Source organism: Schistocerca americana, chromosome 3 (genome assembly GCF_021461395.2).
Source record: "Schistocerca americana isolate TAMUIC-IGC-003095 chromosome 3, iqSchAmer2.1, whole genome shotgun sequence".
Classification (NCBI taxonomy): domain Eukaryota; kingdom Metazoa; phylum Arthropoda; class Insecta; order Orthoptera; family Acrididae; genus Schistocerca; species Schistocerca americana.
The window spans coordinates 612537539-612609627 of NC_060121.1; positions in this window are offsets into that span (position 1 = coordinate 612537539).

Sequence of the window (72089 nt, forward strand, 5' to 3'; positions counted from 1 at the left end):
AACGCCCACAACCATTACAGCGCGTATTCAATGCAAACCTGCTTTTCATCCTCATAGTGGCACTATTAGCGCCACTCATACGCGACCAGCTCTTTTCATAGCTGTTGTAATCACAGATATATTGGTACCAACTTCGCTTTTTAAGTGAAACTATACTGATTTCTGTTGCTACTATCGCAATACTAAAAGAGACAAACTTAACGGCGTTTCACCCGTTACAAACGGATTACTAGTTTTGGAGCAATTACAATTTTTAGAACTTAGGATATCAAGGTAGGTGTTCGCTTAATATTCATGATAGTTTCAGTTTAATATTAGGAGTGGCTTTTAAAATTAGACCTTAACAACGTGCCATTTTCTTGTTCAAAACCCTCCCACTCCTAATCCGTTTCACCATTGCAAATACTCACTAAATAGAAATCTAAAATGATCACCTTAGTATCTTTCCCGTAGACTACATCAGTCTTGCATTTATACGCACTACATGTGGGCATGTCTTTTGACATTATTCGTTTCACCCCTTCAACATAAACATATTTTCTTCTCGTCCCCCAATATATTATCAGGTACGATGATTTTATTTTGTTTTCTAACACGTGTATGTGTGTGTTTGAGTGTGTGTGTGTGTGTGTGTGTGTGTGTGTGTGTGTGTGTGTGTGAGAGAGAGAGAGAGAGAGAGAGAGAGAGAGAGAGAGAGAGAGAGAGGGAGAGAGAGAGCACGTGTTTTCTTACAAAACTCCAACCACGTTGAATATGAAATCTGGAATACATTAAGTTATGAAGTTTTGCATAACGTCTAAAGTATTAAACGCTTTGTCAACTACATCAAATTTATTTGATGATTTTAATATGAATATAGTACACCGCTGGATGATTGGTGTGACAATCAACAACGAATGAACTCTGAATGATACTGTCATGTGTGGTCTGCCTAGTAAAAGATTCTAAAGTTATAATTATCGGTAAACTGAAAACGCCTACTTTCTGTGTATGACCGATTGCGCAAAACTGTATCATACATCACAGGGTTACGAGGAACTCACAGCGGAACACAGGAAGTCTACTTACTTCCTAGAAACGTGCCGAGTATTACACTAGTTGTAAATTCCTGAAACTACTCTTCAAATATTTACTGAGTAACGAAACCTGTAAAACTGAAAGATAAACATAGGCAACGCAAAAGGTAATCTGGGTTCTCTTTTATTACCTTGCGTAATAAATGCAGTGCGCGTACCTGCTGCTATAACGAGGGCAAGCCTCATAACAGAAACTCTGTGCTTATGTACTTACTTCCTAGTCCTTTATTAGGCCTAGCTAACAAACAGATATGTGGGTTTTATTTTCTGATTTATCGTTCACACGTAGGCTGTTTTATTGTTTACTTTCTGTTTATTTCTAATTCACTGTTTAATTCTCTCAATGCGGGATATATTAATTCTCATTTAGTATCAGGTTTTTCTGGGTATAATACTGCGCCATGTTGAAAATAAATGTTCTTGTAACAGTTCTACTTTATTTTATTTTCTAGCACTGAAAGACAGTCACTTGTGAATGTAATAACGATAATCATTAACGTTGGATTCCAAGCTTTTAGAAAACTAGAAGTTTAAAGGAAATTATCCGATTCACTGCTCATTAGTCTTCCACCATACCCCTTTCTCCTGTTTCAGTCAACTGTTTCATAATGCTCACTTTCAAATCAGCGACAATCTTTGGTTCTTACAACATATCCGGGTACCACGTCCTTAATTTCCTACCTTTCGACAATTTCTCTAACTTTAATCTGCGGTTCATAACCATAAATTATGGTCAGAGATTATATCTGCACACGTGTTTTGTAGTTTAAAACCTGGTTTCTGTATCCATGTCTTACTAATATATAATCTATTTAACACCTTCCATTGTCTTTAGCTCTCTTTCATGTGTACAGCCTTCTTTTTTATGATTCTTAAAACAAGTGTTATAGATGATCACATTATATTCTGTTCGAAATTTCATTACTTTCCGGCAGTCCATGTTCTACTACTTTTGCCGGCCGCGGTGGTCTCGCGGTTCTAGGAGCGCAGTCCGCAGGTTCTAATCCTGCCTCGGGCATGGATGTGTGTGATGTCCTTAGGTTAGTTAGGTTTAAGTAGTTCTAAGTTCTAGGGGACTGATGACCACAGCAGTTAAGTCCCATAGTGCTCAGAGCCATTTGAACCATTTCTACTACTTTTCCTTGTCTTCCCTTCCCTTCTTTGGAATTCCAGTATGCCGTCAAGTGAAGTTTTCGTCTCTCTAAGCTATATAAATAATCCATTTTATGAAATTTACGTTTTTTAAATCTGTTCCTCATTTGTATAGCCAGTAGACATATAAACTTGTAACACTTTAATGGATATTGACTTCGTTTCTACCTTGGGTACGATAATGCTGTTCATAGTCGCTCACCCCCCCCCCCCCCCCCACCAATTCATGCAATTCATATTTTCTTACTCATTGCCCCACCGAATCCTGTGCTATCCATATTTTATTTTGTGTTAATAACGCTGTACTTGCCTCACCAGAAGTCCTGTTCTTTCTTTCTCCACACCTCTACTAATTCCTACTTTATCTAAGGCCTATCAATTTGTCTTTTCAGATTCTCTAACATGCCTATCTCATTAACGGATCTAACATGCTGATTTTTCTGATGAAAACATTCTCTTCAGTAACGCCAAATCCCCCTTCAAATGGCCTAATTGTGAACAACTTTACTTCCTGAATATTTAATGTATGTGCATTCCTAAGGGACCAAACTGCTGAGGTCATCGGTCCTTAGACTTGCACACTATTAAATTAAACGAACTTATGCCAAAAGGAACACACACACCCATGCCCGCGGGAAGACTCGAACCTCCGGCGGGAGGGGCCATGCAATCCGTGACATGGTGCCTATAACCGCGAGGCCACTCGGCGCGGTTCCTGAATATTTACCCAAGAGGATGCCTTCATCATTAAACCACATAGCAGAACTGCACATCCTCGCGAAATACGACGACTTTAGTTCCGCATTGCTTTCAGCCATTCGCAGTAAGAAAGTAGCAAGTACATATTACTACATATATACAGGGTGTTACAAAAAGGTACGGCCAAACTTTCAGGAAACATTCCTCACACACAAATAAAGAAAAGATGTTATGTGGACATGTGTCCGGAAACGCTTAGTTTCCATGTTAGAGTTCATTTTAGTTTCGTCAGTACGTACTGTACTTCCTCGATTCACCGCCAGTTGGCCCAACTGAAGGAAGGTAATATTGACTTCGGTGATTGTGTTGACATGCGATTCATTGCTCTACAGTACATTGCTCTACAGCATCAAGCACATCAGTACGTAGCATCAACAGGTTAGTGTTCAGCACGAACGTGGTTTTGCAGTCAGTGCAATGTTTACAAATGCGGAGTTGGCAGATGCCCATTTGATGTATGGATTAGCACGGGGCAATAGCCGTGGCGCGATGCGTTTGTATCGAGACAGATTTCCAGAACGAAGGTGTCCCGACAGGAAGACGTTCGAAGCAATTGATCGGCGTCTTAGGGAGCACGGAACATTCCAGCCTATGACTCGCGACAGGGGAAGACCTAGAACGACGAGGACACCTGCAATGGACGAGGCAATTCTTCGTGCAGTTGACGATAATCCTAATGTCAGCGTCAGAGAAGTTGCTGCTGTACAAGGTAACGCTGACCACGTCACTGTATGGAGAGGGCTACGGGAGAAACAGTTGTTTCCGTACCATGTACAGCGTGTGCAGGCACTATCAGCAGCTGATTGGCCTCCAGGGGTACATTTCTGCGAATGGTTCATCCAACAATGTGTCAATCCTCATTTCAGTGCAAATGTTCTCTTTACGGATGAGGCTTCATTCCAACGTGATCAAATTGTAAATTTTCACAATCAACATGTGTGGGCTGACGAGAATCCGCACGCAATTGTGCAATCACGTCATCAACACAGATTTTCTGTGAACGTTTGGGCAGGCATTGTTGGTGATGTTTTCGATTACTCAAAAATTGCATTGCCACGCGAGCACAGGCAAAGAAGTAAGCCTATTTACTCCGCCAACAAAACAAGAAAACGTACCACAACTTGAAAACTATGACATGTTGTATATTGTGTAGCATAACAGCTACCAAAACAACAGGACAATAACATAATGTAAGTTAAAAATAAAAATAGAACCCACTGATGATAGCACAAAAGTGCTGAAACATGTATGGGTGAAACAAAAGAAGAAAGGTGTCTTGCATAAGGCGGAACTTGTCATCCCACTTTGCTATTGTATTTGCTGTTTTACGACAGGTTTCTAAATTTTTTTTACATTATTGCCGTCCCTAGCGTGTAAGGCCTTTAGCCGTGATTGTGGTCATTTGCCTTAAAATTCTAATTTGGTATTTGTATTTTAGCAGTAAGCCTTAAAACCTTATTTACTGCCATTCGTGGCGTCTGATGCCTTCTGCTGTTTTTGTGGCCACTTTTTCAGTACCTGTAATTTGTAAGTTGCAGCGAGTTTTAAACAATCCTTAATTTATTGCCATTTCTGGCGCGTAAGGCTTTCTGCGCAGATCACAGTGGCTTGCTTTGAAAACATTATCTGCTGTATCTGTATTTAATGGTAATTTGCTAAATTGTAGCTCACTGAAAACACTATTATTTACACCGTTGTTTATTCCTTGATTAATAACGTGTGGTATTTTTATTTATTGTTGAGTCTGGAAATACTGGTTTAAAATAAATAGTGTGTAACTGTAAAAGGCAACCCATAGTAACTGATTACGGCCCCGTCCACAATCGTAGCCGAATCCTGCCTTCCCTTGACTATCAGGTATCAATGCACTTAACCCCCAATAAATCTGTACAACTATTCTTTCGTTGTCATTAGAATTTTTGCATGTCTGTCAATTTATGCTCTGAGAATCAATTAGTTTTAGCAAAGTACGATGTAATTGTCCAGACGCGGAATCCGAGAGAGTTCAAAAAATTGTTAAAATGGCTCTCAGCACTATGGGACTTAAAATCTGAGGTCATCAGTCCCCTAGAACTTAGAACTTCTTAAACCTAATTAACCTAAAGACATCACACACATCCATGCCCGAGGCAGGATTCGAACCTGCGACCGTAGCGGTCTCGTGGTTCCAGACTGAAGCGCCTAGAACCGATCGGCCACACCGGCCGGCTCCGAGAGAGTAAAATATATTTTGTCTACTGTGAGTAATGCAAACAATCATATGAAACAAACACACTATTATCGGTATCAGTCATTCGTCGTAGCTATCTTCAGATATAACAGTAACAAAAACTCTCGTTCAAATCTGCCATATAAAAAGAAAATAGCCTTGAACTGTAATATTGAAATGCCTTATAACAGGTGCTCCTGTATAGGCCTATGTTTGAACATGTACCTGTCTCTCACTGTGATTAACAGTTTTACTATGGCAACGACTGGTCTCAGCAGCGGGAGATATTTTGTGCTGTGGGTTTGATTTGATTGCATCTTGACTGTTACTTTCTTTTCTAGACGACAGTAATGTTTTAGTGAGATTCTGAAGCTATTTGCTCCCTATTTTTAAATCTGTAGATGTTACGATGGACAACTGAAACCGGTCATAGTGTGTGACTATCTTGTGGTGTTGTCGATTAACAAACATCAACTCGCTTTGGTGACGTGGTATCAAGGTTGTCTGAAAGATTGTCAGTTTACAGTGCATATACTTCAGCAACAAACTATTTTTATGAACGAAGCTGTGAAAAATATTCCTGCCATAATCTCTCCGGTCTCTATAAACGCGTATTTTATAGTGATGAGGAAAGTATAATACAGTACTTTCCCTATGTTGAAGAACGTAGTTTTCCTAATTGGTGAATGTAGTTGTCAGTCGTGGCACGTGATAACGTAGGTAACCACTGCACTTCGGGAGACCGCTATATACCAAATGGACAGCACATGATATTTCAGCTGGTGAAGAAGTTCACCCCCCCCCCCCCCTCCCCCGCAAATTGATGACAGTTACGCAGTGGGTAAGAAGCATACTTCGTACTTGGATGGCGCAGTTTGCATAGAGCAGTGCAGCCACTGTGAATCATGTTTCCTGCTTTTTTAAGGTTTCATAGTAATGTCGGGACCGGATCTTCAATAGGGGCGCTGCTGATTCCGCTCATTCTTTTCCGACTGAGTCAATGCACAGCACCAAATTAGGTCGTCTTTATTTGAATCTTAACGTCTCACAAAAATTAGAGCTGGCATAAAACTGACACATTTTTTGCAGGAGCGCGTGGTATTGCTTTTCTAAATCACTCAAGCAATGCGCGCCTCCATAAGTGGTCGGTGGGCGCCTTTGGTTGCCATGCAGATGACCCATATTTCACTTCCTGTTTCGCCAATGTTACAGTCTACTGAGGGCAACTGAGAAGATATTTGGATGCGAAGTAGCCTGGATATCCGTGCATCATCTCATGGCCACCCTATGATGAAGTCCGATGACGCTCTCGTCATAGGATGCCACAGTGACCCGTCGACTGCGCACCATCTGCTGGGCCTCATTGCGGCAAATATTTCTGGTGAATGCTGCAATAAGGCCATGAAAGATTTACTCCCTCATCGTTAACTGACTGAGCCAGTGCTGCGTGCCTTATGGCCTCTTTTGCACATCAAAAGTTATTCCTTTCGGAGTCGACTATCCCAGACACACCGAAAGGACTGACATATGACACCACGAACTGTAGCAGTGGATAAAAGGACAGCAATGTAGGAAAAGTCTTGCGAATTCAGTGCTGGACCACGACAACGTAGACGTTGACCTCCCCATTATGGGAAGTACTCAGTACAGTCACATTAATGTGACCACCGCTTTTATTCGAGGCCAACGTGCAAGAGCCACTCACAGAACACAGGTGGCAGATTTGTAGTGGAGGATGTAGAAATCATGTCGGATAACGCGGAGAACGGTGAAATCGTTGTGGTAATATGGAAAGGGAACGGTTTACCTGACGTCCAAAAGGGCGTGATCATTGGCTTTCGATCCAACGGTGGAAGCATTTTTGAAATGGCTACGTTTTTAAACTGTTCGCACGCCACCGTGGTTGAAGAATAGCGCGCATGGCAAAATGGCGCTACGCAAAGCTGGCGCCGGAGGATCTGTAGTGTCCCACGTACCATAGGTGACAGAGGTGAACGACAGCTGCCAAGACTTGTGCGCGCAACAGCTGAGCAACTGCCCTCCCAGATGAACCAAAGGGCAACCAGCAGTGTCTCCCCAACGAGCGTTCAGTGGACGTTGCTACCTGTGTGCCTTCGCAGCAGGTGCCTGTTTCGTGCACCCATGGTGACTGCTGTTCATCGGCAACGAAGGCTGGAATCTGCAGACCAGTATCGCAACTGGACGTCCGCTGAGTGTCGGCCGGTGACCTTTTCAGATGAATCACGTTTTGTGCTCCATCAGACAGGTGGCCGTTGGCTGTAAGGAGTGAAACTTCATAAAACAGACACCCTGCAACAATCGTAGGTAGGGTTCAGGTAGGAGGAGGGAGTCTTATGGTCTGGGAAATGTTTTCGTGGCATTCTCTGGATAGTATCGTTATTCTGAAAGTCTCAAAGGGTCAACACAAAAATGCATCTATCCTTGGGGACCATATCCACCCCTAGATAGGTTGTTTATCCTCGGCACGATGGCATTAACCGGTAGGACAATACAACTTGTCACACAGCTTGCAGTGTTCGTGCGTGATTCGAAGAGCACTAGGGTGAGTTAACTGTTCTGCCCTGGGCAACAGACTCCCCGGATTTAAATCCAATCGACAATCTTTAGAACCACTTCGACTGGCCTGTACGTACCTTGAAATCTGAACCGAGAAGAGTAGCACAGCTGGGCACGGCCGGCACGGCGCTGAGTCGGCTGGACTCCACATCCCTGCCGGTACCTTCCAGAACATCACTGACTCTCTTCCTGCTACGGTCCACTTTGCAACAGGTGGTTATTCAGGCTTTTAGCTGGTGGTCAAATTAATGTGACTGGCAGTGTAGAAACGACATTCTCATATCAGCGACTGTATTAACAACACTTTTGTAGATGATAAACATTACAGTGGCAGGAATGCAGTCCTAATGCTGAACCATCGCTATCAAAACTGAATGGGGACGCTAGGAAAGTCGGTAATTCCATAGCTTGTTACAAGTTTAGTCATAATGTTTTAATTATCACCTCTAAAAAAGGCTGATTTTTGTTTGTTAGCAGGCACAAGGCTGTACTACTGTTGCAGTCGAAATTTATCACGACACAATGCACTAGAACAGCTCCAGAGAAGCTACAACGAAACGTCGCAGCCCACTGACAAAATGCAGACGCCTTGTGTCATTTAGCTTTGGCACGTCTAGCGACATTCTGTGGCAGTATAACGCGAAGACTTCAGTGTGTATCAGCGCTGTAATCCTGCACCTGCAAACAAACAAGAACTTAATCATTACTTAACGATACTTTTCGAGGTAATAATTAAAACTTTATGACTAACGCTCTCAGTGTATTTTACTCAGACAGCTTTGCAGCCACGGTCACTCACCTTGTTGCAGTGGCGCTAAACTTCCAAGTAGGCGGTTCGAATCCTGGTGGGGAAAAAAATTTGAATGCTCAGTATTTGGCCACCCAGAGCCAGAAAGGCAGTGGTTTAAGGTTTCTTACTACGGGACCTTGGGTCAGTGTCGTGAGCAAAATTCATAATCCTTCCACAGTATGTCACAGTAAGGGCCTATGACATTTTCGACGACAATCCGTGAGTTGGATGGGGAAGTTATGATTCCATAGTAATGTTGCTACATAGAAAGAACACCGTGCAGTTGCCCTACCAACCAATACTTATCCCATCTTGTACATGAATTTCCTCTTCTTCATTCGCAAAATAAGTGCCTCCCTATTTTTTTCTAATTATTAGTAAACTTGTCACGTCATTTTCAGTCTCCATTTGCAAGTTGTCTTTCCATTGCAAACACGAATATTTTAAGGATACAAAGTGTCAAGGTATATTTACTGGACGTAATTTTCGTGAGCTTAGCCCCAGCACTAATTTTAGCTGTTCCATAAGCTACAGCTTACCGAGGTGGTGATTTCTGAGTATCTCATCAACGTACATTATACTGGATAATGCATGTCACCACTGCAACAATGGCGAATTTTGCACAAGAAAAGACTGCAAAGAGGATAACTGTAGGCTCAAAAAACCATAAAATACATAAACTAGAGTTTAGAGGACATTTGGCGTAACAGCCACAAGCTAGGAAGAGATGGAAGACAGCAAAAACAAGTCTAGATATTGATTCCTTCTTTTCAAAATACTTCCTTCCTCTTTCCACACAGCAATTCTTCCCGCTGTAAAACAAGGATCCTTGGGGCTATTGTGGCCACGAATGGCATTCGGTAAACAGTTTCTCTGTAAAGTCACGAGTTATCGGATAAGGCCAAGTCAGCTGAGGAAAGGCATCGTTTCTGGCAGCAAATTCAATAGCTTCGGCAAGAACCTGGATGTCGTAAATCAGACAGCGCATTGAGATGTAACTACGCTAGAGAAAGAAAGAACCGCACAACTTATGTAGGTCGAGGGCGCAAGGAAACGGAACACAATCGTGAAAGTCGTGAATTGGATGCGAAGGACGAGACGCTAAGGCAACGTCAACAAAAGTTTTTAGCGGAGTGCAAACTAAAGTAGACTGTCGTTGCGGTTCAGTACAGCGAAAGCTTACCCATATTCGTAGGAAAACATATCAAATCATATCTATTTCTTCTAACTTGAAGTGCTCGGTGTTTTCTTCCCCATTTTAGGTAAGCTATTTTTAAAATAAAAAATAGGCCTCAAGACGCGTTGTTAATCGTAAGTTACAGGTGCATTACATGATGCTCAAAACACCACTGGTAAAGCTCGTGCACAAGACTGACAGCAAATCTCTCAGATATTAGGACTATACGTACGATTATTTACATTTGGACGATTCAGAATATTTTTTAAAAGAAAAAGGTAGTCTTGAAGAGCAAAACAAAACTACGTTGTGTGTCAAATGTAAGATATGAAGAAATCTTTTTTTCCATTAAATGACGTCGCTTTGTACTTTCCTTAATGAACAGTGTCAGTTTCGTCAGAGTGCCTACTTCGACATTTCTAGACTGCTATAACAGAGTACGCTATGGTGATATCCAGTCACGGCAATTCATCTCACCATCTGCTTCAGTCCTTATTCTACGAGTAGGTTATCGACTCTGCCGCCACCACCGACTACGACGATGACGCCCGCACATACAGCGATATCAACGAGGCCCTCTGGTTCCCAGCGCACCGTAAGCTCATGGACGGTCTGTGGCGCTGCTCCTTCTTGTACTACTGCTATCGCCACAAATCGCACGTTGACAGACCCACTGCCCGCGCAGTGACGCAGCTGCTAATGTCACCTTGGACGACCATCTCCTCATCATTCTTCTATTTCTTTTGGATGTGTTTATTTCTTGTTTCTTGTACGTTCGAGTATATTTTAAATTACTGTTACTATAGTTTCCGGCCACGATAGGTGACTACGCCCGGGGGAGCGGTATCCTGACCAAATGCCCCTCCATATCCTTATCCAGTGTCGCCTATCGGCTGAGCGTGACACGGCGATCGGTCGGTACAGTTGGCCTGTTCAGACGGAGTTTAGTTTCAGTTATTATTTCTCCAACAAGGGTTTTATTTCATAAGTAGTTAAATCAGTGTCCCTTTATAGAGAAGTTTAACATTACATGACAACTTCATAGGTCATTTTAGTAAAATGATTATTATGCGTAACTGGCAAATGTATGACACGCTGCTTTTTACTGTACCTGTCAACATCCATACCCACTCTGACCTATATTTCAATGGACATCAGTAGGCGCAGGCTTAACTAAGTCAATAGGAATTATGTACTGGGAGGGGGGAGGGGGGGGGGGGCATAGGACTCTCACACAGGTAAACACTGGAAAGTAAGGAGCTGTGACCGTATACCTAATACCAAACCCATGTCTCTGTTCGATTTAAATACAGGTTAATTTTATTCATTTCAATTCAGTTACGTAACAGTATTTACTCGGTTTCTATCGAACAACTGTGAATGAAATTCGTAAATGTGGCCACTGTTTAACAAGCATTTGAACTAGAACAGTTACAATTCGCACACACATTGGTTACTACTGTTCCAGTACAGTTTCCAGTACCGTCCCTGTAATTCTGAATTGTTCCCCATGAACCCACAATATTTTAAGTGATATTTCATACGAGAGGCGTTCAATAAGTAATGCAACAGATTTCTTCTTTTTCCTGAAAGGAGGTTGGTTTTATTCATTATTCCAATACACTATATTCTATCCCAGTGCTTTGGCTATAAAACGCTATATTTCAACATAGCCTCCGTTCAGTGCGGCAGCCTTACGCTACCTTACTGGGAAGGCCTCTGCGCCCGCATACTACCGGCCGATGTCGGAGCCAACGCCTGGCTGCATCAGTAACCTCTCCGTCATTCACGTACTGCTCCCTCGGAGTGCATCCTATATTAGGCCAAACAGCTGCAAGTCAAAGGGTACGAGATCCGGGCTGAAGGGTGGAGGAGTAAAAACAGTTCAACTGTGTTTGTAAGCTCCTCTCGCGTCGTAGACATGAGTGAGACCTTACTTTGTTAGGAGAAGGAAAATTTCGTTTGCTTTTTCGTGGCGACGAACACGCTGAAGTCCGTTCTTCGATTTCTTGAAGTTAACCCAATACATTTCAGAGTTGATCGTTGCACCAAAAAGAATAACCCCTTCAGAGTCCCAAAAGACCGTTGCCATTACTCTGCCAGCTGAGCGTGCGGCTTTGAACTTTCTCTTCGGGAGAGAGGTAGTGTGGGATCACTCCACTGATTGCCGTTTTGTTTCGGATTCGAAGTAATGAACCAATGTTTCAACGATTGTGACTATGTTCGACAAAAAATTGTCACAATTACCCATGTAACGCGCAAGCACTTCCGCGCAGATGATCCTTCCTTTCACTCTATCGTCTTCTCTCAGGCGGCGAGGAACCCAGCGGGCAGACATCTTTGAGTACCCCAACTGGTTCAAAAAAAATGGTTCAAATGGCTCTGAGCACTATGGGACTTAACATCTATGGTCATCAGTCCCCTAGAACTTAGAACTACTTAAACCTAACTAACCTAAGGACAGCACACAACACCCAGCCATCACGAGGCAGAGAAAATCCCTGACCCCGCCGGGAATCGAACCCGGGAGCCCGGGCGTGGGAAGCGAGAACGCTACCGCACGACCACGAGATGCGGGCCCCCAACTGGTAAAAGATGTGTAAACGCTACTAACAGAGACGTCTAGTTGAGCAGCGAGAGGTGGTTGATTGTGATCCGTCGATCACCTCGAATGAGAGCGTCCGTACGTTCCAACATTGCAGGAATCACGACTATGTGAGGCCTGCTGGCCCGCGGGAGATCAGACAGGTTTTCGCGACTTTGTTGCGATGACGACAGACGTCTCGCCCAATGACTCACCGTGCTTTTGTTCAATGCCAGTTCTCCGTAGGCATTCCGCAATCGCCTATGAATATCTGCGATGCTCTGGTTTTCCGCCAAAAGAAACGCAGTGACAGCTCTCTGTTTGGAAAGCACCTCCGTTACAGTCTCAATTAGAAGTCTGAGGCCGGCCGGAGTGGCCGAGCGGTTCTAGGCGCTTGATGTGTGTGATGTCCTTAGCTTATTTACGTTTAAGTAGTTCTAAGTTCTAGGGGACTGATGACCTCAGCAGTTAAGTCCCATAGTGCTCAGTGCCATTTGAACCATTTTTTGAAGTCTAAGTATAGCGCCGCCACCTATCGTAACTTCAAGAAACTATAGAACCTGAATTGGGGCTATTCCACGATGTCGCATGGCACAATTTTTCAACCGAAATCAGTCGAGAAAAAAAAGTGTTTATTTCCTATTTAACGCACCTCCTAATATGACAGTTATTGTTCTGTATTATTTACTCTGAATTGTTAACTTTAACCCCTTGAGCCACTTTAAACCAGAACACTACTTCTCCATTAACTCTTTATTGCCATCTTTTTATCTGGAATGTAAGTTAGTTTTCTTCCATTCATCACGTTTCCACCCCCTTAAATGCGACGCATGTACGAACGAATACAAAAAGGTCGTGGATAACAACAAATCTGTCAGTCCATCATGATATCGATGTTGCAAACCATAACCGACTTCGCTCTAAGCGACTTCCAACAAAAACAGCACAAGTCACTGTGAAAGATTGAGTTCAGCCATACCAATGCATGGACTCGAGAATGTTGTGAATAACAAAACAATCATACGCCACATATCACCGAAAATTCACTGTGTTTTGACTTGCCACACAAATCATTGCCAGTGCTAAACAGAACTAGAACCCAACACGGCAGATACCACATATTTTAAACAAATGGGGTAAGCAAGCATTCCCACTTTGTGATATGAGAGAACTACAGATCATCAGACAGTTCCCAGATGAAAGCCCCACAAGATCATACGATGGTAGGCCAGAAGGCTTTCTGCCGGCGACCCCAAAGTCGATAGAGTACATAAGTTCCCTAGATGTTTGTAATGCTTTATTGGTATATATTATGTTGTACATTCTATGTAATCTTTTCAGTGTTTCAGAAGCCATACGATAAATAAATAAGTTCTGTGCTTCAGCTATCGTCTATATTACTCTCACATTTCACATTCAGAATTAATGTAAAATGTGAGGTGAGTGTAGACGGTAATATTAAATACCCCCCTGTAAAGCAGTTTCACAAATTTCTTACTGCCTCCGCTCTATTGTGCTGACCCAGAAACTTCGTATTATGAGCACTAACATGTATAGTCCGCAGCTCGTGGTCTCTCGGTCGCGATCTCGCTTCCCGAGCACGGGGTCCCGAGTTCCATTCCCAACGGGGTCAGGGATTTTCACCTGCCTCGAGATGACTGGGTGTTTGTGTTGCCCTCATCATTTCATCATCATCCATGAAAGTGGCGAGATTGGACGGAGCAAAGGTTGGGAATTTCTACGGGCGCTGATAACCGCGCAGTTGAGCGCACCAGAAACTAAACATCATCATCATCATCATAAAATGTACAACGAACGTCCGTGTGACTACTGAAGGACATGATCTCGGTAGATACGCTTCGGTTACGTACTTTCTGAGATTTAGCTACTCTCAAAATACTTGCTTGTTATAGGTCTAACATCAGCCTACCAGCCTCAAGATTTATGACTTTTATCCGTTATTTAAAATATCTCGAATTTTTTCAGTTAGTTCTGTTTACTGTTATGTGTCACTTTTTGATTAAGATAGCTGCCTTATCTGAATGTAATAGGTTCATATTGTGCTTCAAACACGCTGAAATACTCTTCCTGTTATTTGCCTATCAAAGGTATGATGATGGTGATGATGATCGCTTTGAAACCGCAACCGGTTATCTGTTCAGATAATTTATAATGTGAGCAACGTTTCTAATGCTGCATCTACATATAGACTCCGCGAACCACCTTACGCTTTGTGGCGGGGGCGTCTCTGGTACCACTATCCACTCACGCTTCTCTGTTCCATTCGTGAATGGTGCGTGGGAAAGCTCACTATCCATAAACTTCAGCATGAGCTCTAATTTCTTTCATTTTGTGGTCAGGGCCGTTTCGAATTCCAGCAGTAACCCTCTCCGTGATAAACACGGCTTGCCAGTGGAGTCTGCTGAGCACCTCCGAACGCTCTCGTGCCGACTGTACGAGCAATTGTAAGCCACTTCTTTCACGGGTGAATACATTTTCTTAAGATTCGCCCGATGAATCTCAGCCTGGTATCCACTTATCCACCAATCAACTGTACATGGTCGTACGACTTTAGGTCACTCCGGACGGTTACTCCCAAATATCGTATGAGCGTTACTGTTTCCAGTGAGTTTTCACCAACAATGTCATCGAAAAGTAATGGATCTCTTCGCCTGTTTACGCGCATTATGTTACATTTAGCTATGTTCAGCGTCAGCTGCCAGCCTCTGCTCCAATCATCAATCCTCCGCAGCTCTTCCTACAGTTCGCTACAGTCTTCTGGTGTTACAACCTCCTGCGTACAATAGCATCGTCCGTAAAAAGCCTCATAGAGCTGACAGTGGCTTGTTTATAGACCGGGTGTCACCCCCCCCCCCCCCCCTATGGGTTGTCAGGCGTATTTCCTATGGTGCTTCATCAGGTACTTGCAATTTCGTTCTTGCAGTGTAGCTGGAGTCAGCGTAAACAAATACTGATCACTAGGCCTCTCATATTACGCACAGTTTCGACAGAAAACGTCATTTTGTTTTCCGTTAAGAACGAAATGATTTTTAAAGCGTAATTTTACGTGTCCATTCGACACAGGCCGCAGCTCGTCGTCTCGCGGTAGCGTTCTCGCTTCCCGAGCACGGGGTCCCGGGTTCGATTCCCGGCTGGGTCACGGATTTTCTCTGCCTCGTGATCATTGGCTGTTGTGTGACGTCCTTAGGTTAGTTAGGTTTAAGTATTTCTAAGTTCTAGGGGACTGATGACCATAGCTGTTAAGTCCCATAGTGCTCAGAGCCATTTAATAAAATGAATGTAGCATTAAACTAACTTGGGAAGGCTGTGTCAAACGGGCACGTAAAATTCCTCTTTCAAAATCATTTTATTTGTAACGGGAAACAAACCGACGCTTTACATCGACGCTGGGCGTCACATGAAAGACTTGACGGCCTGTATTAGTTTCGACTGATCCCAGCTATACTTTGCAAGAACGAAACTGCAAATATCAGCTGAAACATCAGGGAAAACGCCTCTGGGACTTTTAGGTAAGACTCCTGTATATTGTAATCTGTACGGCCTTGTGACACCCCTATGGGGTACCTTAGAAATTACCTTTACATGTGTCGATTTTGTCCCATTAAGAACACTACAGTTAATTTCGTGAATGCTTAATGACTATTAGTTCTCCGGCTACTGCTATTGTACCGTCAAGTTCTGCGTCTTAACCAAGGCCTCACAGTCCCGGAAGTGGTCTACTGTGAATGGCGGTCAACTTGAATAGTGCCTCGACGGCAACTGTGTTGGTAACCTAATGCGCCTTTGGTTATAATAGATCTTCCTTTGAGTTACATCGAAAGCATAATGTCTCATTTAAGTACGTGACTATAACACAGCAATTTAATTTATAAACAAGCAGTAACCAGTCACTGTCGGTTTTCTCATGTAGCCCTACTACAAGACATTTGCCGTAACTGTTGTCAATTAGACGCAGCTTATTTCGTTAGTAGGAGTCGTAGCAATCGTTGTTTAGTGCTCCAAACTTATCTACTGAAATTTATTTCGTATCGTGGGATTTTCCGCTATCTGGTACACCACATCATTGTCGTTTCATGTCATTTACTGTGTGCAAGTGAATCCTGTGTGCAAACAATGAGAATATTGGAAGATGCGCGCTTGAGTCTTTACGTGACTGTGTCGTGTTCTCACCACAAAACGCCAAAAAGGGAAACTTTCTGAGCCTCATGTACACCAGTACTGTCAAAACGAATAGATAATGTTAAAACAATGTAAAGTTGATTCCCTGTTGAAAATATACGAGTTATGAATGGCAGTCCCTCACTCAAAACATCAAAAAGTATCCAGATACGCATGAAGGACAACGCTGATTCCTTTCCCTAATTTATTTCTGCAGTTAAACACTGGTCTTAACACACACAAAAGTTAATTGTTAACCATGTAATGTTCCTTGTGGTCTGTTTAATTGTTTTAAATATCATTTCTACCTTGACAAAAATTCTCCCGTAACAAACACTTGCACAGTCCAAGTCGTCCAGAGAGGAAAGCAGTTATGTCTCTGAGCACAGAAGAAATGGAGCTGCCTAAAACTAGAACTTGCTCATGCCCTTCTGAAATGAACACATACTCCAAGATCAGTGAGAGAGTCTTTCTTTATAAAAAGTCGCAATGTCCCATTGTAAGGTGTCAGGTAAATCCAACACCTTCCATGAAAACCCTACCATGATAAGCAAATCCAGCAGTATGTCACATAGCTCCGAATAAATCGTGACATTAAATTAACCAAAGTAATACGATTAACGAGTGATCAAATGGAATACCACAGACTAACACAAGAATGCCTAAATGCATGTCATACCTTCCCACCGTGAAACAGACGCAGTTCCGAGGGGAGAAACGAGAACAGAAGCCGAGAGCAAAACCGTGTTAAGCTAGAAGGCCCTACGATAAGGGACGGACACCCACGTCGCCAGCCAACCGCCAGGACCACCCCCCCCCCCCCCCCCCAGCCCATGTTAAAAGATAGAGCCCTCCAGAAGAACAGTATAGATCTTACGATAACACTAAAAGGGCCACACCAGCTGCAAGTCTTAGCGTGAGACTTTTTCGCATCTCTGTTACGTTGCAAACGTTAAAAACATTGCCCCACCACAAAAAGTATAACGTTTCTCATTGCATAGACAGAATTTTGTAGGCGGAGCTTAAGTTTAACATGGAGACCCTGATTGGTCAGTTGAAAACACAGCCAGATAGCTTTTTTTAAACCAACTTCGGTAAATTGTAGTAAGGAGAAATTAGGAGAGAGTTGCTTCCGAGACGGCGAAGGTGGAGCTGCGCCGCCTGCCGCCGCCTTACGCTGCCTAACCAACGGCAAGGTAATGAACGCACGTGATGCCGCATAACAGCGCATAAAGCTTCACTCAGAACCGCAGAAGTCTCATCTGTTACACCCCCTTTTTGCGTAATACTGGTGTCGATCGTCAATTAAAGCTCATAGTATTCACATTTGCTATGTAAGTTAAAATCTGAAACGTGGTGATTTTTCTGTTATGTAATTATTGAGAAGCCACATCAGCCACTGTAATTCACAAGTTAGATAAGTAATTAAAGATAATTTAGGGTCACTGTAGACCATTTTGATAGTTTTCTCTTTTCTGAAACTTAATTTAAACCTAGATTATAGATGTGATATGGCATAGGTCATCCTTCGATCCATTGTAGAACTTGGAAACCCATTCAGGGAATATTTGTTCACATTTTTGTTGAACGCAGTTGATTTTTATCATCCTGTATTAAAACATTTCCTTTTATCAATAGTGCAATTTATAAACAATGTTTTGTGAGTAGAATAAAATTTCCAATGGTAAACTTAACTGCTTTTTCGACGTAATTTTACCAGCTAACTAAACATAGGAAAGCCTTGAACCCCTTCCACTAAATTTAGTTAGTATTAAGATTCTTTTACAGGGAGTGCAGTGGAGCTGACGCTGAAATCATTAAGTATTTGATTATATCATCGCTAGTCTCACTGAACTCTTCTGAACTCTACATGCCATGTGTGGTCTGGCGTCTCCTTACCAGCAACAGGTCCCAGGTTCAAACTAGTCAATTCCCTAAAAAACACGCTCAGGGCGTCGTTGCGCGAAAGTGGTAGGGAGACACGACTTAGAACAAACAGACACCACGCAGAATGTTAGACCTTGAATAGTTTGAGTGTACAAGAGCTAGTACACGCGATCGTAATGTACCGTCTTTCACTAGTAATCAAAACTTTCTTGGTCCCGGATTCGAACAAAGCAACTGCGGCCTAAAACTTCCAGCACAAGACGTCATTCTCATTCAGCCAATGGCCTTGTGGAAGAGGGCGGAGGAGTACGCAGAGGTTCAAAGCACTCTCTTGTCCTTGGGGTGTGAAATTGCTCCTAAAGGTGGAAGAATCAGCAATGATTAAATACATGCGGATGCAGGAGGCAATGAAAACCACAACATTAAAGACACTAATGTATATCCCAGTGTTATGTGGCCTGTAATTGAAAAAGTGCCATGATGAGATCTCCAGTGGAAAAAGATTAGAGATTAGTCTCCCTTTCGGCTCTCCGGGAAGGAACTGCCAGAGGGAACGTGACAATGAGAAAAGCATGGAGTAACCAAAGATGGGATAACATTCCACGAGTCGGAGCTTGAAATGTAAGAAATTTAAACATAGTAGGAATGTTACGAAATCTGAAGAGAATAATGCAAAGAGCATAAGTGAGGTGAAATGGAATGTAGTCCACGGCTTCTGGTTTGACAAATATAGGCTAATATCAAAAGCAGCAGAAAACGGTATAACGGGAGTAGGATTCGTTACGAATAGGGAAGTAGGGCAGAGAATGAGCTACTGCGAACAGTTCAGTGATAGTATTATTCTCGTAGCATTCGACAGAAAACCAACGCTGACAATAATAGTTCTGGTATACATGCCGACGTCGAAAGCAGAAGATACTGACACAGTAGAAAGAGTATATGATGATATTGAACGGGTAATTCAATATGTAAAGGGCGATGAAGATCTAATGACCATGGGGAGTTGGAACGCGGTTTTACGAGAAAGGGCTACGGATGTATATCGGCTTCGCAGTGGGAATAAGAGAGGAGGAAGACTAATTTAGTTCTGCAGTTAAGTTTCGATGGTAATAGCGAATACACTGTTCAAGAATCACAGCTGCATTACACCATGACCATAGAAAGATTCAGAAATCAGATATTGGATTTTAAGATGTACCCAGGAGATGATACAGACTCAAATTACAATTTCGTAATGATGAAGAGTAGATTGTAGTTTGGGAGAATCGTGCAGAACAATCACTGTGGAAAGAACTGAAGTACTGAGGAATGGTAAAAGGCGTTTGAAGTTCACTAAAGACGTGGATACTACGACAAGGAATACCAGAGTAGGCAGTTCAGTTGAAGAGGAGTGGCTATCTCTAAAAAGAGCAATCACAGATGTTGGGCTATCAAACATGGGTACAAGAAGCTACGTATAAAGAAACCTTGCGTAACAGAAGAAATACTTCAACTGATCGACGAAAGATGGAACAACAGAAACGTTCAGGGAAAGACAAGAATGGGGCAATATAAATCACTTAGTAATGAAATAAACAGGAAGAGCAAGACAGCCAAGGTGAAACGGCTGCAGGAAAGATGTGAAGAAATGGAAAAAGAAATTATTGTTGGGTGGACTGACTCAGTACAGGAAAGAAAAAACTACCTTACGTGAAAAAAAAGGATGGTAACGCTAAGCGTGCAATGAGAATTACACTGTTAAACACAGAGGCGAGGGAGTGGATGGGTGGGAAGAGTACACTCAAGGCCTCAGTGGGGACGATTTTCCTGATAGAAGAAGAAATTGGAGTCGATACAGATTGCGGTTGATAGTGGAAGCAAGACTAAAGAGAAATCAAGACACGTTCATTGGATTTGTCGACCTAGAAAAACGTTCGACAAAGTAAAGTGATGCAAGATGTTCGAAATTCTGAGAAAAATAGGGGTAAGCTATAGGAAGAGATGGGTAATGTTTACAAGAGCCAAGAAGAAATAATAAGAGTGGACGACCAAGAACAAAGTGCTCGGATTAAAAAGCGTGTAAGGCAGGGATGTAGTCTTTCCCTTCTACTGTTCAATCTGCACATCGAAGAAGCAATGGTGCAAATAAAAGAAAAGTTCAGGAGTGAGTTAAAATTTAATGTGAAACGATATCAATGATACGATTTGCTGATAACATTGCTATCCTGAGTGTAAGTGAAGAAGAACTTCACGATCTGCTGAATGGAATGAACAGTCTACTGAGTACAGAATATGGATTGAGAGTAAATAGAAGGAAGACCAAATCAATGAGAAGTAGATGAAATGAGAACAGGGAGAAACTTAACAGTAGGATTGATGGTCACAAAGCAGATGAAGTTAGAGACTTCTACCACCTAGGCAGCAAAATGACCAATGCCGGACGGAGCAAGGAGGACATCAAAAGACGGCTTGCACCGGCAAAAAGGGATTCCTGGCCAAGAGCTATCATCAAACACAGACCTTAATTTGGAGAAGAAATTTGTAAGAGTGTACGTTTGGAGCACAGCATTATATGGTAGTGAAATATGAACTGTGGGAAAACCGGAACTGAAGAGAATCAAAGTATTTGAGATGCTGTGCTACAGACGAAAGTTGAAAATTAGGTGGACTGGTAAGGAAAGGAATCAGGAGATTCTGCTTAGAATCGGAGAGGAACTGAATATATGGCAAAACACTGACACGGAGAAGGGACAGGATGATAGGACCTATGTGAAGACATCAGTAAATGACTTCCTTGGTACTGGAGCTGTAGAGGGAAAAACTGTGGAGGAAGACAGGGACTGGAATTCATCTAGTAAATAACTGAGGATGTAGGATGCAAGTACCACTGTCGGATGACGATGTTGCAACGAGAGAGTAATGGGTGGCGGGCCGCATCAGATCACTCAGAAGACTGTCAACACAGTGAGGAGATGCGGTGTCATCTATCTCATTTTCAGCTGAAACCTGAGCTTGGCGTTCCGTGCTTTTCCGAGACGGCTGGGCGTTCTGCGTCCCTGATCATACATTTGTCGACCTGAAAAAACGTCCGATAATGTTAAATACCACAACATGTTTGAAATTCTGAGGAGTATATGCGTTAGCTAAAGGAGGAGACGAGTAATATACAACATGTACAAGAGCCCAGAGGGAGTAATAAGAGTGGAAGACCAAGAACGAAGTGCTCTGATTAAAAAGGATGAAAGACTGGGATGAGTCGACAAGTGCGAAGCAGTTCTGTTCACACGCAGACCGAAACTACTGCGCAAACACCAACACTGTAGACCAATAACACTACATACACGCCCAATACGTTTCCGAGAGAAAGTCAGGTGCCTTGGTGTCTGGCTGGACCGGAAACTTACATGGGGGGACCACATCGAATACGTTGCCAACCGAGCGCACGCGAGGCTCAAACAGCTCTACCCAATGCTCAACAGGGAAAGCACACTGAATAGGAGGGTGTCGAGGTCCTTATACATGACACTGATTAGACCTCTGATGACGTACGCAGCTCCCGTCTGGGGATATGCAGCTCCCACACGACTGCGCCGCCTGCAGATCATACAGATCAAGGTGCTACGAATCATTAGCAATGCTCCACGCTACACACGCACCGTGGATCTTCACCATGAATACCGCCTTGATACCCTCAAGGAAGTATTCAAAAAACACGCCACACGACTATACAGGAACTTGAGACACTCGAACAATCCTTTCATCCTCACTCTGGGAAACTACGATCACAACCACAGGTGGAAACACAAACGGCCAAAGACACTGCTAGCTAGGGCATAGCCACCTATGGTCAACTAACATACGCAAACAGCGACAAACGTCGGCAAGCCCCTGCATATCAGCAACACTGACTGGCAACTACCAGCTGCTATTAGTGCCGACCAACAGGCCACAGCAGGGACACCGACGAGCTCGCCCACAGACGCACAAACAATCTGCCAACATTCCCTCACACTGTGCCTCCGGTATATGACCTATCGGACACAAGATCGATAACAAACCTAACTGTTTCAGGTTGCTGACGCTGAACGAGGACTCTGTACCAGCACCCAGCGCCAGCCGCCGAGCAGCACAATCGCACAACGTCAAGGTATCGACATGCATGACACCCACTACTAACAAAGCCTATCCTTACACAACCTATCGCAGGCAGCAAGACAACCGCTACTGCTCTTGCCGCCCGACCTAACTTTCGCAGAGGTTTTTTTCCCTTGGCCCTTGCCTTGGCGCTTTTTTTCCTCTGCCCTTCAAACCGCTACCCTTCGTCAGATTTCGACCAATCTATCTCCAGATGAGCGCGTATTAATGGTTAATCCTAACCAGACGTACGCAAACATCGCAGTACCCACATCCTGCGACACCTCACTTTAGTGAATACTAACCCTTATGCAGAGATGGCAGTAGATCTTGTGTGTTGGCCATCATGCCGGTGTGGGCGTGGAGGGGCTCCACCTCTTATAAAAAAAAGGATGAGCCGGCAGCTGTGGCCGAGCGGCTCTAGGCCCTTCATTCCGGAACCGCGCTGCTGCTACGGTCGCAGGTTCGAATCCTGCCTCGGTCATGGCTATGTGTGATGTCCTTAGGTTAGTTAGGTTTAAGTAGTTCTAAGTGTAGGGGACTGATGACCTCAGATGATAAGTCCCGTAGTGCGTAGAGCCATTTGAACCATTTTTTAAGACCGGAATGTAGTCTTTCGTCCCATCTGCTTCAACTTTACTTCAAGAAACAATGACCGAGATAAAGGAAAGATTCAAGAGAACGATTAAAATTCAGGTGGAACGATATCAGTGATAAGAGTCGCTGATGACATTTCTGTGGTCACTGAAAGTGAAGAGGAATTATTGGATCCATTGAATACAATGAATAGTGTAATTAGCACAGAACCGGAAAATTACAAAAGCGATGGGAAATAGTCGAAATGAGAATAGCGAGAAACTTAACATCAAAATTGGTGACCCCAGAGCAGACGATGTTCAGGAATTTTGCTGCCTCGGAAGAAAAATAATTCACAACAGACGAAGCAAGGAGGACATAAAAAGTAGTGTAGCACTGGCAGAGAGGACAGTCCTGCATTCCTGACCGAGAGAATTCTATTGGTATCAGACACAGGTTTTGAGGAAGAAATTTCTGAGAATATACGTTCAGTGCACATCCCTGTGTGGTAGTGATTCATGGACAGAAGCAAAAGCGGTACAGAGGAGAATAGAAGCCTCTGAGATGTGTTGCTTCAGAAGAATGTTGAAAATTAGGTGGATTGATAACACTGAGGAGATTCTCCACAGAATCGGCGAAGAAAGAACCACGGGAAATCACTGACAAGAAGAAGGGGCGGGGTGGTAGGACATGTGTTAAAGACATCAGGGAAGAACTCCATTGTACTAGAGGAAGCTGTCAAAGGTAACAAGTGCTGCTCTGAGAAGAAGACGATAGCGCTGGAGGAGAATTCGTGGAGGGCCGCATAGAAGACTGATGACTCAATAAATAAACAAATAAATAAATTAAATTAAAATCGCCATTCCCTCGTTTTTTACATTTTGGGTAAGAGGGGAGTCTAAACCATCTACAAGCTACTATTCATTCCATATGTCGACCACTTGACGAAGTTGTAACTTGATGTCTTTGTTTGTAAACGCTTACCAAGACAACTGCCAAAAAGCGAGAGCATAAGCGTTATGTTATCCTAGAAGAAATGTGAAATGTCGTGAAATATCTTGAAATATATGAGTAGCATGATTGAGACTGGAGCACACAAGATCCTTATTGTTTCATCGAAAACAAGTGGTATTTTCATGATGACACCGCCTAATTTGTTGCCATAGTATCTTTTCACGGAGAATGCAGAAACATTAGGCCGTTAGGCACGTCATTCAGTCCCGCTGACCACTCAGCTACCAGGGGCGGACAATATACAGGTGATGCCCTAGTGACGATATCCGCTGGCTTACTGGCCTGCACAGCTGTTTGATGCCCTCTTATATCAACAGAAAAGCACGACATCAAAGCCTCACCCCTACTGCTCGTATGCGTGGCCGACCGAGCAAAGGAAATCATTGGCATTACTGATGGTGTGTAACATACCCACGCAGTTTTCAGTGGGTTGGTTGAGCCCTTCTGGGTGCAGCTCTTTTACAAAACAGAGTTTAGTCGCTGAATTATGGAAACGCTTTAGTCACAACTTTATTCTTTGTCTCACAGAAATCATTACTGAAATTTGAATCGGCTCCGGCATTAATTCATCCACTACATGAAAAAGAAAAGAAATCAGATCCTAACAACTGTAGAGGATTTCTCCCTCTTGCCAATGACGTATAAGATCTTGTCCGTGGCACTTTTGGAGAGAGCTGTAGGAATATTCAACCCACAACTAGGGGAATATCAAGCAACATTTGGGAAGAGAAGGTCTTGTGCAGAGCAAATACCATATCTAAAGAGCACAATAGAAATGAGGATGATCATAAACTTGAAATATGTGACAACTATAGTAGATTTTAAGAATATCTGTGACTCAACTGATAGAAATACATTAAGCAACATTACAAAGGAATCTGGGCTCGATAATAACACAACAGAAATAATTGAAGGAGCTTTAACAAACACAACATGGAAAGTAAAATTTATAGGGGAGCTGTCAAAAGCTTTTGATACAAAGTTATAAGTAAGACAAAGAGATGGTTTGTCACCTCAACTTTACAACTGCTCTTTAACGAAGGTAGTGAGAGAATACAGGAAGTCTATCAATAGTTACAAAGTTCAACTGGGAAGAAACCCAGATAGTATCATCATAGACTCCCCATCTTTTGCAGACTACACAGCATTAATAAGTAACTCACTGGATAATCGCAAAACAGAAATCACAGAACTACCGCTACAAGCAGATCAAATGCGATTAAAAATATCACTTGAGAAAACGAAGTTAATGACAAATATCAACGATCACCCCTAAAATCTTAAAATTCGTAACAACATAGCGTCTAAAATAAATTGTTTGAAATACTTAAAAGAATGGTTAACGAGCAATCCTAAAGAAGTATAGCAGTAGAAAATAGTGTACATAATACTTAAAACAATGGTTAACGAGCAATCCTAAAGAAGTATAGCAGTAGAAAATAGTGTACATAAAGTGGTAAGAGCATTCCATACGACAAAAAAAAATTAGCATAAAATTTTTGCCTGGGAACAAAAAAATTAGACACTATTAAACAGTGTTAAGGCCAGAAACACTGTATGCAGTGAAATACTTAAACTAACAAAATTTGGCGATTTGGAAGAACTGAAAAAGTCGAAAGGAAAATTTCAAGGAAAATACTGAGGCCTAAAAATAATAGTAACGCTAAATACAAATGAAGACCGTAGAGCTCTACTTGAAAATGGAAAAGCTAACGGATGTAGTGAAGGAAAGAAGAATAGAGTTTCTCGGGCACATAATATACTGAATGGATGATAACAGACTAACGTCTCAGACCTTCAAGTTAAGAAATCGATTCACATGGTTCACTGAAACTGACAAAGATATGAAAAAACTGAAGTCCGAATGAACATAATAGTTAACAGAACATTTTTTAGAGAAACAACACAAAAGGCAGTAAATCAGGAAAGAAAAACGTCGACAGGTAGAAGGAAATGGATCCAGGAAGAGAAGATACGACACTCTCGAAGGATGAAGGAAGTCTTGGAGTATCATAAATTAAACACAATGAAGCAAAGCTGATTTTTCGTACCTCTAAAAGGGTTACTCGAATCAATAAATAACCTACAACAAGCAATACCTGGCTAGAAACAAAACTCTGCAACACATCACAGTCATAAGATCTCAATGTTTATATGCTTATGAACGCTTAACAATATAATGTTAGTTGTGTACAACAGAGATACGTGAAAGACAAATCATAAATAAATCGAGTGCGATACAAACTATAAATGACTGGAGAGTGTGAGGTAATGACATCTTCTAAAACATACAGATGACGTCATAAGTAATGTGTCTTTGAACACGACTAACGAATGGATGAGAGCAAGCTGTTTTGTTGTTGTTGTTGTTGTTGTTGTCGTCTTCAGTCCAGAGGCTGGTTTGATGCAGCTCTCCATGCTACTCTATCCCGTGCAAGCTTCATCATCTCGAAGTACCTACTGCAACCTACATCATCCTGAATCTGTTTAGTGTATTCGTCTCTCGGCCTACCTCTACGATTTTTACCCTCCACGCTGCCCTCCAATACTAAATTGGTGATCCCTTGATGCCTCAGAACGTGTCATACCAACCGATACCTTCTTCTACTCAAGTTGTGGCACAAATTCATCTTCTCCCCAATTCTGTTAAGCACCTCCTCATTAGTTTCGTGATCTATCCATCTAATCTTCAGCATTCTTCTGTAGCACCACATTTCGACAGCTTCTATTATCTTCTTGTCTAAACTATTTATCGTCCATGTTTCACTTCCATATTTGGCTACACTCCATAGAAAAGACTTCCTGACCCTTAAATCTATACTCGATGTTAACAAATTTCTGTTCTTTAGAAACGCTTTCCTTGCCATTGCCAGTCTACATTTTATATCCTCTCTGCTTCGACCAGCCTCAGTTATTTTGCTCTCCAAATAGCAAAACTCATCTACTACTTTAAGTGTCTCATTTCCTAATCTAATTCCCTCAGCATCACTGAATTAATTCGACTACATTCAATTATCCTCGTTTTGCTTTTGTTCATGTTTATCCCCCTTTCAAGACACTGTCCATTCCGTTCAACTGCTCTTCCAGGTCCTTTGCTTTCTCTGACAGAATTAGAATGTCATCGGCAAACAAAACAATTATTCCTGTATTTCTAGGAAAAGAAGTCAAGAATAGCATGGCCTACAGAAATGACAAAAAAACTAAAAAGAAGCAACATTAAAGAAACATTAACAACGGGAAAAAACTTTATGAAAAATGAAATACTACATCTAGATGTCTTTCAAGGCAGAAAAAAACAAGAAACAACATCGAAAGAAGAAAGGAAGAGACAAAATATTGAGAAGATCAAGCAGTACTGGAACAATATAAAACAACAAGGAAAGAAGGTTAACTGAATATGTTATGTAATCCTAGTTGGTCACAACGAAGATAAAATAAAAAAAACTAAAGCCGGAAATTAATAAAAACAAGAGGGAACAGATGTTGAACAAAAAACATATAAGTGGTCGAGTATATCGAAAACCACATGGAGGGAGCATCTATCTCCCTTACGAATACTGCACCGTTAATGTAGTTGATGGGAATATTCTTGTGTGGGGAATGAAACTGGGCTTGTTATACGTCTGCTCTCATCTCTCACTATCGAAGGATTGAGGAACCTACTTTGGGATCAACCCACAGTAAACCGCAGACGACCTGTACTTTTATCAATACAGCGCACCAAACCATCGCTCTAGTATTGTGTAATAATTTCAAGCTGAAGAACACTCCCCGAACACGAGGATTCATTTGTGTTCGTTCCTACCCCCTCTCCCCCATCTTAAAAGATAACCTGACCTGAAACACTCTGAGCACATTTCTAATGGCACTGAATGACGTGTATGCATCTCGAGATTAACTAAGACTGATCTGTGAGTCGTGAATATGTATTTCTTGTTTTTGCCTTTTTTTCGACTTGTTGTGCCCAAATAAGGAGCGCGTTTAAACTTATTTAGCGGTGTTTTTCTTTCCCTCGCAGTATTTCTCCCACTGCGTTTCCTTGTACGTGCTTCTGTCATTCCTGAATTTTGTCGGGTAGCCTTCTCAGGAAGTCTGTATTTGTGAACTACAAATCTGAATTTCTTTCTCTCTTGAACAACTTCTTGATGAGTCTCAATTTCTTTTAAGTGATGATTAACTTTTGTTAGCCAGTTGTTTTGTTATTTCATCTATAAGGCTAAGTTCGCATCCGTGAGGATAGCTACATTTTAAGATAAAAGAATATATAGAACTTGTGCTTAAGACCACGTTACCAAGAGAACACGACAGAGTGTACAAAATATTGTCAGAAAGGTCTATTCCATTCTGCGCAGAACACTTTGCTGCCGACACACAGACGTAAGACATACGTCGTTCATATATCAACAATACCCCGCCCCCCCTTTGAACACGTATTTCGGATGTCACTTTCACAAGTCAAACCATGTTGTTTCACTATCATCCGAAACTTTTCCATGTGCAAGTGATCGGATAGTAAATACCTTTCGTGTATAAATAGTCTACCACAATATTTCTTTGCTGTAAGTCATCCTTTATATTACGGTGAATTATATTGATGTGTTTGGTCTAGCACAAGTTTAGAGCTCCATTGTTGAAATATAAAATCTTGATTGGTTCCAGACTGATATTAGGTTCTACCTCGTCCTGATCACAACGCTTCTTGGGTTGTGCGTGATAAAAGTCACGTACTCGACTTCTGCAGCGCTCGAGGCTACTGTTTCCTGTTGTTTACAGGATCAGGAAATACGTACTCCAATTTTTGTCCATTCTATACGTTTTCTGGAGACTGATTTGATGCAGCTTTCTATGCTACTCTCTCCTGTGCAAGCCCTTTTCATCTTCGAATAACTATTGCAACTTATGTCCTTCTGAACCTGCTTACTGCAGTCATCTCTTGGTCTCCCTCTGCTGTTTTTACCTCTCCCCCCCCCCCCCCCCCCCCCCACGCACACACACACATTCCATCAGTACCGAACCATTCTATGTAGATGAGTATATAATGGTGATTGCTGATGGTATTTATGTTTGATTTAATAAGTTTCTTGTCATTTCTTTTTCATCCAAACGCTTTTCCTGTATGAGGTCGTAAGAGTTTTCTGATAATTTTCCTGTCTTGTTTTTTAGTTGTTTTTGTCTTTCATATTTAATAAATTATCGTCGTGCTACATGACGAAGAGTTTCTGTTTTAAAATGTGTTAAAATGTCGTAAGTGTCCCGTCTTGGTGTAGATTATTATTGTATTCTCTTTGTACCCTTGCAGTCCTTTCTTTGTTAACTTCTTCATTTATCCCCGGTGATTCAGTATTTTCTTCTAGATATTCGAATTTCTCTGCTTAAGACATTTTGCAGAATTTGGTGACTAAAGGATGATTTTTTAAATCTTGTTTATATGTAGATGTACAGCGCGATAGTTAGCTGCACCAGGTAGAGACATTTTCACCACAAGTGTTACTCTTTAACACAAATATACATGAGAGAATTCAGTCATTACCACGCTCTATACCTATAGGCAACAATGAAGTAGGATTCCTAATTAGCCTTTTGTGTACGTCAGCTTGCCCAGTAACATTTAGTTCCGACTCATGAAACATATCGCTAAGAGACTAGCTTTAGATTCCCATAGATGTTGAGGTGGCGTACTACGAGTAGTTCAGCTGGACAAGGGCAAGGAGGGAGCGAAGGGGGGGGCGGGGGACTAAGGAATAGGAATCCTGCTTGCTTTTGTTAAAGAGGTACTATAGCGGTATCCTAACGTGAATTTGGAACAGCAGCGAAACCTAGTTTAATTTGTACAAGCCAGGACGAGAAAAAGAGCTGTCCTGCACGCGTATCCAATAGCTCAGCCACTGTGTACCTCCTCCAGTGATTGATTTACATAGTAGGAACTATTAAGTAGCCAACGAAACGACACTGGGACTGATACACTGACTGTGACATCCACCGCCTCTTTCGAGGAGCGAACTGAGGTACTTTGGGGATACCATGGCCAGCACAAGCTGCGTCGTAGTCCGTGCCGACATGTCGCCACACGGAAGAAGTGGCCCCACGCTGGGGCGTGGTTCCGGTGATAGCTCGTATCGCCCGGCCTCAGCTGAGCCAGCCTGTGGGGTCTCACAACTGCGCAGCAGTTCCCAACGACCGTCAACCAGTCGCAAGTCCTGTTCAGATATGCCAGCACTACCTCTCTGGCATCGTTTACAAGGCACTACGAAAGGTACAGGGTGCATGGAAACACCTTACTGAATTTCCTCGGTTGCTGTAATATGATTGTAAATGTTCCTTAATGCAAAATATGTACACGGATTTTATCATAATATCGAACACAGAACCGCAACGATATATCGAATTTTACTCTTGAAATTGTCCTCACACGGGATACATTTCTAGTCGTTACTCGCACCATAGTTTGCTTTTTGGTTAGTACACTCTTAGAAAAGAGCTGATGAATCATATGGAACGTGCTCCTCATCATTATTTGTGAGTGCAGTAATCTCCGGCAGCATCTGGTTGTATCTAGCTCGGAAGTCACACATTTTCTATGTGTGTGTGTGTGTGTGTTTGTGTGTGTGTGTGTGTGCGTGTGTGTGCACGAGTTTGTATAGGTGCGTGGGTGGGTGTGTACATTCATGATTGTGCACACAATCATAAACGATATTTATGAAAGAATTACGCATTAAAAACTCTGGAACGTTGTTAGATGAATAAATAAACACCAAACTGATATGGAATCAGGCAGTGACGGAAATGCTGTCTTGCTGTTCATTGGTCTGTGTTCCTTGCACATTAACCAAATCGAATAAACTCACTCCAGAGAGAGAGAGCACTCTCATATATTTACATAACATCAAAGATTACAAAAAATACTTCTATTAAATTAATAAGTAAGCTCCGGAAGCATTTAGAACACAAAAAGATCGATAAAAGATTATTTAGATATGGCAGGATCTGCACCATTTAGACTTGATGTACTTGCGCAGTAGATGACAGGTCGTTTATGTTACGATGTCCTGAAACATTAATCGCTGATATGTTATTGACTAACATTTTATTGTAAGCAGTCAAATCAAGAACAACACGTTTTTGACAAGTCTCCAATGTACCGTCGCCTTGAAACGCCATACGTTCTTAACACATAGTTATAGTACGAAAGCCGGCCCGTGTGGCCGTGCGGTTCTAAGCGCGTCAGTCTGGAACCGCGAGACCGCTACGGTCGCAGGTTCGAATCCTGCCTCGGGCATGGATGTGTGTGATGTCCTTAGGTTAGTTAGGTTTAAGTAGTTCTAAGTTCTATGGGACTGATGACCATAGAAGTTAAGTCCCATAGTGCTCAGAGCCATTTGAACCATTTTTTGATGCTTCCCATCTTTTTCTTAGAACAAACCGTACCAGTAACGACGCTTTTTCGACAGATCTCAATGTGCTGGTGCCTTGAAAGAGCACATATTAGCAAAGCATAGTTGTAACATAGAACCCACCCATCACGGACTTCAACCAATAACGATGAAATCCAATATGACGTCTACTAAGTTCAGCTTGTGATCTAGGATTTAATGTTGCATCTCATTCTTCACGCCCCTTCCACAAAGCAAAAATATGACGGTCTTATTCAGTTTTTCATGCTACAGAAAGCTCTGTTGCGTGAAATACCACATTTCGATATAATGAAAGTCGACCAGCTCCTCGTCCGAGAACACTTTCTCGTTCTGTATGAGGACAGCTTTCACCAAGTCTGCTGGACCCCAGATGACAGGCGATGTGACCATGCGAGCAACCATCAGCTAGTGGGTGGGGATACATCTCACGCGCCGGCGGAAAATACGTCTACACTGTCAGTCAGCGAGATTGTTTCATGGAGTGTTTCTTCGACATGGTTGCACTTCTGCAATGATGCACGTAAAAACTTCATAAGACTGGAAAATAACAGCCACCCAGTCGTAGAATTAGAAGTTTAATAACACAACTCAGCGTTGAAAAGCAAAATATGTTTATATGCTTGTTATGTAGATGACATAATTATTGCTTTTGATTGCAGTGACCAAGATTTACAAACATTCTTCAGTACATTTAACAGCTTTCACGAAAATATCACTTAACAAAAGAAATCCAGAACAAAAATTCTGAGCTTAATTTTCGTGACGTCAGAGAATCTATAGGAGATAACAATATTACCTTTAAGGTCTTCCGTAAGCCAGGCTATTCCGACAACATTATGCCCGCTAATTCTTCTCATCCACGAGCACACAATTTACCAGATTTCCATTCCGCAGCTCATGGTGCTATAAGAATGCCTTTTTCACCTATTAATCTACACAACGAAATCAATGTATTAAAATTGCTTGCTTTTAACAATGGATAGGAACAAGATTTAGTAAACCGTATCCTCGGTAACAAAACCATCAAAATATTTTCAAATTTTGCAGGCTAATACATCCTCATACAACAAAGACAATAATAATAAACCTATTTCCATCCTCTTTTTAGCCAGTACGTCCTACCTTTTGGTGAAGAAATATAAATGTATCGAAACGTTTTCTATTTATAATAGCTGATAGAAAAATCTTGTGCACGCTCTGAAAAGCATTGAGAATCCAATCTTAAATTTAGGCATTTACAGAATGGTTTTCAGTAACTGTGCCAGTTATTATATAGGAGAGAAAGGTAGAACAAACGAAGTAAGGTAAAATGAACATCTCTTTGAAAAGAAAGGTGGAAATGTACACAATTCCACCTTCGCAGAATATTTACTTACTGCTGATGCCTCTCTGTAAAATTTAGAAGATTTGGCAGTTCTGCGCAAAGAGGTAAAAGGGCGGAGAAAGATTTATGGGAAGAACTTGAAGTTTCCACACTTAGCGAACGAGGACGGCAATATTTTCAACGATGAGTTCCAGCTCGCAAGTAAATATTTCCTTGAAGGCTTTAAGCCGCTGATTCTGACGGCACAGCCATGTTTACCGCTAGCTTTTGGCCTCCACATGACGTTTGTTTCCCACAGAATTCTATTTCCATCTCTAAAATTTACTTTCAATCAATAAATTTCGTATAGCATATTTTGCCATGCATAGCTACTTTCTCTCTTAATATTTCGTACTTCATATACCCCCATGGTTCCCCTCCCTCCTTTTCCCTACCCCTTTCTCCATCGCTTTTTAGTCTGTATATTTTTTAACTGTCTGGTTCTTACAAGTTACGTTACACACTTTTGTTTTTATTCACTATTCTAATAATTTACGATGTATTTGCTTTGCTTTCCTCAGATTGCTACTTCCATCCACGTTTAATATGTTTGCATATTATACTTTATCACTCACGGCTAATTTCCCTAGTTGTTACTTCATAGGCTATAATTACCCCCTCCTCCATCTTTCTGCTTGTATTTTAATCCTTTATTCATGATGATTATACGATCTATGTATCTGTGCTTTTTTTACATTATGTTAACATGTTTCACGAAGCGTATTGGCTTCATATACTGTTACTTGTCACGTTCCCGTATTTATTTACAAGTTCTTCGCGTGCTCCTTCATGCACGCATACGCAGATAATTAACACTGTTTACAAGAAAGAGCCTTCTTGGTCTTTACATGGCATATGACTGTAACATCTCCCTTCCCCCTCTCCCCCTTCCCGCCGTTTTTTCCTGTTTTCTTTAGTTTTATTCTGTTATAATTTTAGCTATTAACCATTTTATTTGCTGAATCAGACATCGGCTGCTCAGTGCGGCTGTATGAACACTCGTTCGCGAAGTAAGCGCCACCCACCATCGCCACTGCCTGCACATCACTAGCCTTGTATGTGCCATACCAAACGTTTGCTGGAGCCATTGTCACGCGTGTTTTATTTCAAAGTTTCGCTACAAGCCCATACAGTGTTGAGCTACCACGTTCATTAAATGCATTTTAACTGTTGATATTTGTGGGTGGCATGCACATTGTACTAGACAAGAGTCCTATGGCTTCAATACGCATTTGTGGGAATATGTGATTCCACGAGTGAGTATGATCTTCTAAAACTTTTTCAAATTATTGTCTATCGAATTTAGTTCTTTCTCTGGTTGACATTCGTGGTTATTGTGTGATAATTTGTTCAATAAGTCCATTTTCCTTCTAAGGAAGACAAATTTATACTTGTCGAAGCCACAGTAAAGGGTTAATAAACCTCTGATTTTGCTACTGGTTGGCTGTTATTTTCCAGTCCTATTAAGTTAAAATTGCTAATACTGTTTGATGATGTTTGGCTTGTATAGCGCTCAACTGCGCGGTCATCAGCACTTGTACGAAGTCCCAGTGTAGCTACTGTCACGGATGATAATAATGAAATGATGAGGACAAGACAAACACCCAGTCCCCGGGCACAGCAAATCCCCAACCCGGCCAGGAATCGAACCCGGGACCTAGAGGTAGCAACGCTAGCCAGTAAACTACGAGCTGTGGACTCTCAACAGTGTGAATGTGCCAGTACGCCAAGTGGACTTTAGAACTCAAGCTATGATATTTCTTCCTAATCTTACTCCCTGAAGATTTAGTACGAAAACCCTCCATTACCCTTTATTATTTCTGTTGACGTTGACGTTATAATTCTTTTCGAGACACTATCCATTCCGTTTACCTGGATTCTAAGCAGTTAGCCGTATCTGACAGAATTGTGATTTTAGCACCATACCTTAAAAATTTTATTTCTGCCTCCAGAATTTTGATTGCTTCGTTAAATGTGTCCGTAGTGTGCTTTATTGCTTACCGTATATGATGACTAGCAGCATCAAGGGTAGGCCACTATCCCTTCTCAATTACTTCTGCCTTTCATATACTTCGACCCGTGTTGCTGTACTTTGGTTTCTGTATGAGCTGTAGTTACCGTTTTGCACTTTATGTTTTATTCGAGATAATTTCACAGTGTCAAAGAGTTTATTTCATTCAAGATTGTCGAAAGCTTTTTCCCAGCTATACCAGTGCTAACAGCACTGTACGTTTATCTCTCTTCAATTTATCTTCTAAGATAAAACCTCGAACTCACTATCCGAGCGAGGTGGCGCAATAGTTTTCACACAGAACTCGCATTCGGGAAGATTACGGTTGATATCAGCTCCCAGCCATACTGATTTATAAAATGCGTTTGCAGACTGCGAATACAGTACCACAGCAGCTTTGCAATTTACTAGAAACATATGAAAATTTTTGCAGGAAGGGACTCTAACCTCATTTCCCTCTTGTCGGGATGGGTTGCCTTAACAACTTTCAGTATCCGAGCAAATTTTCAGGACCGACCCAAATCTCCTTATTTCCAACCTTCTGGTATCGATCGTCAGCGGAGTCTGTTCCTTCGGACATTGATGCCTGTCCGAAAGAACATTGCATCGAACTATACAGACACTTTCAAATAAAGATACTGCACTAATGCATTCTCATTTAGGTTCTCCATGATTTCCTTAAATAGCTCCAGACAAATGTCGGGATTGTTCCTTTGAAAGATCACCATTGTCGTATAAATGCTATTATGCTTATTTGGGATTCTAGTGTTTCCAACGTTCGAATAACAATTCCTACGGGAAAGCATTGAAAGTTCATTTATTGAGAAAGTCAGACGAAAGTCGAGTTCACAGTATAAGCCATCCAGTATATTACGGGTTATAATGTGTACCCAGCCATGTGTTGTGTGGCTCGGTCTGGTTGAATGTAAAATGTCTAAATATGTATGGGTTAGTGGATATATGTCCCAATCTACTTCTCACTTTTGTCTCCGCCCATCTCCTCCCTTTTATTTGTCCAACTGCTACACCTTCCCGCTCTCTTTGTCCATCGCCTCCTCTCGGCTTTCACTGTCCATCTTCTCCCTCCCACCTCTCTCCATCTCCTCCTGCTCCCACTCTCTCCCCCTTTCTGTGTTCATCGCCTCCTCCCGCCTTTATCTGTCCATTTTCTCCTCGCGCACTCTCTCTTTCTCCTCCTGCCTCTCTCTTTCTGTCTATCTCCTCCGTTCCATTCTCTACGTCCCTCCGCCCCTCCGTCCATCTCCTCTTCCCCCCTCTCTGACCTTCAGCCTCCTTTATTGTCATTACAAATTCAGATTCTGTAGTAGTATTCCAATCATAAGCCCGATAAGCCATAAACACAACTTTTCTATTTGCTTACAAAGTTATGCTATTATACACTTTTATATACTATAATTATATATTATGCATATTAAAAATATATAGCGTACATGTGTCGAAACGTTTATTACAATAACATGTAAAAATTTAAAGTAAATCAGTCAAGTACTTTTTGAGATTTTGGGTAACAATGTCTCCCCTTTATATGTTAAACACATATTATTTCTATTATAAAAATATATTTATGTCTGAATGACCATCGTAGTACCATGCAAAATTCTAAATAAATCTGTCAAGAAAGTCTCGAAAATTTTGTTAACAATGTTTCTCCTTTATATGTTTTATATATATTTATATATTACATGTATTAAAAATAAAAAAACCAATGTCTGTCTGAATCTTCATCAAAGCATCGCGTAAAAATTTTAAGTACATCGTTTAAGAACTTTTCGAAACTTTCTGTGACAACCTTTCCCCTTTATGTGTTGCATAATTATTTACGTATTTCATACATTTAAAAAATACGTATAAAAATGTTCATAGTTGGGTGCAACGTCGTGTGGAAATTTCAAGTCCGAATCTTTTGTGAGAACAAACGTACGCAGGCTGAATTTTTACATATAAAGATTACATGGCTGGGCATTAACATTACAATACCAGGAAGTACATCAAATAATGAAGGTTTACTAGTTCTACGTATACGATACAGTAGGAAGAATATATGATTAAAGCTGTAGGTGATGCGGTGATATTCGGAGTGCGAAATTTAATATTCACAGCTGTCACTTCTGGCAGTATCAGTGGCTACAGCCCAGCTGGCCATCGAACCGAACTGAGCTTGGCCGACAGATGTGGGTACACCATTCCACGCTGCTACAACTCTGTACTAGAGTCCTACAACCGTAGCGGCTGGCGAGTGGTGGCGTCCATTCTCTTGGAAAGATTTGACCAGATGTTTTCGATAGGTGAGGAATCTGGAGCTCATGTAGGCCAGGACAGTACTCAGATGTCCTCTGTATTGGGTTAGGACTGGAAATCACATGCAATAAGCGATCTTGCGTTATCTGTTTGAAGTATTATGTCACGGGCATCTCAACGATAGGACAATGGCACTGACTGTAAGACGTCAGATACTTATCGCCTCTTGTCCAAATTACTGGCTGCACGAACAATAGGTAATGATGTTGTGTACCTTGCGCAACTAAAGGCAATCTGTACCACCACATCAGCTGCTCGGCCCGTGTAATGATGATGAATACAACCTGTCATCTTTAATTTTCCTCAAAGCTTCCAAACGCGGATGCATCCATCAAGATGCTGAACACGAAACCGGGACTTGTCAGAAAAGACAACTTGGTGCCCGTCTGTATACGATGTTGTAGTCGGAGCGTCCATTTCTGCTATCGCGTCACGGAACCCAACAGTCGTCACACTGTCTATGTGGATACTTGTCTTACTGCAAACAAACCTATTTCATAACTCAAGGCACGTGACGTAGCAATAAGATCTTCTAAGTTCAAGCGAACAACGTCCGTCTTCTCGGGCGCTAGTCGCGTGGGACCATTGTGATCCTACATGGCGTTCAGTATGATCCCCTTGAATCCATCGATTTCATTTCTGTAAGGCTGTCGTGGGATCCCGACATATGTGAAAAGCAATATCGTGGAACGATAAAGAAGTCTCAGTAGACCAAGTGTCTACCTCTGTCGAATTCAGACTTGTGGTGATAGACATTTCCCTTTACTGCACGTGACATAGCACGATGTTCTCACAGCATTCAAATGCAGTTTCTCGATGAAACACTCCCTGCGTATTCTTTCCTTATATACAAATGCAGGTTGCATCAGTGCTACATACATTTGCATGTCAAGTTGTGTAGTACACTCGTTCTACTTTGAGGACTGTTGCATGCCATTTTCTTGCTGCTGCACTTTTAATGACCACAATGGTCATAGTAAGCTGGTTTGTTTGTTTCACGTTCCATCAATCATTTGCACGATAAATCGTGAAGATGTAGAACGATTCATTTTACATTCACATCTCAAATTAATTTTTAAATATGGCTACATGCTGAACGTTTATAAGGGTTTATATACACCTTACGTGAATCCGCAACACTACCCAGCCTATAGGTAACATCAGACCGTGAGACCGTCCAGGCAGCTGAGGAGAGGCAAGACATTATTGCAATGGTACATCGGAGTCCCACCATCAGTACAAGGCGCACTAGCCTTCAGCTCGATATTCCACAAACTTGAGTGTGGCGTACGTCACGTTCGGAGGCCTTGTAACCATTCCATGTGCAGTCTGTTCAACATCTTCATGTAGGTGACTCAGTAAGCAGACAACAATTTGGTGAATAGTTGGCTGCACACAGAGACGTCGTGCAATACATTTGATTTACAGACGAGGCTACATTTACACACAACAGCATCATGAATTCCCGGACTTGTCATATACAGGCAATGGAGAAGCCACATGGCACTATCCAAACAAGATTTCAAGTTAGTTTCTCAGTGAATAACATCCACACTTGCCTTCATAATCATTTATGGACGTGTGTAGCTTTCAAACCACTCCAGTTCCGCAACGATCGAAAATTGGACAAGTGTTCATAGCGCTTTTTCGGTTTACTTTCACAGAATCAACTCCAAATTACGTGACATTCCTCCTGAATCACGCCATTCGTATGAGTAAGTACTTCTAATTCCTAAACACCACCTTTTACATGTTACTGTAGTAGGCATTCTCCTACGGAATAAAAAGAGTTCTCAAGGAGAAACTTTTTTTCTGTTTGTTTTCCAGTTTTACTTTACTCTCTGATACACATTTTATGTACCTGGACAAGTTATCAAAAATTTTTGTTGTAGGATTGACCATCCCTCTTTGTGCTAAAGTCAACCTTCATGTGGAGTAATCAATATCATTTTTCTTCCTGGTGTAGTGATTATGTACATCAATGTTCCGTTTGAACTACAGAGGATGATTTACAATGAACTTCATGAGGGAATAAATACACTTTGAAGCAATAGTCAGATTGTCCAGCTCCTTAAACAGATGCGACAGTGGTAATTCATTTCGCAAGCCAAATCGCAACCTGCTCGTTGCTTGAAAAAGAGACAGCTGAGGCCGCAACCATTGTCCAAAATGGGGAAAATTCTGCGTTTTGTCGTGTGGAAAATATGTTGCAGAAAGCACCGCCGGAAGTCTTGAGACAGGCCACTAATAGCGGAGAGCCGACGGCCAGGTGATAATGCATTATATTATATAGTCAGTTTCCTGTTCTATTCAGTATGATCTGCTGTAATGCAAACTACTCAGTGCATAGCAAGATTTAATTGATATTGCCTCTGAATAATTTACGTGACTGTATTATAGTTAGGAACACGGCTTGCTCTCTATGCGTATTGAGTTGAAAAATAAATGTCGTTGTGTTACACTTACAATTTGTTACCTGTGATTAGTAGATTGCACTTATTGAAGTGACTTTATTGTCGTGTAAAATCTGTGGAAGTTCAGGTTGAGCAGTTCTGGTTTATTTATGGTTTAAGATCATTACGAGGTAGTGACAGTTTCTTTCCTTAATAGCAATTACTCTTTGACTTATATGATTTTTTGGCCACTATCAGTTACGACCTTTCTCCCTCTAATTTCTCTGACTAGACACATTACAATGATATAATTCAGGGCTTATTGACAATTATTGTAATCTGAATAATTCACGGATTTCAGTTAAACCTCCATTCTCGAAACAGGACAATCGATTGATCGAACACCTGGACCCGAAGAAAATAAAAGCCTGTAGGTTAGTAGAAACGCTTTAAGCGGTATACTTACGTAATTGCCGAGATGTACATTCGTGAATCTTTTTGTCCCAGAGGGATTTCTTAGAAGATTACGTTAAAGGAGGATACTGAAGAAATGAGGATTCCTACGAATCTCTCCTTGTTGCAGAAGGAAATGTCAAATCCGTCTCCTTATATCTCATTTAAATTCCCACCTCAGTTACATAATGTACAAGGAGCACTTATTCCTACAACGTATGAGCACGTTTTCCCGTCCTACAGTAAGTGCTGAAATACACAGAAGTAATAAAAGCAAGAAGATTTAAAAAACGAAGAATAATTATGCCTGGAAGCACACCTTTCAGTTATGCAATCAGCATCCCACTATCAAATTACCGCCTATCGTAGCAAAACCAGATTTTCTTCCACGGCTGCATTGTAAGAAGTATTCAACCGATGGCAGAAATTTTGGTAGGTCCTAGTTAATACCTAAAGATGTCCTATTTTTTCATTATGAATGAACTACTTAATTTTTGAGCGATACACAACGGATGTACTTTGGAATTCTTCATTCAGAACGAAGTATATTTAACTTTTCTGAAATTACCCCAGGATGCATATGTAACAGACAGGACCAGAGAGTCAGTAAGAGACCAAGGAATACAAGCCTGTCAATGATCTACGGACCACAATGCAGCCATTGTGTTCTTGTGTCATACGTAAAGCGGATCAGTATTGTCTTCTGTTTATCATACGCCTATCATGTGCAACAGCTCAAAATAGACCACAGCGCTATACAACCTTATGGCACTGTATCTAATCGTAATTGGATTGTGATGTTACGCCCCACAACAGTTCCGAGAACTTTCTTGGGCGCTATATCGCGTGTAATGATGTGACATCTGGGGCAGATAACGGAACAACAGATAAGGTAGCGCCTGCTGCGAGGCAGGAAGTGGGGAGATGAACTGCGTTAATAAGCTCTTGCACGAATTAAAAAGTTTTTCATAAATGACGGTTTGGGGTGAGAGAAGATCATCACCGTAGCATAAAAAGGAATAAATGTGTTGTGTATACGTTTCTTTCGCCATCACCATAAAAAGCGAAAAGTACTCCTATTTCTTCGTGATATCATGGAATGTGGCACAGTGGTTAAGACACCGGACGAGCGCGGTTTAAATCTCCTGGCTACCCACGGTTAGGTTTCACGTGTTGCTCCTCCATCGCTTAAGACCAATGCGGGGCGAGGTCGTTTAAAAAGTACACGACCGAATTCCGTCCACATCCCTGTCCAGTCCTAGTTTGAACTACTTCTGCAATGTTCTAGAAAGCAAACAGACGTTAAACTATAATCTTCCATCCATCCTTCAAGTCTTCGTTTTCTCGTAACTAATACGAACACGAAATGAGCAACATTAAAAAAAATCATGACAGGCTTACACATGCAATTAATAAAAACTTGTATCTCCGACACCTTAAATTTAAAATGCTAAAGGAAAACTGAACCCACTTCGCATGATACAAAACTGCAGACACATACTACGCCAGTGCATAAAGCAATAATTGTGTTTTAAAAAACTGGTGAAACATATTTCAAGTGCTGAGTCTTAGAACTTAGAATGAGGAATCAAACAAAAACGGCCTACTTTAATCGGAAACGAAGAAACAGAGAAAAGACACTAACGAATATATTCTTACACTCAGGCGACAGAAGTCGTGGGATACGTCTTGATGTCGTGTCGGACCTCGTTTCGTCCGGCGTAAGCCGCGCGGAGTGGCCACTTGGTTAGAGGCGCCATGTCACCAATTGCGCGGCCCCTCCTCCGGAGGTTCGAGCCCTCCCGCGCGCACGGGTGTGTGCGTTGTCCTTAGAGAAAGTTAGTTTAAATTAGATTAAGTAGTGTGCAAGTCTAGGGACCGATGACCTCAGCAGTTCGGTGCCTTAGGAATTCACACACACGTCCGGCGTAGTGCAGCAACTGGACGTGGCATGGACGCAACAAGTCGTCGGAAGTCTCCTGCAAAAATACTGGACCATGTTGCTTCTGTAGACGTCCATTATTGTGGAAGTGTTGCAGGTGCAGGATTTTGTGCACGAACCGACGTCACGATTGTGCCTCATAAATGGTCGATGGGATTCGTGTCGGGCGATCTTGGTGACCAAATGATTTGCTCCAACTGTTCAGAACGTTCTTAAAACCATTCACGAACAATTTTGTGGCCCGGTGAGAAGGCGCTTTTGTCATCTACAGAAATTCCATCGTTGTTTCGGAACATGATGTCCATGAATGACTGAAGATGTTCTCCGAGAAGATGAAGATAACCTTTTCCAGTAAATGATCAGTTCAGTTGGATGAGAGTGCTCAGTCCATTCCATGCAAACACAGCCCATACCGTTAAGGAGGCACTACCAGCTTGCACTGCGCCTCGTTGATAAGTTGGGTCGACCGAGCGAGATGGCACACACTGGATTCGTATTCGGGAGGAGACGATTCAAACTGTGTCCGGCGATCGTTATTTAGATTTTCCGTGACTTCCATAAATCGCTTCAGGCAAATGCCAGGATGGTTCCTTTGAGCATCCTTCCCTAATCCGACGAGACCGATAAACTCGCTGCTTGGTCCCTCCCCAAATCAGTCAAGTGGTTCAAATGGCTCTGAGCACTATGGGACTTAACATCTATGGTCATCAGTCCCCTAGAACTTAGAACTACTTAAACCTAACGAACCTAAGGACATCACACACGTCCATGCCCGAGGCAGGATTGGAACCTGCGACCGTAGCAGTCGCGCGGCTCCGGACTGAGCGCCTAGAACCGCTAGACCACCAAATCAGTCAACCAACCAAGTTGAGTCGATGGCTGCGTTGGGTCTGCGCCAGACTCGAATCCTAGCATCACTTCTTACCAACTGACGGGACTCACCTGACCAAGTTTTATAGTCGTCCAGGGCCCAGCCGACATTTTCTCGAGCTCACGAGAGGCGCTGTTAGAAAAGGCACTCGCGTTGGTCGTTGCAACCACAGCCCATTAGCGTCATATTTCACTGCACTGTCCTAGCGGATACGTTCGTCGTAAGTCGCAAATTGGTTTGCGAGGTTATTTCACGCTGTGGTGCTTGTCTGTTAGCACTGAAAACTCTACGCAAACTCCGCTGCTGTCGGTGGTTGAGTGAAGGCCGTCGGACAATGGGTTGTCCTGGCATACTCTAGACACCGTGAAACTCAAATAATGAATTTCCTAATGATTCTCCTAATGGAATGTCCCACGCGTCTAGCTTCAACTACCGTTCCGCGTTCAAAGTCTGTTAATTCCCTTCGTGTGGCCATAGTCACGTCGCAAACCTTTTCATACGAATCAGCTAACAGTTCCGCCACTGCACTGTCCTTTTATACCTTGTGTTCGAAATACTACCGCTGTCTGTGTATGTGCATATCGCTAACGCACGACTTTTGTAGTGCTCCAAAGGCACAAGTGCAATTGCTGTTGCCGGCCGGAGTGGCAGAGCGGTTCTAGGCGCTTCAGCCTGGAGCCGCGCGACCGATACGGTCGCAGGTTCGAATCCTGCCTCGGGCATGGATGTATGTGATGTCCTTAGGTTTAAGTAGTTCTAAGTTCTAGGGGACTGATGACCTTAGTTGTTAAGTCCCATAGTGCTCAGAGCCATTTGAACCATTTTTTGCAATTGCTGTCGACGTACTCACATTCAGCGTCGACTGGTCGTTGTAGTTAGTCTTCGTGGAAATGTTGAGCTGATTACCTCAGAGCTGAACTGGTGACACGAAATTTATGGAGTGCAAGATTCTTCAACAGATGATGGAGAATAAATATTGAAATCTGGTAAGATTGGTAAAGGTGTCGAAATTAGAATACATATTTGTCCATTATGAATAAATATCCGTCATCGGCCTCAAGGGTATAACTGTCACTAGAGAGTTCAAATGAAATTACAGAGTGTTTTTAGAGATTCGTCCGATTTCATAAGTCCTGCACATGAGTGGAGGTGGAAAATTGCGGCGTATTACAATTTACTCTTAATACTACAAGATTTTTTAAATAAGATCGGATTTCAGAAGGATATTACTCTTACAGGTTGTATATATAACCACGGGGTACTTTTTGTAGTTCCTTTTAAGACCAAAGTTTTCATTTATCTTTCACAAATGTTCAACATGATCTCAGCGGGTGCACGACAGACACCCATAACATGTTCAAAGTAGTTCCCTACTTTAGTGAGCGTATCTGGCGCTTATGCACTCACTGCTGTTGCAGTGCGGCGTCGGTGAGCACAAAAAGTTGTTGGAATGGTAGGTATACGGACAGAGCCTTTCAGAAACTCTCATAACAAGATAAGTCAGATACTGTGAGATGAAGCATCCTTGGGGGCCAACGGTGCAAATTTGCCCGCATCTCGTGGTCGTGCGGTAGCGTTCTCGCTTCCCACGCCCGGGTTCCCGGGTTCGATTCCCGGCGGGGTCAGGGATTTTCTCTGCCTCGTGATGGCTGGGTGTTGTGTGCTGTCCTTAGGTTAGTTAGGTTTAAGTAGTTCTAAGTTCTAGGGGACTGATGACCATAGATGTTAAGTCCCATAGTGCTCAGAGCCATTTTTTGAACGGTGCAAATTTAAGGTCTGTATGCGCCTTATGGGTGATCCATAGGAGAGGTAGGTGCCAGTGCGGTGGTGCTGCCCCGTATTGAAAATTGAAATTTTCGGCATGTTATTGCTATTGTGGAAAGAATCAGATCGTCAATATGTTCAAGTAAATGATTCCTACAGCCGTATTTTTGAAGTTGTGCTTCTTCTCTCCAGTTTTTCCCGTAACCGGATTTTTTTCCGCAGAACGAAAGGGCCTGCAATCTTTTCTCTGGGAATGGCGAAAAAACATGAAACTACGCAAAGTCTTTCCCGTGCTCCACTAAATGTATGGCTGTTGTGTTCCCCCTTTTTTGAAGTTTGATTCCATGGGAATACCTGCGCCCACGACAGTGATGTAACCCAGGACAGAAAGGAGGTCAGCATCGCTCGAAATATCATCAATACTTTATTGCAGATCAAGATCTCAGCTAACAGCGCATCTATCAGTGCGTTGTAGGTAGTCATGTAGTCTCTGCATAGTTATAAGAACACATATTACAATATAACTTTAGCATCTACAAGCGTCGGTTGACTGATTCTTGTGAAATTTAAAATATTCCCGGCGAATAAATTTTCGAAGTGACTTCGGGATTGCAGCCGGTCATCGTAAACTTCACGATATGTCGACTGGACACTTACCAGTCATCTTTAGGTGACCCATCGAACACTGACGAAAAAACGAGGAGGAGGGCGGGCTGGTAGCAGCGTAATAGGCCGCTCTACAGCCTGTAGAAAAGTTGAAAAACATAATGAGAGTATAAACAAAGAATAAAAACAGACGATAAAACGGTGACATTTTAAAAAACTGTAAAATGGCGGAAAGTTGTGGAATTTAAAAGCTAAAAACATGGCGTTGTCTATGCGGATGAAGACACACAGTAAGTAGACAGGCACAATTAAAAAACACGGCGACAGTCTGGTTTTTGTTCGCACGAGATAAAAACACAACTAGAGACAGTATGGTGGCTGTTCGCAAAACTGACAGGGGATGCACAACACTGAACATTCACTTTAAACAGCACTGTAGAGGCGACATGGCGGCAGATGGGGGCGAGAGGAGGACCAGGACGATAAGGGGGAAAAAAGGGGGGAGACGAGGAAAAGGGGGGGGGGAGCTGATGGAAAGAGAGAACATAAAAAAAAATGGGGGGCAGGGCGAACGTGAGAAGACGTAGGGAAGTCAGTGGAGGGGAAAGCAAAAGGACTTGGAGGGAGAGAATGGAGTCAAGGAGAAGGTAGGTGGGGAAAAAACAAGATGGAAGGAGGGGGAGAGGGAGCCTGGAAAAAGTACAGAGGGAGGGAGGAGGAGGTGAGGATCAGAGTTGACAGGAGGGGTAAATGGAGGGAGAGAGGGCATCATCCAGGAGGGGTAGTTGGTGGAAGCCACCTTGGGAAAGGAGATGAACGGTAGGGGAGACACAACAGTGAAGGTACAGCAGTAGGCGGGGGTTGGAGAGGAGAGGAGCAACCACAGGATGAGGGGGATCAAGGCAGTGCGAGGTGTAGAGGACATGGATACATTCTAGGAAAAGGAGCAGATGGGGTAAAGGAATCAGGTCATAGAGGACTTGTGTGGGGGATGGGAAGCGTATATTATGGAAGGCGAGGTGGAGTCCAGGGGAGGGACTTACAGAATTTGGGAGGGGGGGGGGGGGGGGGGAGCGGATATCCAAGCAGGACTGACATAACGAAGGATGGGACTGACTAAGGAGTTGTCAGTGTGTAGGATGGTAAAGGGATTCAACGCCACGAAGGAGGTCTCCGCGCCATCTTATATATCCCACTGACAATATCACCACACATGCATCAGAGTCACAGTGACTGACGGACCACAGTGCCCAGCAACAGCACCCTCGCTGTTGGAACTGCAACGATCAGCTGTCTTCGGTGTTGCCGCTCGCCGCAATGATCAAAGTATTCTGGCGTCTTCTTCTAGAGCAAATATCGGAGATGACAGGATTCCATAATTATCCAGTTGCTAGCAGCTCTCAAGGTTCATTAGATTTTCCGCGATTCGGATTTCAACGGATTGTTTTATAATGGAGTCCCAGAAAGATGTTGCTGTGGCCAATATTAACGTTTTTTTCATATTCCACTGAATGTCTGTTCGAGATACAATGTTCAGTTATTGCATATTTGCTGGACTGCAGAAGGCGAATGCAACATTTATGTTCTGTGCAGCATTCCTCCATTGTGCGTGCTGTTTGTCCTATAAAGCCATACTCCACTGGCAAGGTATTTCGTAAATTCCTGCCTTCCCAATAACAAATTATCCTTCACTGATCCTAGAAGATCCGAAATCTTACATGGTGGAAAATCACTGTTGTTGTTGTTGTGGTCTTCAGTCCAGAGACTGGTTTCATGCTGCTCTCCATGGTACTCTTTCCTGTATAAGCCTCATCATCTCCGAATAACTACTGCAACTTACATCCTTCTGAATCTGTTTAGTGTATTCACCTCTTAGTTTCCCTCTACGATATTTACCCTCCACGCTTCCCTCCAATATTAAACTGGTGATCCCATGATGCCTCACAACGTGTCCTACCAACTGATCCCTCCTTTTAGTTACGTTGTGGCGCAGATTTCCTCTTCTCCCCAATTTTGTTCAGTACCTCCTCATTAGTTACGTTATCTACCCATCTAATATTCAGCATTCTTCTGTTGCACAAATTTCGAAACCTACTATTCTCTTCTTGTCCACACTGTTTATCGTCCATATTTCACTTCCTTGCCTGGCTACACTCCTCACAAATACTTTCACAAAAGACTTCCTGACACTTAAATCTATAGTCAATGTTAACAAATTTCTCTTCTTCAGAAAGGCTTTCTTCCCATAGCCAGTTTACATCTTATATCCTCTGTACTTCGACCATCATCATTTATTTTGCTCCCCAAATAGCAAAACGCATTTACTACTTTCAGTTTCTCATTTCCTAATCTAATTCCTACAGCATCACCTGATTTAATTCGACTACATTCCATTATCCTCATATTGCATTTGTTGATGTTCGTTTTATAATCTTATATCCTCCTTTCAAGACACTGTCCATTCCGTTAACCTGCTCTTCCAGATCTTTTGTTGTCTCTGACAGAATTACAATGTCGTCGGCAAACCTCAAAGCTTTTATTTCTTCTCCATGGATTCCTACTCCAAATTTTTCTTTTCTTTCCTTTACAGCTTGCTCAATATACAGATTGAATAACATTGGGGATAGACCACAACCCTGTCTCAACCCTTCTCAACCACTGCTTCCCTTTCATGTCCCTCGACCCTTATAAGTGCAATCTGGTTTCAGTTCAAACTGTAAATAGCCTTTCGCTTCCTGTACTTCACACTTGCCACCTTCAAAATTTGAAAGAGAGTATTCCAGTCAACACTGTCAAAATCTTTCTCTAAATATACAAATGCTAGAAACGTAGGTTTGCCTTTCCTTAACCTATCTCCTAAGATGAGTCGTAGGGTCAGTTTTGCCCCGCATGTTCCAACATTTCTATGGAATCCGAACTGATCTTCCCCGAGATCGGCTTCTTCCAGTTTTCCAGCCGTTTGTGAAGAATTCGGTTAGTATTTTGCAACCATGACTTATTAAATTGATAGTTCGGTAATTTTCACACCTGTCAACACCTGCTTTCTTTGGCATTTGAATTATTGTATTCTTCTTGAAGTCTGGAGGTATTTCTCCTGTCTCATAGATCTTGCTCACAAGATGCAAGAGTTTTCTCATGATTGACTCTCCAAAAGCTATTAGTAGCTCTAATGGAATGTCGTCTACTCCCACGGCCTTGTTTCGACTTAGGTCTTTCAGTGCTCTGTCAAACTCTTCTTGCAGTATCATATCTCCCATTTCATTTTCATCTACGTCCTCTTGCATTTCCATAATATTGGCCTCAAGTACATCGCCCTTGTGTAGACCCTCTATGTACTCCTTTCTGCTCTCCCTTCTCTGTTTAGAACCGCCTGCCCATGTGAGTTCTTGATATTCATGCAGGTGGTTCTCTTTTCACCAAAGGTCTCTTAAATTTTCCTGTAGGCAGTATCTATCTTCCCCCTAGTGATATGTGCTTCTACATCCTTACATTTGTCCTCTAGCCATCCCGGCTAAGCCATTTTGTACTTCCTGTCGATCTCATTTTTGAAACCTTCGTATTCCTTCTCAACTGCTTCATTTACTGCATTTTTATATCTTCTCCTTTCAAGGATTTCTACTAGGCCAAGTCTTTTTACCTACTTGATCCTCTGCTGCCTTCACTATTTCATTTCTCAAAGCTACCCATTCTTCTTGTACTGTATTTCTTTCCCCTGTTCTTGTCAACAATTCCCTAATGCTCTCTCTGAAACTATCTACGATCACGGGTTGTTTCAGTTTATCCAGATCTAATCTCCTTAAATTCTTACCTTTTTGCAGTTTCTTCAGTTTTAATCTACAGTTCATAACCAATAAATTGTGGTCTTAGTCCACATCTGCCCCTGGAAATGTCTTACAATTTAAAACTTGGTTCCTAAATTTCTGTCTTACCATTATGTAATCTATTTGAAACCTTCCAGTATATCTAGGTCTCTTCCATGTATATAACCTTCTTTCATGATTCTTGAACCAAATGTTAGCTATGATTAAGTTATGCTCTGTGCAAAATTCTACCAGGGGCTTCCTCTTTCGTTCCATACCCCCAGTCCATATTCACCTACTGCTTTTCCTTCTTTCCTCTTTCCTATAATTGAATTCCAGTCCCCCACGACTATTAAACTTATGTCTCACTTAACTATCTGAATAATTTCTTTTATCGCATCATACATTACTTTAATTTCTTCGTCACCTGCGGAGATAGTTGGCATATAAACTTGTACTACTGTGGTAGGCGTGGGCTTTGTGTGTATCTTGGTGTCTTGGCTACAATAATGGGTTCACTATGCTATTCGTTGTAGTTTATCCGCGCCCCAATTTTTATTCATTATTAAACCTACTCCAGCATTACCCCTATTTGATTTTGTACTTATAACCCTGTATTCACCTGACCAGAAGTCTTGTTCCTCCTAACACCGAACTTCACTAATTCCCACTATATCTAACTTTAAACTACTCATTTCCCTTTTTAAATTTTCTAACCTACCTGCCCGATTAGGGGTCTGACATTCCATGCTCCGATCCGTAGGACGTCAGTTTTGTTTCTCCTGACAACGACGTCCTCCTGAGTAGTCCCCACCCGGAGATCCAAATGGGGGACTATTTTACGGAATATTTTACCCAAGAGGACGCCATCATCATTTAACTGTACAGTAAAGCTGCATGTCCTCGGGAAAAATTACGGCTGTAGTGTCCCCTTGCTTTCAGCTGTTCGCAGTACCAGCACAGCAAGGCCGTTTTGGTTGATGTTACAAGGCCAGATCAGTCAATCATCCAGACTGTTGCCCCTGCAACTACTGAAAAGGTTGCTTCCCACCTTCAGGACCAACACGTTTGTCTGGCCTCTCAACACATACCCTGATACGTTGTGGTTGCACCTATTTTACGATTATCTGTATCGCTGAGGCACCAAGCCTCCCCACCAACGGCAAGGCCCATGACTCATGGGGTAAAAAACTCAGTAATTGGCTTACAGTTATTACCAAGCGGCCATAAGAACCTTCGACAAATAGGAATTATACAATACTGTTTGCAAAATCAAGAGACATTTCATGGTTATCTGATTCTGTATAAGATATGGAGAGGGGCTATTAGCAAACTGAAGTTCTGAATCCCTGAGATGTGCTCAAATCATCCAGCTAGTCCGTGAAAGGATACACGTTCGAGTCCTGGTCCGGAACGCAGTTTAAATTCCACACAAATGCTCATCTCATACTTACTCCGCTAAAATTTGTAGCGTTCTATATCAGTTATTGTTCACTGTTTGATTGAGGCTGATTTAAAACACGCTTACCGATTCAAACTGTGTCTCGTCAGAGATTAAAATCATACTTCATTCGAGGTACTCTCACAACATTGTTCCCCAGTCCTATGTACTCGATTACTGCAGAGTGCTGCTGCTGATGTAGTCTGGCTGACAAAAAAATGAAGCCCCCAAAAGATACTGTCAGATCTCAGTGCAACTTCATACACGTACACGCCATCGACGGGTATGTAGGTTATTGAGTTGATATTCTCTGCGACATTTGGAACGGCCATTAGTGTTGTTCATGTTCGCTGTTGTTACCACGTCTGGTAGGGTATAAAAGAGGAGTGAACAGCGACCTTACACAGTAATGTAAACTGCTGTGCAGAGCTCCTTAAATTGCCTCACTAGTGCTCTTAGCAGACTGAAGTTTAAGACACTAGACAGGAACATAGAAATTCGATACGGTAGCACTAAGGAATGGAGAGATATGCTTGAAGTTCTCCGAGGCTATAGATACTGCGATAACAAATAGCTCAGCAGGCATCTCAGTTGAAGAGTAATGGACATATTTAGAAAGGGCACTCACAGAAGTTGGAAAGAAAAACATAGGTACAAAGAAGGTAGCTGTGAAGAAATCCTGGGTAACACAATACATGCTTCATTTGATCGATGAAACAAGGAAGTAAAAAAATAATGTTAAGGAAGAGTCAGGAATACAGAAATACAAGGCGCTGGGGAATGAAATAAATAGGAAGTGCAGGGAATCTAAGACGAAATGGCTGTATGAGAAATGTGAAGAAATCTAAAAAGAAATCGTGTCGGAAGGGCTGGCTCAGCATGTAGGAAAGTCAAAACAACCTTCAGTGAAATTAAAAGTAAGGATGGTAACATTACGAGTACAGTGTGAATCCACTGTTAAGTGCAGAGGAGCCAGCGGAGGGTTCTAAGGAGTACATTGAAGGCTTCTGTGTGGGAGAAGATTTGTCTGATGTGACAGAAAAAGAAACAGAAGTCGGTATTGAAGCGATAGGGGATCAAATATAACAATTAGAATTTAAAAGAGTTTTAGAAGGCTTAATATCAAGTAAGGTAAAAGGGATAATTCCACCAGAATTTCTAAAATCATTGGGGGTAGTGGCAACAAAACGACTATTCATATTGGTGTGTAAAATTTGTGAGTCTGGTGATATACCAACCAACTTTCGGAAAACTATCGTCCACACAACTCCGAAGACTGCAAATGCTGACAAGTGCGAGAATTATTGCACAATCAGCTTAACATTTCAAGTTGCTGACAAGAATAACATACAGTAGAACGGATAAGAAAATTGAGTATGTGTTAGATGACAATCAATTTGGCATTAGGAAAAGTGAAGGCACCAGAGAGACAATTCTGATATTATGGTTAATAATGGATGCGAGGCTAAAGACAAATCAAGTCACTTACAAAGGATTTTTCCAACTGTAAAAAGCGTTAGACTGTGTCAAATGGTGCAAGATATTCAAAACTCTGAGAAAATTCGGCCCAAGCGAAGGAAAAAACCGTGTAATATATAATATGTACAAGAGCCAGAAGGGAATGACAAACGTGGATGACCAAGTAAGGGTGTAAGAGGGGGACGTAGTTTATCGCCAGTACTGTCCAATCTATACATCGAAGAACCAATGATAAAATAAATGAAAGGTTCACGAATAGAATTAAAATGCAAGGTGAAAGGATATGAATGATAAGATTCGCTGATGACATTACTACCGTCAGTGATAGTGAAGAGGAATTGCAGGGTCTGCTGAATGAAATGAACAGTCTAGTGAGTACAGAATTGAGAGTAAATCGAAGATAGACGAAACTAATGAGAAGTAGCAGAAATGAGAACAACGAGAAACTTAACATCGTAATTGGTGCTCACAAAGTAGATGAAGTTAGAGAATTCTGCTACCTAGGTAGCATAATAACCAATGACGGATGGAGCTAGGAGGACATCAAAAGTAGACCAGCACTACCAAGAAAGGGCATTCCTGGCCAAGAGAAGTCTACTAGTACCAAACATCGGGCTTAATCTGAGGACGAAATTTCTGAGAATGTACGTTTTTCTGATACTGTTAAATGGCAGAACATAACGTCACTCCGTATTCAGTTTCAGATTCGTATTTTGTCCAAGTATTGCACATGTGCGGAAACCACACACTTGTTGCTCTGTTCTCTATTCCAACAGCACTCAGTGCATTCCCCTACTCCTGGCGCTGTCTTTTTTTTCCTCTCTGTCTCTCTCTCTCTCTCTCTCTTCTTGTGAATACCGCTAAGTGAACAGACGGAAGCCATCCGGTTTGGAGGCTGGCCAGCAGCTTAGAATAGTCCTCCGGTTGAATGCTGTCCAGCACATAGATGCTCTAGGCGCAAGAGACGCGAAGGGAGAACAAAGATCCCCAGAGACCCTCTGTTTCAGTGTCTGCCTGCGCCTTGTTTAATTTGTGAGGTTGATACACGCAGAGAACTGTGTGAAATACGACTCACGTATTACCGTGAAACGTCCCCTTTTTTGAACAATTATACATGACTGTGCTTAAACTGACACACAAAATTTTGTTAGCGCAACGCAATCTGACTTTCAAAATTCCCTACAAAAGAATGGCCCTGACTAACATTAAACTATACCTTTCACAAATCACTTACCTCACAAAAATCTTCGCTGCTCAAGCTACTGCAATACAGCGAGCGCAACTACTGCCAGCTAAATAAAAGATTCAAACTATGGAAGGCACTAACTACTGATAGGGATAGTTAGCAAATGAAAGATATTAATAGAGAACAAACAATGTATTTACCTTGATATCATCATATATAAATATAGCAGTTCATGACAAATTTCAAAACTCCGCCATCTCTCTCCCCACATCCACCACTGCTGGCGGCTCACCTCCAACTGCGCAACGCTACGCGCTGTTAACATCCAGCTGCCCCTCTACAATGGCAGACAACAATGCAAACTAGCCACAGACTGCACACAGCACAGCCAGTGATTTCATTTTCATACAGAGAGCGCTACGTGGCGGCGGCGTTACCAATATAAGAACCTAAACAGCCTACTTACATAAAGAAAACATAAACAGCCTACTTACATAGCCCCCATGCTCCCCACAAAAAATTTTTACAAATGGTGTTGGGCACTGGCCAATACAGATTTGACAAAAATTTTTCACAATTACAATAACAAAGAAATCAAATGCACACACTTATTGATACAATGTTGGTCAAAAGCTAAAATTTTCTCACAGTCCATAAAGACAGTCCTCATCATTTGTCACAGTAAAATTGCAGTGTTTTTCTCAAAGTCTGAGCAGTAAAGGAAAATGCACACAGACGTAGTGGATTTCCATGCAGTCTTGAAGAAGTAGTGTTGTCCTTCCAACCGAAAGACAGTGCTGACTCGACATGCAGACAGGTAATGGGCCACAACAGAGTAAACCCACAGCAGAGTCAGTCGACGTTTTGAAGAATATTGGTAGTTAGGTCATCACAGAGCAGACCCACTGTAGTCCTGGTAGAAATTACGGTATTGGTGGGCCACCAGAGGTGCAGACCCACTGCAGTCCTTGTAGCAATTGGTGGGCCATCAAAGATGCAGACCCACTGTAGTCCTGGTAGAGACGGCCAGCAGCCATCTGTTGCAAATGTGCAGGTGCACAATCACCATTGAAGAGTCTTGCGGACAATATAGCAAGTCCATAAACCACCACTTGTGCACTCACAAAGTTTTCAGAACTGTCCTTAGAACCAACAATGCTGTTATCCAGTCCCTTGCCGAATCATTAACACACGTGCAAACACTATCAGTCCCTACTTCTCACATATTGTCCATATACTATGACCAACAGAAACGTGTGCAGTGAAATGTAACTTAATTTGAAGAACTGGTGTCTATACAATTTTATAACATAAGAATACAATAACAAAGGTACAAAACACATCATTAAAAACATAATAATACAGATAACATTTGTAGTAATAGGGGCTTTACAAAAGAATAGAAATAAACATATACATCAGTGTTACAGGAATTATGACATAAGTACATACATAAAAGATCACAATAACTTTTGAAACATCAACTTCACACATGAGCATTAAACAGAACAGAATTAATAATGTCTAACATGTTTACAAAGTAAATAACATATTATTAATGCCAATTATATTCGAGGATAACAGTATTCCTCAACATAGTGAATGTAGCTTAATATTAAAAGAAGAAAAAATTCTATGAAACTACACAGAGACAGGAAGAAAACAAATACACAAGGGTACACAAACACATAGTGGGATAACACCAATAGGAAAGGACAGGGTTCGTTTTCAGTGTAACATTTGGTACTGCAGTCCAACCCAAAACTTCATATATCTTTCCTCTTATTTCATCCTTTGTTTCCACCAAAAAATTCTATCTAAGCATGCTTTCTGTATTTATATGTTCACACATTTCTTACCTCAACATTTATTTCCAAGAAAATCCTACCTAAACCTGTTTTCTGTACTTTTTTTTCGTATAACTTCTCAATGCATTTCTTATAAATTTATAATAGTTAGTTTCTTATATAGTCTCCTCTTAAGCTAACTTAAATCTACTGAGCTCAGATGCTAAACTAAGGAACGAGGCAATGCAGCAGCACAAAATAAGTAACACAAACAACAATGACCAAAAAAATGGAAAATTGCAAAGCAAGCTACAGTAAATCTAAATTACCAAGCAATGCAACATTACAACTAATATGAGCCAATGTACAGTAACAAGAAAAATAAATGAGTAGTAAAATTGGCTTAGCAGAGTAACACAAAGTCAAATTCAGTAACACTACGCCTGGCAAACAGCAGTAACTTATACCTAAACATGACATAGCTCAAGCAGAAAAAATATTACAGTAAAAACAACAATGCAGATAAGGGAAGTGTATATTCACATCTTAATATCTATGTAATTAAAGTGGTGCACCACAACAAATTATTATAAAAAAAATATTACCATGAACTTGAAAAGAAAATTATGTGTCCAGTTACTGTTACTAGTCCCTTCTTATTGTTCTTTCCTTTCCAAGTGCTCCTTTTTTTTAAAGAATGTGGATTACAAAATTATCATTTAATAGATCTGTTGACAGAAAGTGTTCACATTAGCAAATGCATTTTATTTTATAAAAGCAACGCTGCAACACAGCTGGAAAACAGATGTCAAATGAAATAAGCAGTTACGCAAACCAAAGCATAAAAATATCATTCAATAGTCATGTGACATTTCATAAGTTAGTAGAAATTCTCTCAACTCTCGTAGAAAGACACTTGTCATAATCAGGTGTGCAGATGTACGAATATTTCCCATCAAATCATAAGCATTGCAGTAATTAGCACAAAGTACGAGTAATCATATGTTTTCAGGTAATGAGCGTGTAATATTTGCGATGCTTTCTACAAAGGAATGTCAATAGCAAGGTTAATGGAAGTAATGAGGGTGTCGCATTTGCAATATTTTCTCTAAAGGAATGTCAATGGCGAGGATAAGGCCTGCCTTTTTTCTTTTTTTTTTCTACCTGTGCTTCCGGAAAGGCACACCCTAATGGCTTGTTCACCAGGTGTTTGACACAGCTGCGTGCCCACGACGCATTACGTGGAGGTGGTCGCTTAACTTTCTTACGGAAATATTTACGACACCAGTTTCCGCTACAGTGACAGTCTCACATAAAAATATTTCACAGGTCAAGAATTAGCGTTGCAAATCTGTAGAAAGAAAATCCTATGAATATGACGTTGTCCAAAAAATTTTCGCCGGTATTGTGATACATTCACGCATTTACACACATTTCATAACTCTTAAAGTACGATTCTTGGTTTCCAACATCCTTTTTCACAAGTCAAGTGTCCCTACCCACTATTCATTACTCCTTACCTTATTACACATATACGTATCCATCGACACTCGTCAATATTTCGTCATTATAAATATGAAGCATAATCAAATAACTCATATAGCCTCAGCCTATTAATCGTAAACATACCTCAGCAGCATAATACACATTGTCGTCGTAAAAATAACATCATAACACCTCAGTCAAATCTCAAAATCGTCGTAGCTTCCCCCAATAATTAAAAAAATTAAAAAATTCTCTGCTCATGTCAAAAGTGTCATCTGCCTCAAACGTACTTTAAAAATCATGAATCCATACCAAATACATCATTCAAAGCTCTCATAGTATCACAATGGTTCCGAAAAAATATGAGCATTTCACAAAGTACAGACAAAATACAATTTCATAAGTGTGAAGTTATCCAACTGTGTAATTGCGTGGACATCTGTCACTGATGTAATAAAAAAAGTTTATCTCTCAGTTAAATGATCAGATAGCTGTGTAATTTGTGTGTTAGAGAAATATGGTACCGATGTGTAAAGTTGTATAAGCAAATACCATATTAGCTAGGGTTCCTTGTGGTTGCCAAACACATGGTACACAAAGTAGGCGTATACCCCCCTGAGGATTATTGTAATTATACCCTCAGGTGCTACAGATTACAGCAATGGAATGAAATGTATCACGGAAAACTTTCTTTGTAATTCAAAAATCTTAAAACATTTATTTTTAAAGTACAAAATTAATCACTCAAATACGTGTCCTGTAGCGCTAAATATGCGTCTTGCTGTAAGATAATCTCTGTGGAAGTGTCGTAGTTATCGTCCTCCGAAAGCTAGGTTCTGCAGAAGACAATGTACTTACCTCATGATAAACGAAAGTGAAATGCTTTGCGTCTAGATATTTTAGTTATTACGCTTATTGTTGCGGTGAAGAACGTACTGTGCTGTAACGTATTGTTGTGCTACGGAAAACCCTGTCTCATTGTAGCTATACTACAAAAGTTACTACTAAAACATGTTTTACTTTCCAGAATAAAACAGAAAAACTGTGCAGATATAAAACAGAAACACCGCAAAAGCAACATTGTATATTGTCACTCATTAGTAGCGTCGTGATAAAATCGTGTAGCTGTCACATAAACTAACCACTGTGTCATCTGGTATCTCACAGAAAGTACTTTAAATCCAGAATATATTTTCAAGTAAACCAAAATGTTGCATTAAAATCTCATTAGCAGTACTGGTAAATGTTCTAAGTATGTGAGCCTAATAGTCGTTACGTAATCGTGCAACTAACAAGCAAGAATGTACACACACAATAACGATGTGTCGTCAGTTCACTATAACAATGCACTCTTAATTTCTGTTTAAATAAGTTCTCTTGGTTCTTGACTGGATATTTAACTTCAAACATTGTTGCATGTTAACAGATTCTAAGTCTGACAAAGCATACTAGTAATGTAAAGTGAAAAGTTATATGACAAAGACAAAGTTAAAAGGCAGATTATCTTTCAATAAACGGTTTTACATGTGAAATGTGGTGTAAACCTTTACTCTTCCTAGTACGCAGAGTTTCAACTTCAACGCAATTATCATGTGGTATACGTCGGATTCTGTAAGGTCCATTGTAAACTAGAAAGAATTTGTGACTCAAGTGTTTCTTCTTATGTGACAATGAATGAGCTTTAATGAGAACTTTCTGACCAATATACAATTTCTTTGCATTTGCTTTACCGTGTAGTTATCTCCTTTTGTCTGCTGCAGATTTTATATTTTTAAGAGCCAAATCAATTATGTCTTTGTGTCGAAGTTTACGTGTATTTGGGAAAGGTACAAGCTCTCTGATTCTGTTCGGTGGTTCTTCATTCTTTAGTACAAGAGTAGGTGGTAAAGCAGTGGAATCATGAGGCATTTCATCCAGCACATTTTGAAATAAGTGTAAATATCTGTCCCAATGCTGATGCTTTCTGTGACAATAAAGTCTGCAAAGCTTATTGATTTCTTTCATAATCCGTTCAGACGGGTTACAATGTGGTGAGTACAATGAAATAAAAACTGGTTTGATTTTATGATTCCGAAGCATGCGTGACCAAACAGCAGATCTGAATTGAGGTCCGTTATCTGAAATGACTTTGCTAACGTGTCCAACTTCACGTAAGAAATTTTTAACAAAGGCGTTGGATACAGATCGTCCAGTGGCTTTACGTAACGGAGTGAAAGAAACAAATTTTGAAAATCCATTAGATGTTCTGACAAGCGGTCCCAAGAGATCAACAGCAGCAAATTCTTTTAATTTAGAAGGAATAATAGGAAATAACGGAGCACGATGTGAGACAGTAGATGGTTTCGCCTTTTGACAAAGTTTACAAATAGACAAGACTCTTCGATTTCTCTTTTCCATATTGTTAAAATAACAAGTCGTTCGAAGAATATGATAACATTTTCGTGGACCAAAATGTGCGTAGCTGAAATGAATGTACCAAATGAGCTTATTAACAAAATCATCTGGAATGCAAAGTACCCATAGCTTGTCATCAACAGTGCAGCGTTTGAAGAGTATGTTGTTTCTAACCAGGTAATAATGCCGAATCTGTGTGTGTGTCTTTTCATGCCATTTGCTCTTGATGTCTTTCCAAATCGGATCTTTATCTTGTTCATGAGCAATGTCCTTTAAAGATGTGGTGATGAAGTTTTCAAAGGCGACTTTCTGAATGTAAAGAATACTGAAATTTTTCTCGAGGTTGCCTTCTGTGTTAGTTTTCTCAAGCCCAGGCGGTGCGCGTGACAGTGCGTCCGCAACAATGTTCTCCTTGCCGGGAATGTAGACTATTGTGGAGCGGAATTCTTGCAGAAACAATGCCCAACGTTTTAACCTGTCATGATTTAATTTTGAAGACATAAGAAATTGTAATGCACGATGATCACTGTATACTTTTACGTGCTTACCAGAAAGAAAGAAACGGAATTTGTTAAATGCCCAAACGATAGCCTAAGCTTCTAATTCAGTAACAGAATAATTTTTTTCAGATTTTGTTAGCACTCGGCTAGCAAAAGCAATGGTTTTCTGAACGGCAGTGTCATTTTCTATGGCTTCTTGAAATAAATGGGCACCAAGACCGACTTTAGAAGAATCCGTGCAAAGGCAGAAATCTTGTGACAGATCTGGATGAGCTAGTATTGGCGCGTTAAGTAGCGATTCTTTCAAAGAATTGAATTCCAACTGTGCTTGTTCGTCCCAGTTCCAAATAGTATTTTTTCCAGTGAGAGAACAAAGTTTTGGTGTAACAAGAATTTGCATATTCAGAAAACGACGGTAAAAATTTACGAGACCTAGAAAACTGCGGACTTGTCTTTTTGTAGATGGAACTGGAATGGCTCTGATTGCTTCTAACTTTTCAGGATCCGGCTGAATGCCTTCAGAAGAAATAATATGTCCCAAAAACTTCACTTTTGTCCTACCGAATTCAGACTTTTCCAAGTTAACTGTAATTCCAGATTCTGCAAAAATATGTAACACGCTGTTAAGGATGCGATTGTGTTGTTCCCATGAGGCTTCTGCTATTAGAATATCGTCTACATATAAGGTGATGTGACGTTTTAAGAATTCAGGTAATGTGGAATTTAGCCCGCAAATGAATGCTGCTGAAGAAATGTTCAAACCAAAAGGAAGTTTCCGAAACTGATAACAAACGCCGAATCAAAGGAAAGCTGTGTATTTTCTACATTCTGGATGAAGTTCGATCTGATAAAAGCTGGATCTGAGATCAATGGAAGACAACACTTTTACACCATTAAAATTTTGAAGAAGTTCTTCCATCGTCTGCGGCTTGTCTGTTTCAGGAATAATGATAGTATTGATTTGTCTCGAATCTAAGACAAGCCTGATCGATCCATTTTTCTTCTCAACAACATGTAACGGATTGTTGTATGAGCTTACTGCAGGCTCAATAATGCCCTCGTCAAGCATAGATTGTATTTCTGTTCTAACACGGTCCCTATAATGTGCTGGAATTACGTATGGTCTAACACAAAATTTAGTATGCTCACGAACACGAAATTGGTATTGAAATCCATTGATTGTTCCTGTTTTGTGAGTAAAAACTGTGGAATGTGCTTGTAAAATCTCAAAAAGGTCCTGCCTATCAGTGTCATTACAATTCTCAATTGTTTGAATTTTATTCTGAATTAACTTATTAGTGTCAAATGCGCCGTCGATATCATCCCTGTCAGTACTTGCAGAATGATTGTTAGCGTCAAGTTCCGTCGAGAATTCCGAACTGTTGTCTAACAGGAGGTAAAGCCGATTAATTTCTTCGTCATGGTTTGAGAGCCAATCTTCAAATTACAAAGCTACTGACTTACCTTCTTTTTCTAAAGTTATTTCAGCATCGTGAAAGTTTAAGATTGCTTTGTATTCATTCAAAAAGTCTACTCCCAGTATAATTTCCGTCGACAATAATGGAACAATAAGAAAGTTCATAGAGAAGCTGTGGCTTTGACAAAAGAATTCTAAGTTGGTTTGTTGGCGTACATCTACACTTTTTCCAAAGATTGCACCTTGTAATTTAATCTTACGTAACGGAAGTGTGGGGCAATCGTTCGATTTGTTGCATTTGCTAAAGGCTGTTTCACTGATTACTGAAATGGGACTGCCAGAGTCAAGTACTGCCGTAAATTTTGCGTCATTTACTGTAATGTGAATCACAGGATATGCAATGTTGTTATGTTTTACGTCGTGTTCTTGGAGTAAGATGTCCCTAATGTCTTCCATTTTTACGTAATTACTAGCTACGGCAGCTGCGTCGTCAGTTTCATAAGTACGTTTTGTGGCAGCCAGCGGTGTGAGTCATTGCCTATGGTCACTTTGTTGGCGCGCATCGTTATTGGGATTAGGAGACCTAACTTCTACAAATTCGCCTTGCCGAGAGGGCCCAGCTCTGTTAGAATCCCGCCAGTTCTGATGAAATTCACGTCTGTCGTTTTGTCGGTAGTTTACATAGTTTCTTGTTTGTCGGTCATGTGGTGGAGAATTTCGCCCTGAGTCGTAACTGCGCGCTGGACCGTTGCGTCTAAAGTTATTCTGTCTCCCTTGATAATAATTGTTTTGGTTCCCATATAGTCTGTTTCTAAGGTAATCTCTGTCATATTCTTTACTACAGAAATGCGATCTTTCTCTGTAACTATTATTACTCTGCCAGTGGTTGTCATATGGGTGGTGTCTGTTTTGGTCACGATTTGCGTTGTAAGAATAGGCTTGTCGTGTCCAGTTATTGCTTCTGTCGTCACGAAATTGTGACGGATGTGACCTGTAGTGATTGTTTTCCTGTTTTTGCATCCCGCGACTGTCTGTGTCGATTTCTAATTCTTGTAACAGTCCCTGAAAAGCTTCAATGTCGTCTTTGCAACGTCCTGCTAAAATAATATGTCGTAAATATTCAGGCAATTTCATTAAGCAAATGCGGATGAGTTCTGAAGGGCTGTATGGGTTTGAAAGATATTGATTCTTATGCAACATGCCTTCAAAATATTTCACAAGACTGGAAAATTCAGATTGTTCGAAATGTTTCATCATTATGATGCCATGTTTTACTCGGTCTTGTGTGGCTTGAGACCAATATGCTGAGAGGAAGGCATGGTAAAATTCTCCTTCACTGTGGCAATCGTGAATGACCGATCGCATTCTTACAGCTGGTTCATTCTCTAAGTAGCCACACATAAATTCTAATCTGTGTTCTAACGACCAGTTGGGAGGAAAACAATGAGAGAATTGATGGAGCCATGCTTGTGGATGAATGTCGTTGCCAGAATTCTTAAATGTTTTGAATTTACGTGTAGTAATGAACAGCTTATAGTCAATATCGTCATGTCGGCGAGTCGCATGTCGGTCATTGTTACTTCGTTTCGGCGGTTCCATCTCAAAATCCAATGCGCCATGCCAATTTCTTTCATAATTTCCGAAGTGTCCTGTGTTATTATTTTGTGTTTGTTCCGTATTTCTATGTCCCTCTTCCCGTATTGGAGCGCGAGTATCCTCTGAAATACGTAATTCTTGTATTACCTGCGTCAACTGATCTTGTACTTCCCGGATTTCTCTTTTGTACTGTGTATTGATTTGATTTTGATTTTGTTTGAATTTTCTTATTTGTTCATACTCTTCTGTGTCAGTGAAGGCTACGGGTCTTGTGTCATTCAGATCATCATCTACCTTTGTAGATAAGTTAGTGACCTGATCCGAAAGTTCGGCTACTTTCTCCGATAGTGTACTTATTTCCTCCATGTGTCTTTCTGAACCAATTTTCAGGGTATCTACTGTGTCCTTTAAGTTTTCCTGAGTTCTTGCAAGTTGCGTAACCGAATCTGTAGATGCAACTGAGTCAATTTTAGCTTGCAAGGTCTCATGATTTTCATGAACAATAGTTTGCAGTTCTTTTATGGCTGCTTCGTGATTCTGTAATACATTTTCATGACGCGAAAAAATAGGTTGGAAATGCTCACAAATTTGTGTTTTTACGTCATTACAGACCTTTTGACATTTCGATTCGATGTTATGTAACTCAGTGGTTAAATCTTCACGTGTTTGTTCAAGTGTAGTGTCTAACTTTTTGAGATTTTGTTCCACCGTGTCTAACTTTTTTGAGATTTTGTTCCACTGTGTCTAACTGTTGCTGTGTTTGTCTCTGGTGTTGTTCCATTGTGTCTAACTTTTCAAGCTTTTGTCCCATTTGTTGCATTAATTGTAATAACAATGCACTGGTGTCTGAAACATGTTCCTCAGTGCTTTTCGGCAGTGAAGTTGAACCGGCAACATTCACATTTTGACAAGCAGAAAATGTGTCTTGACTCATTTGAGAAAACGGTGAGAACCCAAAACCTGAGTCTACAGTATTTGCAAAATTGTGTCCTGTCATTCCCGATTCCTGAGGCAAGCTGTTGCCGACCGATCGATCGATAATGCGTCCCTCTTCACTAATTGTTTAACTGTCCACGCCATTGTTTGCCGCCCGCTCCATTTCCCTATGCACAGTTACCAAATTACTACTTTGAATGTCTGTTAATTCATTACTCTGCGGCGCTATCACACTGCTTTCGTCTTCACTGTCATTTCTCAGTTTACTTTGGAGCCTAGTACTACGTTTTTCACACGCCATTATTGTCACAATATTTCACAGGACAACACAGAAAAGCACAATTTGAAGAGCAAAAATATGAGAACACATTAACATAGCACTGAAAATAATATTTAGTTAATTGCAAGCGCAGCTGCGAAAAACTTGCTGCAAATCTACATGCATGCCACAACTGTTTTACTGTACAACAATGAAAAACTACAACTACAAAGGAAATTCTCTCTATAATTACGCGCTAGCAATAAACAAAATCTACACTAATTACACAAACTACAAGAAAGAATCAGAAGATTCCAGTGAGGTATCCTCGGCTAAGGGTCGACATATGAAACGTCCCCTTTTTGAACAATTATACATGACTGTGCTTAAACTGACACACAATATTTTGTTAGCGCAACGCAATCTGACTTTCAAAATTCCCTACAAAAGAATGGCCCTGACTAACATTAAACTATACCTTTCACAAATCACTTACCTCACAAAAATCTTCGCTGCTCAAGCTACTGCAATACAGCGAGCGCAACTACTGCCAGCTAAATAAAAGATTCAAACTATGGAAGGCACTAACTACTGATAGGGATAGTTAGCAAATGAAAGATATTAATAGAGAACAAACAATGTATTTACCTTGATATCATCATATATAAATATAGCAGTTCATGACAAATTTCAAAACTCCGCCATCTCTCTCCCCACATCCACCACTGCTGGGGGCTCACCTCCAACTGCGCAACGCTACGCGCTGTTAACATCCAGCTGCCCCTCTACAATGGCAGACAACAATGCAAACTAGCCACAGACTGCACACAGCAAAGCCAGTGATTTCATTTTCATACAGAGAGCGCTACGTGGCGGCGGCGTTACCAATATAAGAACCTAAATAGCCTACTTACATAAAGAAAACATAAACAGCCTACTTACAGCCGGCTAATCCGAAACCAGCCCAAAAATATCAAAATTTTATATTTTAAACTGCGTAATTCTCGTTTTCTCAGCAATATTGATTGTGAATAGCTGTCACTACTTTACAACTTTTCTGGAAGAAGTAGAAAGAATCAAAGAAACTGGTCATGTGCAAGTAGTCTGAGGATACTGTACGAACATAGTCAAGTGTATAGACAGTTCATCCATCCCCAAAATCGAGAATCTCTACGATTTCTACCTGTTATCGACTTTGATACTGACCAGATATCGGTCCTGGGAATTCCAAGACTTCCGAGAATGTTTTAATTTTAAATCCGAGTCCAATAACAAATGACAAAAGAATTATTTCTTTCATGTGATATAATTACACATTAACACTTTACGGATTTTTGCCTTTATTTCTAATGCTAAACGTTCTTGTTGCCAAATTTCAGGATTCTAGGCCAACGGAAAGCACCTAGTAGGTATTGATGAGTGAATTTGCGAGTAACAAAATACGTGGCTTAAATGGCCGTATCTTTCGACTGCGGTGAATTAGAAGCTTAAGTCTTTGCATACCGCCAAGGACCCATAGACCTTAGTATGCGACATAAATGTCAAATTGAAACGTCTACCCATTCCTAAGAAAAAGAGTTCTTCTCAGGCTGACAGAGAAACAGTCGCGCGACAAATTACAAAAAATCTTTTTTTCATGTGATATAAAATTAGAATAAATATTTTTCGAATTTTTTCCTTTACTTGTACTGTTAAATCTTGTTTCTCTCCAAATTTCATGATCCTAGGTCAACAAAAGGTGAGTTCGCGATCATCAAAATATGTTACATAAATGGCCGTCTTTTTATTACACTCATTTAGAAGTTTCAATTTCTTTACACCACCAAGACCTTAATGTGTGACATAAATTTCAACTTGACACTTGACTCATTTATTTTCCTACCGTCCCGTCCCTACTTCTTGTCAGTGTTTTCCGTATATTTCTTTCCTCTCCGATTCCACACATAACCTTCTCGTTCCTTAACCATATCAGTCCACCTAATGTTCAACATTCGTCTTTAGCACCACATCTTAAATGCATCGATTCTCTTCTGTTCCGGTTTTCTCAGCCATGTTTCACTGCCACGCAATGCTGTGCTCCAAACGTACATTCTCAGAAATTTCTTCCACAAATTGAGGCCTATGTTTGATACTAGTAGACTTCTCTTGGCCACTTCTCTTGGCCTGAAAGGCCCCTTTCGCCTGCGCTAGTCTGCTTTTGATGTCCACCTTCCTCCGGCCGTCACTGGTTGTTTTGCTGATTAGTTTTCAGCATCCTTAACTTCATCTACTGCGTGAAAACCAATCCTGATGTTAAGTTTTTCGCTGTTCTCATTCCTACTACTTCTCATTACGTCTTTCTTCTATTTAGTCTCAATCGATATTCCATACTCATTAGACTGTTCATTCTGTTCAACCCATCCTTCAATCTACATCTACATCTACATCTATACTCCGCGAGCCACCTTACGGTGTGTGGCGGAGGGTACTTATTGTACCACTATATGATCCTCCCTTCCCTGTTCCATTCACGAACTGTGCGTGGGAAGAACGACTGCTTGTAAGTCTCCGTATTTGCTCTAATTTCTCGGATCTTTTCGTTGTGATCATTACGCGAGATATATGTGGGCGGTAGTAATATGTTGTTCCCGGAATGTGCTCTCTCGTAATTTCGATAATAAACCTCTCCGTATTGCGTAACGCCTTTCTTGAAGTGTCCGCCACTGGAGCTTGTTCAGCATCTCCGTAACGCTCTCGCGCTGACTAAATGTCCCCATGACGAATCGCGCTGCTTTTCGCTGGATCATGTCTATCTCTTCTATTAATCCAACCTGGTAAGGGTCCCATACTGATGAGCAATACTCAAGAATCGGACGAACAAGCGTTTTGTAAGCTACTCCTTTCGTCGATGAGTCACATTTTCTTAGAATTCTTCCTATGAATCTCAACCTGGCGCCTGCTTTTCCCACTATTTGTTTTATGTGATCATTCCACTTCAGATCGCTCCGGATAGTAACTCCTAAGTATTTTACGGTCGTTACCGCTTCCAATGATTTACCACCTATGGCATAATCGTACTGGAATGGATTTCTGCCCCTATGTATGCGCATTATATTACATTTATCTACGTTTAGGGAAAGCTGCCAGCTGTCGCACCATGCATTAATCCTCTGCAGGTCCTCCTGGAGTACGTACGAGTCTTCTGATGTTGCTACTTTCTTGTAGACAACCGTGTCATCTGCAAATAGCCTCACGGAGCTACCGATGTTGTCAACTAAGTCATTTATGTATATTGTAAACAATAAAGGTCCTATCACGCTTCCCTGCGGTACTCCCGAAATTACCTCTACATCTGCAGATTTTGAACCGTTAAGAATGACATGTTGTGTTCTTTCTTCTAGGAAATCCTGAATCCAATCACAAACCTGGTCCGATATTCCGTAAGCTCGTATTTTTTTCACTAAACGTAAGTGCGGAACCGTATCAAATGCCTTCCTGAAGTCCAGGAATACGGCATCAATCTGCTCGCCAGTGTCTACGGCACTGTGAATTTCTTGGGCAAATAGGGCGAGCTGAGTTTCACATGATCTCTGTTTGCGGAATCCATGTTGGTTATGATGAAGGAGATTTGTATTATCTAAGAACGTCATAATACGAGAACACAAAACATGTTCCATTATTCTACAACAGATTGACGTAAGCGAAATAGGCCTATAATTATTCGCATCTGATTTATGACCCTTCTTGAAAATGGGAACGACCTGCGCTTTCTTCCAGTCGCTAGGTACTTTACGTTCTTCCAGCGATCTACGATAAATTGCTGATAGAAAGGGGGCAAGTTCTTTAGCATAATCACTGTAGAATCTTAAGGGTATCTCGTCTGGTCCGGATGCTTTTCCGCTACTAAGTGATAGCAGTTGTTTTTCAATTCCGATATCGTTTATTTCAATATTTTCCATTTTGGCGTCCGTGCGACGGCTGAAGTCAGGGACCGTGTTACGATTTTCCGCAGTGAAACAGTTTCGGAACACTGAATTCAGTATTTCTGCCTTTCTTCGGTCGTCCTCTGTTTCGGTGCCATCGTGGTCAACGAGTGACTGAATAGGGGATTTAGATCCGCTTACCGATTTTACATATGACCAAAACTTTTTAGGGTTCTTGTTTAGATTGTTTGCCAATGTTTTATGTTCGAATTCGTTGAATGCTTCTCTCATTGCTCTCTTTACGCTCTTTTTCGCTTCGTTCAGCTTTTCCTTATCAGCTATGATTCGACTACTCTTAAACCTATGATGAAGCTTTCTTTGTTTCCGTAGTACCTTTCGTACATGATTGTTATACCACGGTGGATCTTTCCCCTCGCTTTGGACCTTAGTCGGTACGAACTTATCTAAGGCGTACTGGACGATGTTTCTGAATTTTTTCCATTTTTGTTCCACATCCTCTTCCTCAGAAATGAACGTTTGATGGTGGTCACTCAGATATTCTGCGATTTGTGCCCTATCACTCTTGTTAAGCAAATATATTTTCCTTCCTTTCTTGGCATTTCTTATTACACTTGTAGTCATTGATGCAACCACTGACTTATGATCACTGATACCCTCTTCTACATTGACGGAGTCGAAAAGTTCCGGTCTATTTGTTGCTATGAGGTCTAAAACGTTAGCTTCACGAGTTGGTTCTCTAACTATCTGCTCGAAGTAATTCTCGGACAAGGCAGTCAGGATAATGTCACAAGAGTCTCTGTCCCTGGCTCCAGTTCTGATTGTGTGACTATCCCATTCTATACCTGGTAGATTGAAGTTTCCCCCTATTACAATAGTATGATCACGAAACTTCTTCACGACGTTCTGCAGGTTCTCTCTGAGGCGCTCAACTACTACGGTTGGTGATGCAGGTGGTCTATAGAAGCATCCGACTATCATATCTGACCCACCTTTGATACTTAACTTAACCCAGATTAATTCACATTCGCATTCGCTAATAACTTCACTGGATATTATTGAATTCTTTACTGCTATAAATACTCCTCCACCATTGGCGTTTATCCTATCCTTGCGGTATATATTCCATTCTGTGTCTAGGATTTCGTTACTGTTCACTTCCCGTTTTAACCAACTTTCCGTTCCAAATACTATATGCGCACTATTTCCTTCAATAAGAGATACTAATTCAGGAACCTTGCCCTGGATACTCCTGCAGTTTACCAATATTACGTTAACTTTTCCTGTTTTTGGTCTCTGAGGACGGACGTTCTTTATCAACGATGATAATGTCCTCTCTGGTAAGCCGTCAGGTATTTTATCGTTTCGCCCAAGGGGGGGTCCCTCTAACCTAAAAAACCCCCGTGTGCACGCCACACGTACTCTGCTACCCTAGTAGCTGCTTCCGGTGTGTAGTGCACGCCTGACCTGTCTAGGGGGGCCCTACAGTTCTCCACCCGATAACGGAGGTCGATGAATTTGCAACCATTATAGTCGCAGAGTCGTCTGAGCCTCTGGTTTAGACCCTCCACACGGCTCCAAACCAGAGGACCGCGATCGACTCTGGGCACTATGCTGCAGATATTAAGCTCAGCTTGCACTCCGCGTGCGATGCTGGTTGTCTTCACCAAATCAGCCAGCCGCCGGAAGGAACCAAGGATGGCCTCAGAACCCAAGCGGCAGGCGTCATTCGTTCCGACATGTGCTACTATCTGCAGCCGGTCACACCCAGTGCGTTCAATAGCTGCCGGAAGGGCCTCCTCCACATTACGGACGAGACCCCCCGGCAAGCACACCGAGTGCACACTGGCATTCTTCCCCGACCTACCCGCTATTTTCCTAAGGGGCTCCATAACCCGCCTAACGTTGGAGCTCCCTATAACTAATAGGCCCGCCCTCTGTGACTGTCGGGACCTTGCCGGAGAATCGGCCACTGGCCCAACAGGCGAGGCATCCTGTGGTGGCTCGGAAACGATGTCATCACCACTAGGAAGCACCCCGTACCTGTTGGAAAGGGGTAAGGCAGCTGCCACGCGGCCAGATCCCACCTTCGCCTTTCGGCCAGGCACGCGCGAGCCCACCACTGTCCGCCATTCACCCTGGAGTGATGGCTGACCGGTAAGATGCTCACTGCCGGAAGACGCAGCGACATCAGGGGTTCCATGTGATTCCAAGGCCACCGAAGTAGGCATAGGTCTCACCACAGTTGCCCCAACGCCACTACGAGCCGACGCCTGCGCCTCGAGCTCGATGAGCCTAACAGACAAAGCCTCCACCTGCCCCCGAAGAGTGGCCAATTCTCCTTGCGTCCGCTCACAACAACCACAGTCCCTACACATGACTATGTTTACCCTACTCTATACGGTGACAAATTCCCAAGATAATCTTCTGATGAGCTACTCTGATAATCAAGAAACACTCACTGAAATACGAGACGCGAAAACTACGCTAGGTTTTCCCAGAAAAACTATTTAAAAGCTAAGCGCAGCAAATAAGTACAAAAACGCTTTATACAAACAGTACTCGCTGCTGCTGGTGCTCTCGCTCTGGCTGTCACAAGACAACTGCTGATTCAAGTGACTAGTGGCTAACGGCCGCGAAACAAACAAAAGACGGTTTTAGGGCGCTTTCTGTTCTAAACGATCAAGAAAACACTAAGAAATCTAACACGAAAACTACGTAAAGTTTTATCAAGAACTGTTAGTTACTATGCAGAGCAGATAAACACAAATAGAATCCCTTCCTTAGTGGAAGGTCGTAAACAAAATGCAAAATAAACGCTTTGTACAAACAGTACTCGCTGCTGCTGGTGCTCTCGCTCTGGCTGTCACAAGACAATCTTCATTTTCATTGAGGACAGAGATGTCATCAGCGAATCTTATGATTGATATCCTTTCAACCTGAATTTTAATCTCTCTCTGGAACTTTTCTTTAATTTCCTTCACTGCTTCTTTGATGTACAGATTGGAGAGTAAGGGCGAAAGACTACATCCCTGTCTTACACCCTTTTGTACTCCGAGCGCTTCATTGTTGGTCTTCCACTCATATTACTCCCCCTAAGCTCTTGTACATATTGTATATTACCCGTCTCCGGCTTTGGCTTACGCCTATATTCCTCACAATTACTAACATTTGCACCATTTGACATTATCGAACGCTTTTTCTAGGTCAACAAATCTAAGAATGTGTCTTTATTTTTCTTTAGTCTTGTTTCCCTTATCAACCACAACTTCAGAACTGCCTCTCTGGTACCTTTACCTTTCCTTAAAACCAAACTTATTATCATCTAACACATCCTTAATTTTCTTTTCCATTCTTCTGTATGTTATTATTGTCAGCAATTTGGATGTCGTTAAGCTGATTGTGCGATAATTCTCGTACTTGTCAGCTCTTGCAGTCTTTGTAATTGTGTAGATGTTTTTTTCCGAAGTCAGGCGGTATATTGTCAGACTCATACGTTCTACACACCAACATGAATAGTCGTTTTGTTGCCACTTCCCCAATTCTTTTAGAAATTGTGGTTAAGTCTTCCAAAGTTCTTTTAAATTCTGATTCTAATACTGGATTCCCTATCTCTTCTACACCGACTCCTGTTTCCTCTTCTATCACATCAAACAAATCTTCTCCGTCATTGAGGCCTTCAATGTACTCGTTCCACCTGTCCGCTCTATCCGCTGCAATTAACAATGGAATTCCCATTGCACAGTTAATGTTACCACCCTTGCTTTTAATTTCATCGAAGGTTGTTTTGACTTTGCCATGACAGTCCTTCCAACAATCATTTCTTTTTCGATTTCTTCACATTTCTCATGCAGCCATTTTATCTTATCTTCCGTTCACTTCCTATTTATTTTATTCATCAGTGACTTGTATTTCTGTATTCCTTAATATCACTGAACAATATTTTTGTTCTTCCTTCTTTCATCGATCAGCTGAACTGTCTCTTCTGTTACTCATGGCTTCTTTGCAGCTGCCTTCATTGTACCTATGTTTTTCTTTCGAACTTCTGTGGTTTCCCTTTTTAGAGATGTCCACTCCTCTTCAACTCAACTGCCTACTGAGCCATTCCTTATCGTAGTTTCTATAGCCTCAGAGAACTGCGAGTGTCTCTCTTCATTCCTCAGTACTTCCGTATCCCACTTCATTCCACACTGATTCTCCAGGACTTGCCTCTTAAAGGTTTCAACACTACTAAATATTGATCCGAGTCTATATCCGCCCCTGGCTACGCCTTACAATCTAATATCTGATTTCGGAATCTCTGCCTGACCATGATTTAATCCAACTGAAATCTTTCAGTATCCCTCGGACTTTTCCAAGTATACCTCCCCTTGATTCTTGAACAGATTATTCACTATTACCAGCTGACATTTATTGCAGAACTCTATTAATATTTTTCCTCTCTCATTCCTAGCACCAAGCCGATATTCTCCCGTAAACCTTTCCTCTATTCCTTCCCATACAACTGAATTCCAGTCCCCCCTGACTACTAGATTTTCATCTCCCTTTAAGTACTGAATTACCCGTTAAATATCGTCATACGCTTTCTCGATCTCTTCATCTTCAGCTTACGACGTCAGCATGTATACCTGAACCGTCGTTGCCGGTGTTGGTTTGCTATTG